Source organism: Pezoporus occidentalis, unplaced genomic scaffold (assembly GCF_034315485.1).
Source record: "Pezoporus occidentalis ecotype Australia unplaced genomic scaffold, CSIRO_AGI_Poc_V1 ctg2, whole genome shotgun sequence".
NCBI lineage: Eukaryota > Metazoa > Chordata > Aves > Psittaciformes > Psittacidae > Pezoporus > Pezoporus occidentalis.
Window position 1 is genome coordinate 10,573,245 of NW_026913855.1, and position 72,089 is coordinate 10,645,333.

General features: G+C 40.6%; 1 protein-coding gene across 5 annotated transcripts; it reads right to left on the reverse strand.

Moving 5' to 3' along the window:
• Positions 1-1,316: 1,316 nt before the first annotated feature.
• ECI2 (enoyl-CoA delta isomerase 2) lies at positions 1,317-29,365 on the reverse strand. 5 transcript variants are annotated; one of them, XM_062617828.1, is made up of 11 exons: positions 29,219-29,333; positions 17,176-17,232; positions 12,685-12,847; positions 11,351-11,449; positions 9,513-9,704; positions 9,084-9,153; positions 7,134-7,236; positions 5,459-5,579; positions 4,041-4,130; positions 2,627-2,770; positions 1,317-1,844 (listed from the first exon to the last, which is right to left on the reverse strand). In XM_062617828.1, the coding sequence occupies exons 2-11, from the start codon at positions 17,184-17,186 to the stop codon at positions 1,689-1,691; spliced, it is 1,149 nt and encodes a 382-aa protein (XP_062473812.1). In that variant the 5' UTR covers positions 17,187-17,232; positions 29,219-29,333; the 3' UTR covers positions 1,317-1,688. The 5 variants fall into 5 exon arrangements, with proteins under 5 accessions (XP_062473812.1, XP_062473810.1, XP_062473808.1 ...); XM_062617826.1 differs by having other exon boundaries at positions 29,119-29,322; XM_062617824.1 differs by lacking the exon at positions 17,176-17,232 and having other exon boundaries at positions 29,219-29,365.
• Positions 29,366-72,089: the final 42,724 nt, after the last annotated feature.

Consider the following 72,089-nt stretch of genomic DNA (forward strand, 5'->3'; position numbering starts at 1 on the left):
TCACCATCCCTTGAACCTCAGCCATCCCTCAAGTCCCACCAACCCTGCAGTGTATGTCACCCCACAGAGACATCCTTCCTACCACCACCATGCTCTAGGGGCTTGGGTCACATCCCCTCTCCGGGCACAGAGAGGGAAGGGGGAAGAGCCCCACTGTCCCTTGGCTGTTTAACATCTGCTGGAAGCATGCCCTCCCCTTTTCCATGTTGTTTCATAATAAGACATTATTTTGTTTCCCCTCTCTTTCCTGCAGCTAGATCTAAAGCTGGTCTCAGGTCTCCCTGGCAGACTTGCCTTCTTTCTCCCCTCTACCTCTCCACCCCTCCCATGTTTCTGTTGGTCCTGCTTTTGCTATCCTCCGTGTGTGACAGCAGACTTGCTTTCACTGGTAATCATGTATGGCAGCATCAACTACCACAGAGTTATGGTTAGCCCATCAGAGAGTTAAAGGAGAACCCTAAAGATATTTAATACTTCTGTAGCATAACTGAATGATACATACCCATGCTTCTCCTTCTTTCTGCTCTGATCCCTTTCTGTTTTACTTTCCCAGTGGTTAAATCCCAATGGCTAGGTACCACATAGGAGGCAAAGTCTGGATTTTAAGACCTGCTTATTGCTATGTGAGGCAGTGCATGTGCATGCCCGTGCCCAGGTGCAGATGACTTTCTGGCAACAGCACCACAAGCCTCAACCAAGGCACAGTGATGGCACCCAAAGCAGTTTGCTTCTGGCAGGAAGCTGCTCTGCTGCAGCAGCTCCCAATCCTGGTGCTGCTGGCACTCACACCCAGATGAGAAACCAGCATCCACCTCAACCTCTGCTGCTATATCTTGAGATCAGAGTCTAGAGTACTGAAATTAAAGATATTTTTTTTCTTCACACTTTTCAGCTCCTTGTCATTGAAAGGACATTTTCTTGAGAAGTAACTGCTGTTTCTCCATGATTTCCTTTTGTTGGCATGAGCTTCCAGCAGCCTGCCCCTGTCCTCTGCAGTGCCCGGCACACCCTCTACCAGAAGACATCCACCAATGGTGGAGAAGTTTTCCCTTCAAAAATAATAATTTTGTTAATTTAACTCCAAAATAGCTACAGAAAAAGGCTATACTATCTTTGGTGGGATTTTTCTGGGTAATCTAAAGCAACTGGTTTAGTTATGTTTAGAAGCATAAAAATCACAACAAATATCTTTGAGAATCTTCAGGTCAGTCAAGTGAATAGTTTTGTAAGACTATTAAATCAATACACCCTGAGGAACTACTTTCCCTCTCACTGAGGATGTTTAACAGAAGGAATAAGAATCAGCACAACAGCAATTGAATACTTCTATTTATTTCTTCATTAATATAGTATTTCCTTCCCCATAGATAAATAAAAAGAATCATTAATAAGACAAGTACTGAAGAACTATCAAAATACAGTGCAATTGCATCCATTGCTTCTTTCGGAAAACAATCTGCCTTAGTATTATTTAGAAATATCACTGCTACCTATAAGGTAATGAACCTCTTTTACCCCAACCTGAATATCCATAATGGATCCAAGGCACATAACATTGTGTTTCAGCCCAGTACTCAGATACATACCACATGAAAAGGTATAAGAATCATATTATTGAAGAGAAAGTTTATTAATGGTAAGGGCAGGTTAAGCCACTGCCAGAAGGTGAATTATTTTACTGGTCAAGATTAGAGTTTTGCTTTCTTCTGAAAGAAGCTGACAATAGCATTTATACATTCATCAGATAACCATCTCTCCTTCAGGACTTCACACTCTTTACTGTTGACTGCATGGAGCTTCTCCTTTTCAATACTTCGTAATAGTTGCTTTGACACCGCCAAGGTCTAGAGGAGAAAAACAGGAACATTAGGAAGTTCTGTTTTCTATACTGTTTCATAAAATGGAACAATAAACACTTCGGAATTCAAACCAGACTGTATTAACACTGCTTTTTGTCACCTTTTTGTCAGAAGTAATTATTGCATTTGATCACCAAGACTGCTAATAAGGTGGAAGTGGTTCAGGGAAAGGAAACAGCAGTCCATAATCAGGAGAGATGGGCTTAAGAAGTGAAGCCTGTTCAGCTATTTGCAGTGCCAAATGCAACCTACTTTATCAGCAGCTGGCACGAGTGTCTCCTCTTGTACAATGCAAAGTAATACATTGTGACTCATATAGTTTTGCAAAACCTAAACTAGTGAGCAGAATTACTGAATTCAGCAAAAAGTAAAGCCACCCAGCATCATCTTGAGCACCCACAGAGCACAGAGTGCAATTAATATTGTAGACCCAGTGGTAAGGCTCTTAAAACTAAATCATTGCCAAAATAAACATCTCAGAGGAGACATCCAAGGTGTGCACACAGAGACTGCAGGCAGATTAATTAATTAGTTTTTAAGGCTTTTCAGCCACTGTATACAGTGCACTGTCTTAGATTCAGCCAGGATAGAAGAGAAGTATCTGCTCTCCTGTAGCAGAGGGACAGATCTGTGCTTAAAGGAAAATATACTGAGCCCTGTTATTTCAATTAAGGACAAAGTAAACCAAGAAAGAAACAAGAGAAGTTTGGCAGGAGGATTGGGAATGCTAGAGGCTTACAAGGTGGAGGAAAATTTAAAATACTGACATTTGGGGGGAGGTCTGCATAAGCTTCTAATCTTGCCCAAACTTCCTTCTGAAAAGTGCTCTCGGGGAAGACTTCAGTCACAAGTCCCTGGGCACAGGCTTCTGCTGCAGTCAGCTTTTTATTGAAAAGCAAAAATTCATTCGCCTATATAAAGAAAAGTAGAAAGAGTGATTCAATGAGGCACAGGACTTGAGCAACCTGACAGAAAAAGTACAAGGTTCCAAGTCACATTTATTTTACTCTTGCTCATTAATATCTGCCCTCTGAAAAGAGCAGCACAGAATAGATGAAGCTAGAAGGGATATCCACATCCTGTTTAGTTCAAACCCCCTCTTCAAGGAGTCAGCTGGAGGAGGCTGCCCAGGGCTGTGTCCCGTCAGGTTTCAAGTGTCCTCGAGGACACCTCCCCTAGGATAAGTACATTTCCCCAAGGATGAAGACTTCACAGCATCTCTGCACAACTTGTTCCCATTTATCACTACCATCACTATAAAGGTATTTCTTAATGTTCAGATGGAATTTCCTGTGTTTCAGTTTGTACCCCTTTCCTCTTCTCCTCTCAAGACAAGATTCGGCATTGGTCAGCAGAGGGTGAGCAATTGTGTTGTGGCATCACTTCTGTTTCCAGAGTTTTACTCCTTCTCTCTTTTTATTCCCTATGACTACTGTTGTGGTTATTTCTATTACTATTATATTTTACTTCAATTATTAAACTGCTCTTATCTCAATCCCCAGGTTTTATCTTCTTCCATTTCTCCTCCCCATCCCACCCGGAGTGGGAAATGAGCAAGTGCCTGTGTGTTATTTAGTTGCTGGCTGGGGTTAAACTGCAACACACTTTTTGTAGTTATTATAATTTAGTTTCCTTGTTTCTGGAGTAGACAGAGCAAATAAGAGTATGGACAGAAAGCCAATCTATGTTAGAACATATTAAAAAACAGAAGAGGTCTGGAAGTAAATATATAAGTGGATTGCTTCACACTCACATTTGGAGGAATGGTTGAATACAAGTTTCCCACATGATTGGCAGAAGCCCTACAATACTTGCTCCCTCGCCTGAGAAAGGCAGTCTACCAAGACATTTCTTACAACAGCACTTACTTTCTTTTCCACATCATTCCATCCCATTGTTAGACAAAAGATACAACCTTTCACCATACAGAAATTGTCTCAAGAAGGTGGAGGAAGCCATGAGAAAAAAAAAAACAGTTTCACAGTATGGCTTTTGAAGTGGTCACTGCTCTATTATAATGCCTATTCTGACACTGTCATTGCATTTCTTGACCTTTGGTTCAAAAGCTGCAAACAGGAGCTTTCTCTAAGGACTCTTGCTGTGACTCTACTTGCTCTTACAGCTGGAGGATACCAACACACAAAGGTCAGATGATCCCACATAGAGTGCAGACATTCTTACCTTAGCGAAGCCCATGATTTTTGGAAACAGGTAAGAGGAACATCCTTCTGGGCTCTGTCCAAGTTGACTAAATGGGCTGTGAAATGTAGCCTGGCAAAACAAAACGAAATAAAAAACCGAATAAAGCCTCACAACAGAGCTTAAGACTAAAGTAGTAGGATTTAATTTTCATTGTAAAGTTTCTACTGTGATGGAGTTTACAAGAAATACATTTGAACTGTTACCACAACAGGCTTTAAACACCATCCACTAACACTGCTTCATCCTCTCAATGTACACAAGATCTGACTTTGTACGTGTAATTCAGTTCCCTTCTCATAATAATTGATGAAATTACCTTATTTGAATACAGTGCTCAGAGAAACTAATTTGCATGTGCAAAATCTGAAAAGTTAAATCCATAGCTCAAATAACTTAAAAAGCATTTTGCTTGCTGAAGTAATACTACATTTATTCTACTCCTGAAAATTCAAGTCACTGAATCTTCTTTCCTCAAATGTTATGCAAATTTAAAAACACTTGTGGCAGAAATGCAGCATGGGATCACACAAAACAGTCTCATAATTGCAAGTCAGCACCAAACTACAGAATGTTGTTCTGACAACTCTCATATCAACATTAAGCAAAGAAACGTTTGTCTTTATTTCTTTAATTTTCATTTAAAAATATGAACTGACACAGAGTGCAAAAGTTGCACTGTAATAGAAGGTAATAATCTCCTGCTGTACTGCAGAGGGCCATACAGTATGACAGACTAATAGACTTCCTAGCAAGAAAGCGGTATTTATATCCCCGTAAGAAAAGATTAGACAACATCTGCCAGGATACAGGCTAGTATTGGTCATGCTTAAGTAAGGGGAGATTAACTATACTGAACTGGTGCCCTATGAACTGGAGCAAAACCCAGCACAGAAGGCAATGCTAACTTACCACCCAAAACACTGATCTGCTGTCAGACTAGGCTGTGCAGTGTGGCTATGCATTGTGGCTGATAATGACCTGAATTTAGCAAAAAGAATCTTAAGTTGAATAAACCAAAGCTTTTCTAAACTTACCTTAGAATTAAGATTAGATAAAATGCCAGTTTCTGCACTTCCATAGTAATCCCACACTTGAAAGGGGCCTTACAACCATCATTTCACATCAGCTATTCTTTACTGTATTCACTAACACAGTAAAGAGTTTCCAAGCTGGAGTCAGTAACTTGATAACTGTAACTATGGCAGGGAAATTCCGTGCTTGTTAACCACTGGATGATGCACCCCAGTGCTAGTAATTAATATCGGTGTTCCTTGGCATAATATAAAAATCCTTTACACCTGCGTGCTCTTTTCTGTGAAATTAACCCAAGCCAAATAATACTAGTTACAGAAAGAGGTGTAAAGACTGCCTTGGGATCACCTATGTAATGTACTTACCCTGTCAGAAGCGTAGATAACATCACACAATCCAAGGACCGTTACAGTGATTCCAATAGCTGGGCCATTTACCACTGCAATCAGTGGTTTCGGAAAATCAATAAACTGACCCACGAACTCTCTAAAGCAAAGGAAAGAGACGTCCTTGTCTTCCATTAAATATAAACAACTTTCAAAACATGTTATTAGATACTACATACCCCCCCCCATGAGCTAGATTCTATGTAGCATGTTTCTGACCATTTTCCAGACAAATTCTGACAAGATCTGAAATACCTGCATTTCCTTACCAACTAAGAATCAAACACATACATGTCAGCACAACTCTCCTAGTGCCTGCCATCAAGTTATGAAAGTGCTGTCCTCTTCAGCTACAGTTACTGAATACAACTCACTAACAAGAACAGTCTTTTGACCTGTCTATCCGATTATACAGCCATCTTAATCCCACCCATGGGATATCCATTCCCATCACAGACTATTTTACAGTGAAGCCCCAGCAGGCACAAAAATTATGATGCTACCACAACGCAGAATTGCCTCATGCTGTTCTGCATGGGTTTGAGAAACTGTATTTTGTTTCACTTGTCAAGAAGTGCAAAACAGATCCTCAAAATACAGCATTTTTTAAAAGTTAACAATGTGGTAAAACTCCACTTCCCTGGCATCACTGTGCAGCAGCTGTAATAAAGCACCCTGCTTGTGTAGTAGTAGCAGTGTAGCAAATACAGTCTTCTCACAAGAGCAAGATAAAAGACCATAAACTACACGTGAGACTATGCATTGTACTTAACACCCTATAAAACACTGCAGGCTGGAACACTTGCCAGATGCCGCTGAATAACATCTTTGCAGCAGATTCAGGCTGCATTGTTATCACTTTGTAGGGGCAACTGTGATCCACAGACAGCTGGCCTAAGTGAAAACTGCAAAACTGAGTACTCTGCTTGCAGTTCATCCTTAAAAAATAAATCAAAACCATTGTTGCTTTTTGTGTATTTTAGATTTTCCATCAACTGCAAGTGCTTGAGGAAGCAATACAGCTTGCGAGCATCTCTCAGATGTAATCATCACATAAAGAAGTAAAAGAAAAGACAAAATCTGGTTAAATAGGGAAGAAATGAACATGTTTGTCCCAAAAAAACATTTCAATCTCTGTGTGAAGTGATGCCCCTGATTTCCTTGGCAGCAGAAAATAAAGTACTTTAACAGGTAGATTCAGACTCTAAGATGGAACAAGCTCATTACACTCAGTCTCTATTCAAAGTAGTCTGACACTGAAGGTATTTTGGCATGACATGCTAGTGTAGGCATCATTGCATAGTAACAAGAAAGAAGAACCCCACAGATTTTTCATTGTAGCATACAAACTATACAGTCAAAATTGTGCTTTTGTCATTCTATCTGCATGTATATTGGGGACTAAAAAATAAAATTGAGTCTTTAGCATCATTGTACTTAAATTTTCCAATATTCATCTCATTTCCTCATTTATTTAATATGATTAATACTAATTCTCCCACATGCTCTTTTTGTTTATGCATATGGCGAGTCCTTAGAGTCATCTAAACGGATGTATTGTAGCATAACTGTATCCCTGCTGCCATGTTTTCTAACAATGCCTGCAAATTATATTTTACCCATTATATATATATATGAAATCAAGATGTTCTACTTGAGTAATGCTGCTGAATCATCTGCCATCTTCTTCATCTCACCAGGCTGGACATTAGTAAAATTATTCAGATCATTTCCACTACTATAGTAGTCTCCATTTCCTGCAGAGAACACATGAATAAACACACCAATGGTTTCTGAGTAGGTATGAGAAGCTTCCATTTATTACATTTACAAAAGCATTTTGTTCTAAGTATCTAACATTATTATGTAACTACAGGGATTGTCTCAAAGTATACACGCTACCTTAAAGGACATCTACAGTTTAAAAACAAGTTTTGACAATTCACTGAAAAACAATGGGTAGAGAGCCAAAGAATATTAAATCTGAAATATTTGAGAGGGGGGAGGGAATTTCTTTTTTCTGTAACAGTGTCCGAGTGAAAATATTTCCTTTCCCTGCATACCGGTTCAGATATTTTTTTCTGTCAATTCATGATCATTCACGCAGTAAGATGCGAGAAACTGGTGGGGTTTTTTAAACAGGAAGATGGAAATGTAACTTTAAGTATCTCCTTTCATCCCCCTTCAAACTGATGAAGGTATCAAAATTACACAGAATGACCTATTTACTATGTGGTAGAAGATTCATGGGGTTTATGACCAATTAAGGTCATTCTAAGGATAAGCATTCTAAGGATAAGACTGACAGCACAGAATTGATATTATTATATTGAAAGGTAGATTCTTCAGAAAGAAGCAGATAGCCTGTTAGTGAATGTATATGTCAGTTTGAGGCACCATCAAAAAAGCAAGGAGTATTTAAAAGCTAGACTGTATGATTTGTGTAAATCATCGTATGTTCCATGAGGACATTCACAGGACAGGACCTTGCACAGGTTAGCACATCCACTACTTTATGCAGTGATCTTACTACGTAAAACAGAACTGAAAGGCTTGTGCAGAGGTGTTTGCTATTTAGTCCTAGCTATACATGTGTTAAACATTCCAGTTGTGTCAACCACCCTTCTCATTTTGTAAGGGTTGTTGTGCCTAGTTACTGCTACTGAAAGGAAATTGAGCAAACTCACACCTTGTATTCCAAGAAAAGACAACCATGGAGAAGACTATGTATGCAATTACCTCAGAAGTAATGAATAAACAGGCTTAAGCACAAATTCACCTTGCTTACTTAGCTTACTTACACTACTTAGCTGCCAGCCAAAGCTCAAGCTTTGGCTAATTTCTTAAATGCACACCTACCTGCAAAGAGGATGTGCCAGGCAGGCAGTGCATGCCCTCAGCCTTTCTGTCCCTCCCACCTGCCCTTGCCATAGTCAGCATCAGAGATGGAACAAACTGTCCTCTAGAGAATCCCAATGACACGTCCCTAGAGCAGCTAAATGTCACAGACAGCTGAGTTTGGGCTTCCATTTCACCCTGTTGAGCAGTCATCTAGCTGCACACATCTGGTGATTGCAATGTATGTGGCTGGGCCAGGTTTTAACTTGCCTGACCAACCCTTTTCCAGGGCAGCCACAGAAGTCAAACCACCTTTTTTTTTTCCAATGATCACAGGTAAACATGCAGTGTAAACTCTCTGCTTGCCAGTGCAGGACTTGAGGGACTCGATTTTAGTATGTTCCAATGTATCACAGGATGAGATAGAGTTGACTAAACCCATACCAATTAACTTCAAAAACAGTAATGAAGATGCTGTGGAGCAGGTATTTCAGCTACACAAAGTAATAAAGCCCTTCAGGAGTATTCCATGTCTATCTTCTCATCTCAAAGGTTTTGATATAACATCAAGCTTGCTAAAGAATTTGAAATACCACCTTGAAAGAATATTGCCCAAGTACTTTGGAAAAATCTTAGGTCTATATTAGAGGAAAGAACGTCCTCAAATAATTCTATCTTAGTCTAAATACAGGTAGATAGTTCATGTTAGTACTGTACTTTGGCACAATATAAAACAAATCCAAGAGAGGAATGTGAAGTGTCATACCAGTAATAACTGCTATGGTAGAATCATCTTTTCCAGCTTCTTGAAGCGCTTTGATAATTTCTCTGTACATCTGTATAAGAGAAAAAAATAAAAATAAAAATCACAGTCCAATCGTGTATCCACAAAACAGGCTAATCTTTCTGCAGTTTGCCATTTTAATTTAGTGCAGACTGTAATCCTATATTAAGTTTGAAAGAAACCAAAGGACACAGAAAATCCCAATCTGTAAAATTTTAGCTGAATGGTTTCATTATATACTGGATATTTATTCCTTAGGTTATCATCAGAGTCAAGATACTAAGCCCTCAAAATCCAGACCACCATGCTTCAGTCAACTCTGCTAAGCCTGTAGTACTGATTCTTTAAACACTTAAGTCATTTACCCAGTAAAGAAAAAAAATATTAGTCCTCCCAAGTTAATTTCTTTACCATACGGTTGATGGCATTTTTCATATCAGGTCGGTTAAACATTATCTTTGTGATCTTATTTTTGGTGGTAACTATTATTGTTTCATAGCCATCATGCCTGCCCTCTTCTGGGGAAACTTCTTCCTTCTGTGCAGCAGGTTCTGCAGAGACCAGACTTGCGACAAGTTCAGCATATTTCTGTCTGGCATCATCCTGTAAGACAAGAAAAGGAGAGGGGGAGAGGGATAACAAAAAACCCCACACGAGATCATCAAAAGCTGAAATGGAGACATGTTTGTTATACTATTCATAAAATGGGTACCTGAGGAGTCGGGGACAGGGGTGGGTGGGAAGTGACACTGTGCTTCAGGACAAAAAAACAAGCAAAACTCAGTTAGAAAGCATTCTAATTAGGGAGAGAAGGGGAAGATGCTGTGTTTAAACACTACAGATCATGCTTAAAGTTATCTGGAAAGCAGCAGCCATGGATCTGCAAAATAAAAGTACACATGCCAAGAGGATGACATTTATTTTATTGGAGAAGTGCCCCCATCCACAGCTGAGATTATCAGAGAGATCTTTATCATATTCCCAGCATTTACACATTTCCATGGGTCCTCTGTTTCTACTTTGCAGTTGGTCATCTCTCCAACAAAATGAAAGTTTTTATTTTAGAACACATGCCGCTGAAAACAGGACTGCTGAAATGGGTCTACTGCATTTGAAGACAGTAGCTTTCATTTAGCCCAAACACAACATGCAAAAGCCTGAAGAATCCTGCCTCTGTACTTCTACAGTAAGAAGCAATTTAAAAGAATTTTGAATTTTAAGTTCTTGGTTGTTACAACCTATTTTCTTGAAAGAATAATATACTTCAATCAACTCTATAATTCATGATCTGTAGCAAGTGAAATTGTCTATTCCTTCTCCACTATAATTTCCAAGAGGAGATTCTTTTCTGTAACTGTTTCTTGGCTACTCCTAAAAACTGCAAAGCCATCTCAAGAAAAACCCCAACCAAACAACATAAAACATACCCTAGAAACCATAAGGCAGCACAAGACTATGTTACTGAAATGAAGCAAGCATGTTTTCTTTTAAAAGAAAAAGAAAGCAAAACCCCCTCGTGATTAAGTAATACCTTTTACTGACCTCAGAAACTACTCCTGAACAGCAGGCCTAATGCAGCAGTGACACAGCTGGTTTGTAAAGCTTATGCTTTCTTCACTTAAGAGTAGCAGAAGAAACTGTGGTAGCTATATATAATGTCAGACTCTACCACAGTCTGCATGAAGAAAAGAACACTTATGCAACTTTGTATCTTTATTCTTCCTGCTTGCTTCATTTAAAGTAGACTTCTCTAAAGGTTATGAAAGGTATTAAAGATGTCAAGATACACTGAGAAAGAATGAAGAGAGGCTCTCAATACTCCATTTTTCCCTAGTCTTTCAGTGGCATAAAAGACCAGCATTTTAAAATGGCGATGTTATCAATATGCTGTATTCACAGATTTGTCCTTTGTTGTAAGAACTGAGAATCTCAATCCACCTTTCTTAAAGAGAACAGCAGAATAGAACACAAGGTGAAAAACAACCTTTTTACTGGAAGTCACCACACACATAAGATCTCTTACACTGACGGAAGCTGACAGTAATATAGAACTAGGCTTACACAATAGAAAAACCTCCTAAAAATTGAAGCAGTGAAATGACTGTAGAATACAGTGCAAAATATTTTGGCATCTAAAGCAGAGCTACTGAAGCAGCATGCAGTATGTTTAGACATCAGGCATTCACTTATAGACCAGGCACTTAAAGGTAATCTAGAAAGCATCTAAGTGAAATGATAGGTATTATCACCTGAGACAAATTGCCAAGAGAATTCCATGCATCCCACTTGGCTTTCTTGACAAAGTCCAGCATACCTGGTTTTGGAGCATTGCAGGGACCTTCAGTAGCCTGAAAAGAGAGTGAAACAACTTTAAACCTTTGATTAAAGTTCAGATGCCTTGGTAGAAAAGCTGATGACTGGTCAGGATACATAAATTCATCTCTGATACAGAAGGCATACCTCAGGTTTGGGCAATATTCAGACAGTTCACATAGCATGAAGTTTTCAGCATCTGCTATTCCCTGACATCTGGTGCTGGGCTTTCAGAACCTAACCAATATGAGATGCCAAAACACCCACACATGTTAAGCTCTCCTATCTCAAAAACAGTGGAAGTTTCCGACTTAAAAAGAAAGTTAAAGACTTGTAACCTGTGTGAACAAAGAAAACATTGCATAGGATCTATTAAGTTGGATCTTACTTCAAAGTTGGTCCTATTATGAGCAAGATTAGTAGACCAGTTAAACTGCAAGAGTCTGAGCTATCCTCAAGTATTCTATGATCAGTTTTCCTGGAAAGCACACCACTGGAGAGAAATATTTCAAGTAGGAGGCAGAAAAGAAAGCGTACATTTATGAGCTCATTATCACTAACTAATAAAACTACCTGGAACAGTCAGCTGTTTTTTATTTCAAGGAGCAATTGATTGTCTTCAGTATAACAAGCAACAGCCTGTACTGACCCCACAGCCAATCTTGACCCACAATTACTTCCCCAAATACCAGTACAAACCCCACTAAGGACTTGTGGCTGTTTCTACAAAGGTCTTCCTTTCTGTAGACAACAATAACCTTCACTCAAAGTGTGGAGGTACAGTTCCTCCAGGTTTAAAACCAACCAACCAAAGGAGACAAAAAAACCCACCACACCCCTACAATGACCACACAAAAAGAAAACAACCAAACCACCCAGAAATCAACCTGTAGATGTCAACAGCCTTATATTACAGGCCCAGCTGACTGACTGTAGATACAACAGATTTAAGAGGAAGCACAAGCCATCTTTCCAGAGGTGTGTCAATATATGCTATTTGGAAAGCATCACACAATGGATGCAATTTGGCTCTATTTCTTTGAATAAAAGTTTCTATTCAAAGCATGATTTATAAAACAGGTTTGGTTTCCCTCAGAACTTAGGCAGAGTTTGAGGGGCTGGCATTTCAAGAATAGAATTTGAGCACCTGAAATGGAGAACTTGTTAAGGCACAATACATTTGAACAACCCTTATTTTAAGCAAATATTTCACAGGTCCATCTTTTCGTATTACAAATGCTCCTTCCAAAACAAAATAAAACAAGCCTACCTGTTTAAACAAAGCATAGAGCTTCAACTTAGTTTCATTCCCAGGATCCTTTTTCAAAAGCTTCAGTTGTTCTTGAGCCTTTTCAAAGTCTTTCTGGCTGACTTGCATGGTGGCTGCAGTCATGTGCAGGTGAACCGTTGGAACGCAAACAGCTTGTGTTCGCCTGTTAGTAAGTGGCATGAAAAAACCCATTGCTTAGTTTTTGTGTAAGACTAGAGGAGAAATGAACACGCTGCTTTTTAACACGTTTAAAGTAAATGTAAAACACAGTATTTGTACCCACACTGATCAAAACAGCAACAAGCAGCAAGATACTAAAAGTCATACAAAAGTTGCTTTAGAAGTTTGCTTTAGCTGCCACATAATTGACCTTGGAGAACATGATGCTCTCTGCCTAGTATATAAAGTGCTAGATTTAACATTGCTAGATGACAAAGAAACTATGCAGTAATATACCAAATGATCATATTTAGACCACTAAATGGTACTAGTGGTAAACTAACCTTTTACTGTTTCTGGAATAAATCAGAGCACTACAGGGTATAACTATGACAACCAAATAACAAACAGAATATTTTTATTGTTTAAATCTCATCCCCCTGTACTTGGCACTGGTGAGGCCACACCTCCAATACCGTGTTCAGTTTTATGCCTCCCACTACAAGAAAGACAGTGAGGTGCTGGAGCAGGTCCAGAAAAGAGCATGAAGCTGGTGAAGGGTCTGGAGCACACGTCTGAGAAGGAGCAATTGAGGGAAGTGGGGTTGTCTGGTCTGACGAAATGGAGGCTCAGGGGGGTCCTTATTGCTCTCTACAACTACCTGAAAGGAGGCTGTAAGGAGGTGGGTATTGGTCTCTTCTCCCAGGTAACAACTGATAGGACAGGAGGAAAGGGCCTCATGTTGCACTAGGGGAGATTTAGATCTGATATTAGGAATAATTTCTTCTTGCCAAGCACTGGAACAGGCTGCCCAGGGAAATGGTGGAGTCACCATCCCTAGAGGTATTTAAAGGACCTGTAGATGCAGTGCTTAGGGACATGGTTTAGAGGTAGACTTGGCAATGTTAGGTTAATGGTTGGACCTTAAGATCTTAAAGTTTTTTTCCAACCTAAAAAACAGCTTTATATGTCTATGAATTTATATGTCTATGAATTAAACTGAGTATATACAGCCTGCTTTTTGTGACCTTTTCAAGTCGTGATCTTCTATTTCAAACCACTTCAATCTGAAAGCCCCATTCTCCAATCAGGGCAGCATAAGTGGACACTAATTTCAAAATGTACTTTGGTAAAAGACTGGCTGTGAAACAGCCTGCAAACACTTTGGCAGGAGGGGGAGTGGGAAAAGTGGTAAAATATTCTGGGAGAACAGCTTTCCACTAGGAGAAAAAAAAAAAGGTAATTCCAGAAAAAAAAAACAACTAAAAAAACCCCAACTTGTAAAAGCAAGTTTACTTCAACAGTTTGGAATCAAAAGCCAAAAAGTCTGATAACTTTGGCTTGTTTCAATAGGAAAAAAGTATGTTGTCTCAACTCTTTTTTCCTAAATTGCAACACAGGTTAAGCATTTTTACTATTTTTAAAATGTTAGCAGTTTACATAAAAAAATTCCATAAAAAAAAAACCAACACAAACCCTCCTCCAGCTTTCCTCATTCTAAATTACAGGCACAGCTGTCATGTTAGAACATCATATATGATAGATTTCATAATCAGTCAGATTTGAAAAATTAATGATTATCTCAAATGCAGACCGATAGAATCCTTAATCATTAATTCGTTAACAACTCAGTTACAGAACCATCATTTAAAAGCCATACTTAGCATTAAAATTTTACCTTTTTGTTGTTTTTACACACGTAATGCAAATTTTAGAGAAATTCTACTGCTTGTTTTCAAAAATAACTTCATTGCTCTTCTTAAATAAAATTTATTTTCTGTTGCAAGCCTAAAAGTTGCAGGCAGATAGTGTGAAGAATGCCAACTGTGCCCAATTAATTTGATTACTCTTACATTTCATACAGATAGAAGGTTTTAGTTGTCTTGTAAAAAAATATTTGTAACATCTACTGGTTTTAAGTCCTATTACAGATCTTCTGTGTTAATAAAACCCAAGTTCCTGGTATCATGGGGCTACTGTGTTTGAATGACAGACATGGAAAGAATATTTTCTGTTATACACAAAAATTCTTTCAAATAGAACCAATTTCAGATTCTCCTTCAAAAACTTATGCTAGCAAAAACTATCTGAACAATACAAAATGAAATAGGCTCTCAAAAAGGGCTATAGGAACAGAAAGTCTTTTTACTTAAATTGAGCAGCTGTAGGCCTTTATTAACAAGAAATGCATCCAGACAAACACCATTAACCAGCTGCCAGTTTCACTAACATTCAAACTGATGTGTTCAGAAAACTGTGTCAGAGTTTAACAAGTTTATCCCTTAACCATCTGGGAGGCCAAACTTGTGGACTTCATCTCCAGCAGCAAAAAAATACCTTGGACAGGAAGAAAATGTACCTAAATAGTTACAGACTCAAGTTTTTTTTTAACACCGAGTTTCTTTGATTTGTCTATCCTGGAGTCACAGAACATAGTGGTTACTTTCAGATCCTATCTTCAAACATGTTCTTAAAGTCACATTTACAGGAAGAAGAAAGCGAGAGTGCAAGAATCATAGAATAGTTTGGATTGGAAGGGACCTTCAATGGCCATCTAATCCAACCCCCCTGAAATGAGCAGGGACATCTTCAACCAGAGCAGGTTGCTCAGAGCCCCATCCAGCCTGGCCTTGAATATCTCCAGGTATGGTGCATTCACCACCTCTCAAGGCAACCTGTGCCAGTATTTTACCATGCTCATTGTAAAGAATTTTTTTTCTTCATGTCCAGCCTGAATCTCCTCTCTTTTAATTTAAAACCATTGCCCCTCATCCAACAGACCCTGCTAAAAAGTCTCTCCTCAGCTTCCTTATAGGCCCCTTTTAAGAACTGAAACACAGCAATAAGGTCTCTGTGGAGACTTCTTTTGGGTTTGGTTGAGTTTCTTCCTCCAATTTTGCTAGCCATCTTTGGGTTTATTTGAATGCTGCTGTTCCCAAGATTATCTGTGTATCAGGTACAGTTTTATTTGCCAGTCTAGGCAGTGACTATACTGAAGTGGATTCAATGCTTAAAAGGGAGATATGGGGTTACACCATGTTTGACAATCAAGAATTCACTCCAGCTTGGCTATGGTCAATATTATAAATAGGCTTTAAGAATCTTTTTATACAAGATTTCATAGTGACCATAAATTAACAAGAGTTGAGGATGGGCAGCTGGGGAGAGGGGAATAGCATATCAGGCAGTCTGAAGGTATGTACACACATTTCCTACAGTTAAGGGGTTTTAGCATTTAGCTAGTCACAAGTACTCTTCCTTATTAACACAAAGTGAACAACTAAGAAGAGGAACAGAAAACAATTAGGTGAATAAAAAGTCTGGTTGGGGGCAAGTGGAATGATCTTTCAGTAAGTCCAGTCTCAGAGCAACTTTGCTTTGCTGTTTGGTCATATCCAGTTTTAATTCTTAGCTACAAAATATTTGGGTAAAGTAAGTTATCTATCCACTTTTAACATTCCATCTTTGATTGTTCTTTTCCTCCTTACCTCCTGATTTGTGATAGGAGATTGTGCAACTTAGCTGCTTATTGAAGCCTGGTTACAAGAAAAAACCTCTTTCGCTTTCACTTGCTGCTTGCAGCTTAATTCTCTATAGGATATCAATGATTCACTCCTTCCCATCTGCTTTCTGATCTCTAGAGGACATTTACTACGCATCAGTGATGATCACCAGTTGCCAACATGCTAAGGCTAAGCTGACTGTTATTAAGGATGAAAATGCAAAGGGAACATAAAGCTATTTCACATTTTGTTCATCTTAGGCATTCCTCAGAGGTATATATGAATATCAGGTAGGAACTCCTTTACCTGAAGTAGACCACAGAGTGAGGACGTAACTCACTGCTACATGTCAGCACACACAACAGCACTGCCATCTCTGGGACTGCACAGTGATGCCATGCCAGAATCCTGAAGACTACAGGGCAAGAAAGGCTGTTGTAGCACACTACAGCTATAATTTGTTGCCGTTCAGGATATCTTGCAAGCCCACTGTTGGCCCTGTTCACATAAACACCTCTTATACTGATAAACATTCAAACATATAAGTAAGATTTGAAAAGTCAATTACACTGAAAGTAGCTTCTCACTGATCATATTAGCAAAGACTACAAAATTTGGTAAAGACAGGACCTTTCATTACTGTGTAGTTCTGTCGCTTGCATAAGGACTTTATGGACTTAAAAATACCAAATTTCCATAAAAAGATGGCTGCTCACTTTCCAACTTCTGAAGCAACTTAGCAGTTTCTTCATTAAGAATACACAGAAGCCAGAAGATCTCTGCACAGAAAATATCAGACATGCTCAGCAAAAGAAAGGGATGGATATACCTGAAATCCATCTTCCATTTACTTAATAAATGGTTTTCTTTAAAACATTAGTAGATCCTGGGGAAATAAAGCACAGACAGAAGCAGTTAAAAAATGCATTGGGATTAAAAGCAGCGGGTGGTGCTAGAAACATGTGGGTTTAAAACTCCAGACAGAGCTGGAAAATGCTCCTTTCACATTACTGTAACTAGCTTTAGAGACAAGGAAGAAAAAGAACAGGAAGTGTTGTCAGACAGAAGCCAGCAGTACATTAAACTGCCACTCGATGGATCTTGGAACACATGCTTAATAGATGATTTATCTTTTGTGCATTCAGTGTAATAGTTCAGATAACGCATAGGACATCTCTTCTTTGCCATGATAACTACCACTAGGTGCTGTGATCTTTTGTGCTGCTCTTTCCACACATTCCTTATGGGGAACAGCGAGCAGCACAGTAACTGCCTCTTGCCATTTCACACACACCTGGTATGAGATAATTATAAAGTGGCAATTTTCCTGCTCATGTTCCGCCTTAAGAGAAAATTAAAGAAAATCCTGGTTTGCTGCTGCTGAAGTGTTTTGGTTCTTTTTCATTATTTTTTATTTTAAGATAGGATACAAAGCAATCAATGCCCACAAACCTCAAGGTGCCAAATGTTTAGTTATAACCTAAAACAAGCTTCTGATTATGTGCCTCTCAAGAGTCTCTGCGAAGAGAAGACAACATACATTGCCCAGCCCATTACCATTTCCAAGGCACCAGCCAGAGCTTCAGCTGTTCTACAGGGTTCAGGAGCCTGAAACTTACTCAGAGCACTTCATCTGGTTTGCTCTGGCACCAGCAACTGATGCTCTGAAAGGCTGCTGCCAAGTAAAGCCAGGGTGAAACCAAATGAAACCTCCTTGCTCACTGTCCTCCTTATGCTGGGCCACACACATCCATAGTGGAGGAACCATGAGCCTTCCCTAACAAGGTGACAGGGTAGTCCATGCCTACTGGCACCTGGCCATGGAGTATTCTCGCTCCAAGCAGAGTCTCAGGCTTCAGACCACCCCAGCTTTCAGTAGCACTTCTCCCATCTTGATTCTCCCTCAAAATTACACTGATTTTTCTCCCCAGAGAAGAAAGAAAGGGATCTGGAGAAGGAATAGCAACCACTGATCATTAGTTCAGCTACACCAAGGGATGTAGGAACAGAGCTGGTGGGAAAGGTTGCTACCTTTGCAATTGTGGCAGCTGTTAGGAAATGAAGCATGTGAGGGGAACTGAAACCAGTATTTAAACAGTAACCATGAGAAAGTAAGTGGACCATCTAGAAAAAGAAATTCAAGCTGACACTCTGACTGCTCTTATTTCCTTCCCCCTCCCCCAAGACTTTATATCAGAATCTTTAAAAATAACATTAAAAGGAAAAAGATTGATAACCAAATAACAATGACCAAAGCATTAGCAGTAACACTACATCATAGCTTTCTCTGTAAGTTAGAAATAACATTACAATTTTTCATATTCACTTGCAGTATTTTCTGCATGCAATAAATCTGTACTTCACTGTATTTTGATGAGCCAGAAGAAGCTACTGTCTGCGCTGTTAACATAAAAACCATTAGAAGTTTTAATCTGCAGGTTGCCCAAGTCATCATTCTTCATGCCATTGGTGATATGCTACTGAAACCAAACAGCTATTTACCTACACAATAATGTAACATAAAGGATTGATATATTTTTCACATAGCCCAAGCACTTACACAGCAATAAGAGCTTCCCCCACTCAGCTGAAGGTGGAAAGGCCTAATGTCAAACTTCTGTCATACCTCTCAGCCTTCCTATCTGCACAAGCTACCTAGAGCTGAGCTGGGAAGAGACACCTGGCAGTGCTAAAGCAAACTGAGCAACTGTGGCATTTTTGGAGCAACCACTCCTCCACTGGTGTTAGAGAAAAAAGGAGTGGTATGTGAAGGGTGGATGACTAATTAATACAGAGATTCTGTGAGGGAGGCCTTCTGGTTGTAAAAGCCAAGCAACCCTCTCTCTTTATGCTATCCTGTTACAGGCTTCTTCCAAAGAAGATTTGACTAAACACACTATTTCTTATCATATACTCTTTTCAGGTTGTTTCATTTTTGTTTGGTTTTAGTGTTTTGTTGTGGTCATCTTTTTCTCTCCCTGCAGAATTATGTTGGTTTTCATGGATGTCTATCAAACGACTATGAAGTCTGTTACGATATCTTGTCAGACTTCTAGGTGGAAGCAGTATCCTTGTAAGTTGTACTGATTTTGTTACAAACAGGAGTTGGGTAGTATGTAGTGATAATGACTTACTACAGAAGCCTCAGCTTGACAATTTTTACACTAATGAAGTCAAATTACTTCAGCTATTAATTTCTAGTCCTGTCCTTTCAAGTTTCTTCTCTTATACTGGGAAATGTGGAGTAACAGTATCTGACAACATGAACATCTTCCTTTGTAACCTCTGTCATCCTGAAAAAGCCTGCACCTGCTTTCACTACTCTCTCCTGTGAAAACTTCTACTTTCACCTCATTTGTATGCACCTCATTCAAGATCCTCTGCTATTTATTAAAGCTAAACTAATTCAGAACACAGGCAGATGAAATTAATCTTCATTCAGAAGATGGATAAGCAGAGACTACCCCTACCAATTTTTGTCTGTTCAAATTTCTGTAACTGATATGTTTTCTAATATCTAACACTAACAAAAGATGAAAACACAGTTAAAATAATTGAGTTGCTCCTTTGAGTTAAAACCCAAACCCCAAAGTTTTCATGACAGTAACTTTGATAGCTTCCAACCAACAAGTCAACTAACTTGCATGCAAAGCAGTCTGTACTTCACAAGTTCACAGGCTCACTCCGTTAAGCCCTGCTTTGCTATCACTTACTATCATGCTCTGTGGCATCAGGTGAATAGCAATCCAAGTCAGTAGGTTGCAGCAGGCTAGCATTAGATTAACACCAACTTAGCAGCCAGAGTGATTTTATTTCTTCATGCAGCAAGAACCGGTGCACACATCTGTTTGATAAAGCGAGGCTACTCTTCACTTGGCTACTGCAGAGACCTATTCAAACAAGTGCCTCACCTGTTAGACCAAAAAACAGTAGAATCATAGAATAGTTAGGGTTGGAAAGGACCTTAAGATCATCTAGTTCCAACCCCTCTGCCATGGGCAGGGACACCTCACATTAAACCATGCCACCCAAGGTTCTGTCCAACCTGGCCTTGAACACTGCCAGGGATGGAGCATTCACAACTTCCGTGGGCAACCCATTCCAGTGCCTCACCACCCTAACAGGAAAGAATTTCTTCCTTATATCCAATCTAAACTTCCCCATTTAAGTCTTAATCCATTACCCCTTGTCCTATCACTACAGTCCCTAATGACTAGTCCACCCCCAGCACCCCTATAGCCCCCCTTCAGATACTGGAAGGCTGCTATGAGGTCTCCACGCAGCCTTCTCTTCTCCGGGCTGAACAGCCCCAACTTTCTCAGCCTGTCTTCATACCTAAGAAAGTCTCATCAGCACCAAAGTTATTCTCCAAAAATCAATGCATCTGTTTCACTTGGGGAAATAAAAAGTTTCATTAGTCATGGTGATAACATGGAGGTGTTGATGACTCAGTACAAAGTTTTCCTAAACACCAAGAAAACAAACAAAAAACCCCCAAACAAGAATACCCATAAGGAAACAACTACCCCTCTCATTCTACCAGCACAGCCCCTGGTGATCCTCCATTATAATGTAGTTAGTGTGGAGTAACTAAAACATATTGCTGTCAGGTATTAGCAATGCTTCTAGTGTTCTGGTATTTCCAGTATCTCTAGCTAGCAGAAAAGATGAGTGCAAATATTCCACAACCAATTTACTTACTGCTGCTTTCATAAACAGAAACAAAAATGAATGTCAAATTACTTTCTCCTTTACATTAGGACATTTCAATAGTTCTTCTAAATGCAAGTTTGGGATATAAATCCTTATCAGCTTTTACTATTTTACACTCCTACGCTGTTTTGACATATAAGAACTACAGGGTAATGATGTGTCTGTTGGCAAACTGAAGTGCTGAATCTCTGTTGTTTAGTGTAAGTGGCTCAGCTGTGCTTAAGACTTTTTCCAATATCAAAGAATAGCTAAGAATCAAAGATCTAGATTATCATTCAGAGCTCTAAATCAGTCTGCTCTTTATGCTCTATACAGTCACAGTTAATATTCTCTCATCACAGCTGCTAGGAGGGAAAATGGCATTGTTTCCCAAAACCTTCGCAAGTGCTCTCTTTCAAGCAGACTTATCTGGACATGGTGAATAACTATAGTGTGACAACTTCCTGTACATCCTCAGTCCATGTAAAATATCTCTGCAAGCAGGAAGATTCATAGACATCCTCTCAAACACATTTGAAGTTATAACCATGAATTTTAGCAGAAAAATGTAGAGCTGTGATACTCATACATGACACTTGCCAGGAATCACTAAAAATTTACTGTAGTATTTGGAGGGCAGCAAACTCAAATAGGTTTTTTATGCATTCTTATCCAAGGTGACTTTAACAAAACAGTCATGAACAAACACCCAAAATAACTTTGTTGCTAATGGAGAAAGGTAAAGGCTACTTTTATTTTGCTTCTGAAGACAAATCTTGTTGACTGTATGGACACCAAAGTAGTACACACATCGATGTTAATGGCTTTTGGACAAGTAGGCAGGTTTACGACAAGGACACAACCAGCTGCTGGAGTGTTCTGGGTTCAGCTGCAGCAGTTACTTTTCTCCTTAGTAGCTGGTACAGTGCTGTGTTTTTGACTTTAGTCTGAAAACAACACTGATAATACCAATGTTTTTAGTTGTCGCTAAGTAATATTTACTCTGATCAAGGACTTCTCACTCCCTCATTCTCTACCAGTGAGGAGGGGCACGGGAAGCCAGGAGGAAGCAGAGACAGGACACCTAACCCAAACTAGCCAAAGGGGTGTTCCATCATGCCCAGTACATAAACTGGGGGCAGTTACCCTACCCAGAAGGCCCAGATCGCTGCTCTGGTCGGGCTGGGTATTGGTCAAGCAGGTGGTGAACAATTGTATTGTGCATCACTCGTGTTTATTGTTTTCTTTTCCTTTTCCCCTTTTAGTTCTATATTCTCTCCCTTTGTTATTTCTCCTAGCATTCTTATTATTGGTGGTAGCAGTAGTGGTTTGTGCTATACTGTGGTTACTGGACTGTTCTTATCTCAACCCATGGGAGTTACATTCTTCTGGGAGGGGGGCGGGAGGGGGTGAAGGGGGGGAATGAGAGAGCAGCTGCATGGTTCTGAGTTACCAGCTGGGCTTTAACCATAACAACTAGAAAACCACTGACACCCCTGCCAGTTCAGCTGAACCAGTAAAAGGAGACAAACAATTTGTGTGAAGTATACTTTCACTCCAGAATCCATGAGACATGGATACAAAGGGTATGGACACGAAGAACACCGAACAAGCTGTATGACAATAACAAAGCAATATTTGTCAATGGCTTATCCTGTCCCAATCCAGAATTCAGATAATTTAGAATTCAACAAACAAGGTCTAAACGCAAAGTAACACACTTGGTTGTTTTGGCACTATTTCCAGCACCCACCACCAGACAAACCTACAGATGTCCTGTGAAAACCTGAGCAAGTTTAAATGCAAATTACCATCAGGTTTGTGTCATGTAGAGTTAAAGTACTTGCACACATGCAAGACTGGCAACAGTAGCCACTTATTTGTACTGCTAGAGTCAGCTAAGAATCCACAGAATACAATTAATCTAATATTAAAGAAATCATTTTTATTCCAATTTAAGAATGGAATCCCCTCTACTCAGCACTGGTGACACCACACCTGGGTTACTCCATTCAATCCCGAGCTTCCCAGTGCAAGAGAGACATGGACATTCTGGGAAGAGTTCAGTGAGGGCCACAAAGGCGATTAAAGGACTTGTGTATGAAGAAAGACTGAGCTGGGGCTGTTCAGCTTACAGAAGAACAGGCTCAGGGGGATCTCAGTAACATATATGGCATGTTTTGCACTGAGTTCTGATTTCCTGTTATTCAAATATTTTTAATTTCTTTATACATGCAATGTCCCAAAAACATTGCTAGAAATAAACCAACTTCTTGCAGACTGCTATGCAAGAATGAGGTATATCGGTTTTGCTCTCTTCACCAGATCACAGTTGAAGACGGAACATAACTTGCACAAGAACAGAAGTACAAGGGAAGAGAGAAATAAGTAGCTTCTTAGAATGGTACTATTCAAAGACAGTACCATGTACCCCAGCAAGAGCTCAAAGTTCCTAGCACCATATTAAATTAAAAAACAGCCAGACATTTGAAAATGTATTTTCTTTCTCCTCAAGAAACTCATAACTACATTTAAAAATAAGGGTAGAAAGAAACTGGTTGCTCATGTCAAGTGGGAGCTACATGAGAGCCCACTTTGCTAGACTTGAACAGCCATTCTCTCCAAAATTCAGTAACAAAAAGAATAGTTAACTACCACCTTACTTAAATTCATATTATCAGATTCTTTTGAACTCTGCAGCAAAGCTGCTGCAGAAGCACCTAGTGATCACTGACTTCAGCAGGCAACACTGAGAAGGTCACACCAACTTCAATGAAGAGCTGCTTCAAAGCAAATTAACAACAAAAAGCAGTGTTCCAAGCCAATCCATCTTCAAGACTTCCAGACACTTTGGCTTGATATTAGCTGTGAACTCTCAAATTCAGCTCAATTTCATACAGTTAGTGAGCTTGCTGCTCCAGATTTTGTTTTGTTGATTTTAACTGCTGCATGTATGTCTGCTCAAAACAGTTTAAGACTGTGTTTAAATAAGGACACAAGTCTATTATGACACTTCTCTGGACGACTGCTCAATCATTTCACCACTACGTTTTCTCTTTTAAGCCATATTGGTAAATCAGCATGTGTAAACAAGATGTAGTAACTCAGTATTTGCAGAAAAAGCCTCCCATTAAGAGATTTAATTGTTCATTTTCCATTAACTAGTTAGGGTCAGTAGTCAAAAGACAGTGGATGAATTTACTCTTAACAGCTATGTTTCAGAATCCCAACCCTTAAAGAAAAAAAACAGAAATTTGAAATTCATGGGTGGTATGAAGATCCCTTCAGAAATACTCTGAAAGTTACCTTTCCATCACAATGTTAGGGGAAGCTGATTTTACCAGTATTCTACAAAAGTCAAACTGAGCAAGGTTTCAAGAAAGAAGGCGATTTTTTTTAACAAAAATTATTGCTCCTTAAAAGGTAAAGAAAATACAATGAGATCTCTGAATTGTGTATTGATCTGCACCAAGAAATAATGACCAAGCTTGGGGGCAAAACCAAAAAAAAACAGGTTTAAAAATCAAAGCAGTTATGTACTGGGCCTGATTTTTCTGGTGATCTAGCAAGGATCTGTGGTCCACAGATAGTTAAAGGTTGTGCAAGACAACTTGGCTCACAGGCATCAACTAGAGCTAGAAGCCTGGTTTGAAAAGATAAGCCCAGTTACCTCAAGCAGGAGGAGAGCAGAGTACTTAAGACCTACATGATCCAGCATAAGACAAGCAGATCTGATAAAGAAATCTGTCACAAGAAGAAAAAAATGTCTGGCGGATAGAGAAGAGCACAGAGCTGAGCAAGCAAGCTAGTACAACCTCAGACACAGCACCAAAAAAAGCGTAACTTAAGAGGCTCTGAAATCAAAACACATGAAAGAGAGCAACAGGAAGTAAAAAGCATATTCCACAGGGCCCCACAGTGTAGGATCAGGGTATGTGTTTTGCACTATGGATAAAACACAACCCTATACATGGATGCATTTCCTACATCAACATGCCAGGAGGTGTTCCTTCCCAACTGCTAGAAGGTGGGGAAGTTGGTGGGCAGATATTCAGGAGGCTGCAGGACACCTGCTGCCTATGCCACACTAACACTGGTAGAGAAATCATACCCAACTCAGGCAAGCTCTAACAGCTGGGCAAAAGTTTCAAGCATAAAGCAACTTCTACTGCCAGCACCAGAACTTTTGGTACAGACCCACAGAATAACAAGTACTGTTAGCAAATAGATTTTTTAAGAATATATTCCGATAGGTTACTTGAGAGCAATACTACAAAAATCCAATCCTCCTCCTTGTAAAAGGGAATTGGACTGGGACTGACAGTCAGTAGAAAAGAGAAGGAAAGCAGCTGCTGCAATACAGAAATAGCACCTGGCAGCAGGAAAGTGGGTGAGAAGTGAAGAGGCAATAGTGTCTTGTGCCTTCCAGCCTAAGAAATCAGAACAAAGCCACTAATATTTGTATGTCTGTACCAAACTACAGCTATCTGAACAGGATTGACAGAAAGGAATAAACATTTTCCACTACAGGGTTACAAGGCAGACTCCCTCTAAGGCCAATCAGCTTCTCATGGCCAAACCTGGAAAAAAGAAACAGGACAGAAGAAAGGATACCACCAAACTTACTGGTCATCTCCAGGATGATAGTAGGCTTAAAGATGTTTTCCACAAGGCTTACATGCGCTCTGGGTGTGCTGACATCTGCCATTATTCCCAAATGCAGGAAACTTTATTGCATATCTGCAGCAGGGGAAGACACCGTTTACGTCCTCCTCACATATTAAAAACGAACAAACAAAACTCCATGATGCAGTCAATAGACCTTTACCAGCAACAAAGTATTTTACAGAATTACCTGGAATACTGAGCCTCTTCTCACTGACAGAGGCCCCAGAACACAGCCATTCAAGGAAGCCAAAAATAATCTCTCAGCTGCAAGAGTTCAGCTCTTCCTCCACCCTCAACAGAGGCATTTGTCCATAATAAACACAATTTCACAGCAAGACAGCTCTGCCACCACCACGAACCCCCCCGGCTTTTTCCCACGACCTACACCTGGCTGGCTTAGTGGGAGAGAAGGCAAAAAAAGAGCTGTAAGGTCTTCAGTGACAAACAGGAGGCAGAGGAGGAAATGGAAGGGTTATAATGTCCTGCTTTAGCCATCAATGTACCAAAGGGCCCTTGATAAAATGGCCAACGAATGCAACTGCACTACCAAGCAAAGGATAAGCAATTCAGGGAGCAGATTCAATTAATTCCCAGGCACAAGCAGAAAAGGGTTGCAGAAACTGTGCAAGGACTGTTGCATACTGTTCTGGGACTTAATAATACTTGAGTTCCTGCCATGCAGGTAGTCGGTAAACATGAAGATTTGTCATGAGACTATGAGGAGAAACCAAGAAGAGATTTGGGATGCTATTCAAGAGCCAGGATGGAAGCAAACTCAAACCCTTAAGACTGCTGCCTCCCAAGCTGAAGAGTAGACACTGGAGTAAAAATAGATTTACTGTAAGCAGGAAGTATTCCAGGTATAGGCAAAGACCAACAAGGCTACATAAGCAAGGACAAACCAACAGCTTAACAGAAAATTAACTGGTTTTCAATCCACTTCAAAGACCAGCATTTATTAGTGCTCCTCTGAAAAAGGCTCTTTAGAGCTGCTGTGAGAAATAAAAGAACAGCTCATGGACAAATTGTTCTTGTTAAGATCTGACCTCCTTTACAGTTGCTGAGATAACTATATCAAGGAAAACACGAGGAAGTTAGTGTGTGACTATGCTACTGTCTTGGTTTTGATCAGGAGTGCTCTTGGAACAAGTCTAAGCTGTTGCCAATTCCATTCCCCTGGTTTGTGCTGTAGAGCTGTCTTGGCACATGCAAATTACATTCCTTTCTAGATTAGATGAAATCACAAGATGCCTTCCAACTACTGATCAGCATTCAGTGCTAGGATCATACTACAACCAGCCCAAAGGAATCCCTGAAACAATTATACCATGGGATGCAGCTTTCCAAGCAGCAAACATTCTGCGCCCAGTGATCTGACTTGCCATATATACAGATATGGCCTCACAGCAGTAGAGTTGTGGGTCTCCCACTTCAAGCAGCTGAATGCAAAGACTGCCAAATGGCTACAGCCCTGGTAAAACTCTTTGAACGTCCATTTGTGTCAGCATTCCACCTCCTCAGACAAATTCAAAGTTGGAAAAATTACATATTGCAACAAGGCAGGATGAGATACTGACGTGTGAGAAGAGCCTGCGGAACTCATAACTTAGTGTCTGAAAGGACTAGGAATGTCCTGCTGAGGAGGGAAAAAAAAGCAAAACAAAAATCAACAAACAAAAGCTGCTGAGAAGGCAAGAAGCATTCTTTCATTATGCACTTATATTTGTGTAATTTTTCCTCCCCATTACCCATTAGTAATATAGATTTATGACCTTACTTCACATACAGAATCTTGTTTCAAATACATCTGACTCCACTAGCCTAATGATGTCCAGCAGGACAGTCTTTTACATGTTCTCCAATTTAGAATTGCTTCCCCTTCCTCTCACTGTAACAACTTAGCTGTATGAAATTAGTATTATTTATCTGTAGAAAACTTGCCTAAAGCATTCTCTTTTTGAAATGAGGACAGAAGTCACACTGATCATACAATTCATACTCTCTTGGTTTCTCCCTGTATCTTAAGATGTTCAAGTACGTATTTCAAATAATTCCTCACAAAGCTTTGTGAGAAAAATGTTACTATTTAATGCATAAATTACCACAGTTTTCTGGTCAAGATGCACTCATGCTTAATGGAAGTACTGGAGTAAAAGCATTTCTCTTATGAAAATATACATTAAAACAATCAAATTTGCATGTTGTTAACAAGCAGGGTATCCCAGGTATTATCTATTGGTATGATGATACCTGCTTCACTATTTTGCTTAGGAACTTGCTTACCAAGTACACTTAACATACCAAATGCTTACTTCTCTTTAAATATTAAGCTGGTTTTGATAGAGAGAGGAAATTCCACAAATCAACACACTTTACAATTCTTATTTATACATAAACAACTTTACAGCGGAATTTCCAGTTTAACCATTTTCAACAAAAATGTCTATCCTGCCATTCTAAACCTACTTGCAAGTCAAGCCATCCTTTTGGCTTTCCACAGCCTACCTAACACTGAAGGCATGCAGCTGCTGCATCATACACTAGTGCCCATAGCACTTTATTTGGAAACAGCTTAAGAGCAATATGTGATAAAGACACACCGTGGGAGAAATTATGTGACTATCTGGAAAGCTGTAGTAGTCTTAACAAGAAACCTTAATTATCCAGATATGAAATTAAGCTTGTTTTTTGGGAACTGATGAGGGGAAAAAAAAGGCGAACAAGAAAACACAGAATCATAGAATGGCTTGGGTCAGAAAGGACCTTAAATATAACCTAGGGTCCAAGCCCCTGCCATGGGCAGGAACACCTCCTTCTAGACCAGGCTGCTCAAAGTCCCATCCAACCTATCCTTGAATACTGCCAGTGATGATGCAGTCACCTCTCTGGGCAACTTGCTCCAGCACATGCTTGACTCCATATTTCAGTATGGTTTCAGATACTTTATCCCTAAGCCTAACCAACAGTTTCTTTGGTGGTTAAACATCTGCCTCAGGAAGGCATTAATTCCGTATTTCCCACTCCAACAGTGTATCCACACACTGAAAAGGTAGTTGGCATGGCTGGAAACGCCCCCAGCTCAACAAGAAACTTACCTCTCTCAGCTCAGGATGAGAGCAATGTCTCACCCTGCACATTAACCAGGTCCCTATGGGCTGCATGAAGGCTAACGCAGTCCATCAATACTACACAAGGCAGGAGAGCCCCGAGTTTCCACGCCGGGCTCCCGCGTGACAAAGATGGGACTGCCCAGGCCTGCGGCAAGGCCGGCCCTCCCGCAGCAGCGGGGCACTCGCACCTCAGCCCAGCGCTGGCGGTTCTCCCGACCCCGTGAGGTACCCCACCGAGCAGCCCCAGAGGAGCAGGTGAGGGCTGCTGGGAAGCCACCCATGGCTTGCTGCCGGCCACTCACCCTGGGAGCACAGCGGCGAGACAGCAGCTCACAGAACGGTCCCTCCCTGGTGCAGGGCAGCGGAGAGTCTTGCCGCTGAGACGGTGCGATCGGAGCTCACCTTATTTCGCAGAGCGGCCGCCAACACAGCCTCCGGACGAAGGTCAGGGCCACAGACGCCATGGCGGGGCGGGAGGCTAGAACTAAGGGCGGGAAGAAGAGGGGACGGCAAACCCCGCCCCGCCGGGGCAGCCACGCCCTCGGCTTGAGGGGAAGCAGCCCTTAGCTCGCCTCACAGGGAGGCTGCTGCCTCCATCGCTGCGGGGAGGCTTGGTAGCTGCTGGTGGTGGCTTCGCTGATGGGCAGGGCCGGCCTCGGTGGGAGTTAGGAGGTGAGGGTGTCAGATCTGCTCTGTCGTCTCCTAAAGCAAAACCGTGTGGCAGTGCTCTGTAGCCGAACCCTGGAAAATGCACTTTGGGGTCAGAAATGGGACAAGCTGTCGTTGGGCAGCAGAAGTCGCTAGAGTGGTCTCCGAAAACTGAACGGGTGTGAAACCAGAGCCTTCATGGGCCAAAGTCACAGACTCGGCTTAGCTCTACAAATGCGCTTTGTAAGGGACATCGTGTTATTAATCAGGGCTATTAATCGCATTACTTATTTTTGCGTGTTAGGGGGCTCTTAAAAAGGTTTGTATTGTTTTCCCACACGAATCACCTGGTAGGCTGCTGAACAGCCCTGCGCCTGTACCTCGGTAGGGTTGGTGCTGTGTGAAGGTGGAGTAAGCGTTAGGGTCTGCCCCCTCTAACCTAAAAGATACCACTACATACTGCTAAGCGTTTGCTCTTTCAGCTTCAGCTCCTGAGGGTGTACTTAATTTTTCCTTGCCGATGTTACTTGGTACGTGAAAGATGGTTTTGTGTTTGTTAGGTGCTGGGAGGATCTCAATGATTTAGATAGTCAGCTCTGTTGGTTTTCTTTCAAAACACATCCACTAGAACAACCTTTTAGTCCTGGGGGGGGGGAGGTTTCTTGATTTGGTTTGGGGTTTTTTCCTCTCCCCAGAAGTAAATGCATGTAGAACTCTGAGTTCTCCCTCAAGAATAACTGTTTCAAAGCTGCTAGTGAACTGTGGGGTTTTTCTTTCTTAAATACTTGATTACAGTTTTCCAGAAGTGTATGTATCCATTAGAGGCTAGCAATTAGGACAGCACTTTTCTGCCCTCATACTGGGAAGGTCATGACGTGTTACTCTGGTCAAATTGCACGTAGCTTTTTTCTAACATAGCCTTGGATTCCAAGTGCAGGTGCTCTTATTTGAACGTGATATGCCTTGTGTTTTACTTATGATTACACATCCAGAAGCCTAGCATTTCTTCAATTTTCTTTGCTGCATCTTAAGCTGACCTACTTAAAAGAGGTATTTATTTATATTTTAGCCCCTCAGCGGCAATTTCCTCCTCTGCTACACAGGGCTGAGGGCTGTGAGGTGAAATTAACTCACTTTTGTAGAAGACTTTGAAAGCACCCTACAAAAGGTGCTGTAGTGAATGCTATTGTGGATCTATGTCCTTACTTAGCCCTAATCATGCAAAAATCACAGCTTTTAAGTATGTACCTTGTTAGTCAGCAACAGTACTTTTAATGCATAAAACCCAACTATGGTCTAAATTTTGCTCTGAGGTACAGGAATGAGGCTTTCTGTGAATTAGAAAGAGGAGAATTTGGCTTTAAAATTCTGGCATTTGTTTTGCCGGTTAATAACACTTTTCTTACTGAAACCTTATGCACACAACAGTTTTAGTCTTGGAGTTTGAAAAGGCCAGAAAAAATCATTACAGAAATGTAATATAATGAATGCCAGCTGAAAATTTAGTAGTATTGTCCTTACTAATGTAATGAATCTAGAGAGGACTCTCTAGGGATCTCATTTAGTAAGTTGTTTCAGATTTATTGTTTGCCAAATGAGTCCCTAATGACAATGCCTTCTCTAGCATTTTATTGTTAATGGGAAGATGAAGGTTTTTTCTGGCTGCATTTTAATCTGTATGTAAAAATCTCATATTCTTTCCTTTAGTTCAGAGTAGCACAGCTTCATATTTTGTGTCACTGTCTAGAAAATACAAGAGAAAGGAAAAAAAGGTGCACTTCTGAATTTCTTTGCTTTCATTACCCTCTTTAAAAACAGAAGAGCTTTTTATATATTTGGTTAGTTGAAGATAGCTAACTAATGAAAGAGACTCATTAGACCCAGATCGCCCATTTCAATTCCAAAGCAAAAGTCTCTTTCAGTATGTTTTCTATTGCCTCTATGCAGGTGAATACAAACCATAGCAGCTGTGCATTATTTAGGGACTTCCTTGTCACTCAGTATCATTTGCAGAAAATTTTTGCTGTTACCTATAGAATCATAGAATAGTTAGGGTTGGAAAGGACCTTAAAATCATCTAGTTCCAACCCCCTGCCATGGGCAGGGACACCTCTCACTAAACCATGCTACCCAAGGTTCTGTCCAACCTGGCCTTGAACACCGCCAGGGATGGAGCATTCACAACTTCCGTGGGTAACCCATTCCAGTGCCTCACCACCCTAACAGGAAAGCATTTCTTCCTTATATCCAATCTAAACTTCCCCTGTTTAAGTTTTAACCCATAACCCCTTGTCCTATCACTACAGTTCCTAATGAAGAGTCCATCCCTAGCACCCCTATAGCTCCCCTTCAGATACTGGAAGGCTGCTATGAGGTCTCCAAGCAGCCTTCTCTTCTCCAGGCTGAACAACCCCAACTTTCTCAGCCTGTCTTCATATGGGAGGTGCTCCAGTCCCCTGATCATCCTCGTGGCCCTTCTCTGGACTTGTTCCAACAGTTCCATGTCCTTTTGATGTTAAGGACACCAGAACTGTACACAATACTCCAGGTGAGGTCTCACAAGAGCAGAGTAGAGGGGCAGGATCACCTCCTTCGACCTGCTGGTCACGCTCCTTTTGATGCAGCCCAGGATACGGTTGGCTCTCTGGGCTGCGAGCACACACTGAAGCTGGCTCATGTTCATTTTCTCATCAGCCAGCACCCCCAAGTCCTTCTCCACAGGGCTGCTCTGAATCTCTTCTCTGCCCAACCTGTAGCTGTGCCTGGGGTAGCTCTGACCCAGGTGTAGGACCTTGCGCTTGTCATGGTTAAACCTCATGAGGTTGGCATCAGCCCACCTCACAAGCTTGTCGAGGTCCCTCTGGATGGCATTCCTTCCCTCCAGCATATCAACTGAACCACACAGCTTGGTGTCATGGGCAAACTTGCTGAGGGCGCACTCAATCCCACTGTCCATGTCAGCGACAAAGATCTTGAACAACACCAATCCCTGAAGGGCCCCACTTGTTACTGGTCTCCAGCCGGACGTTGAGCCATTTACCACAGCTCTTTGTGTGCAGCCTATCCAGCTAGTTCTTTGTCCACCGAGTGGTCCATCCATCAAATTGATGCCTCTCCAATTTAGAGACAAGGATGTCGTGTGGGACAGTGTTGAATGTTTTGCACAAGTCCAGGAAGGTGACATCAGCTGCTCTGCCCCTGTCCATCAGTTCTGTAGCCCCATCATAGAAGGCCACCAAATTGGTCAGGCAGGATTTTCCCTTAGTGAATCCATGCTGGCTGTCACCACGCACCTTGTTGTTTTTCAAGTGCCTTAGCATGCCTTCCAGGAAAATCTGCTCCAAGATTTTGCCAGGCACAGAGGTGAGATTGACTGGTCTGTAATTCCCTGGGTCGTCCATTTTCCCCTGAGGAAATTTCAATTTCCCCTGATCCATTTTTATCTGAGGTTAAATATCTTTCTTAATTTTTCTTTTGAATGTATGTCAGTTTAAATACACCTGCCTTTTTCATAGAGGCACACTGAAACTTCTGAGGGTGAATGAACTGTTTTACCAGTTTTACCTAAAGATAGCAAACAGTCATCTCTGTGGTTTTAGTCAAAGAATGGATTGTGTGCTATAGGAATTAAATACAGACATCAACAGTATTCAGTGCTCACCAGAGAGGGGCGTAGAGAAATAGTAACCACAGTGACTTCTTTTTTCATCACCTCTCTAAGATACATATCACAATCCATGTACTGTGCCTGTAAGAGTGCAGTTTGCTGTATGTGTCTGTCTCTAGACACCTATGCCTCCTTCCTTTTGTCTTCTCTTGTCTTCCTTTCATCTACTTAGCTTCATCTGACTGCTCTGGTGAGCTGAAATTTAATATTCAAAGCATTTTGTGAGTAGCATGTCATATAAATATCGTTCTAGTTTATTGGTTGTGTTACCTTTTCTTTATGTATGTGATATTACTTATTTTCTTAGCATGTTTTCAATAATCTCTTCTTGTGCAAAGCGTTTGACGCTGCCGTGCATGGCATCCTTATCTCTAAACTGGAGAGACCTGGATTTGACAGATGGAACACTTGGTGAATAAAGGGTTGGCTGGATCCTTGCACTCAGAGTTGTGGTCAATGGTTCAATGTCCAAGTGGAGACCAGTGATGAGAGTTGTTTCTCAGGGGTCAGTACTGGGACCAGTGTCATTTAAAATCTTTGTCAGCAACATGGACAATGGGATTGGTTGTGCCTTCAGCAAGTGTGACAATGACACCAAGCTGCGTGGTGAGGTCAACATGTTGGAGGGACAGGATGTCATCCAGAGAGACCTTGGCAGGCTCAAAAGGTGGTCCCATGCAAACCTCATGAAGTTCAACAAGGCCAAGTGCAAGGTCCTGCACATGGGTTGGAGCAATCCTACGCACAAATACAGGCCGAGTGGAGAAGGGATTGAGAGCAGGCCTGAGGAGAAGGACTTGGGGATGTTGGTTGATGAAAAGTTCAACATAACCTGGATGTATGTGATTGCAGCCCAGAAAGCCAACTGTATGCACGGTTGCATCAAAAGGAATGTAGCTAGCAGGTTGAGGGAAGTGACTCTGCCTCTCTACTCTGCTCTCGTGAGACCTCACCTGCAGTACTGCATTCAGCTCTGGGTTCCCAAATACAAGAAGGATGTGGACCTCCTTAAGCAAGTCTAGAGGAGGGCCATGAAGATGATCTGAGGGCTATAGCACCTTTCCTTTGAAGATGGGCTGAGAGGGCAGGGGTGGTTCACCCTGGAAAAGAGAAGGCTCCAGGAATACATTATAGTGGCCTTCCAGTATCTAAAGGGGCCTACAAGAAATCTTGAGAGGGATTTTTTACAAGGCCATGTAGTGACAGGACAAGGGGGAATGGCTTTAAACTGAAAGAGTGTAGATTTAGATTAGATATTAAGAAGTTCTTTACTATGGGGGTGGTGAAGCACTGGAACAGGTTGCCCGGAGAAGCTGTGGCTGCCCCACCCCTGTCAGTGTTCAAGGCCAGGTTAGATGGGGCTTTGAGCAACCTTGCCTAGTGGGATGTTGGTGTTGGAACGTGGCAGGGGTGTTGGAACTAGATTATCTTTAAGGTCTCTTCCAACCCAAACCATTCTGTGATTATGATTCTTTGCAATGAGTTCTTACATCTGGAGAAGGGATCATGGGGAAGCAAAGTCACATACCTCACAGGATTGGATTTACATGTGGCTTAATGTTACGCACTTATTCTGTCTCTGCAAATGTGTGTAAATTCTTTTCATCATATATGTCCTGTCAAAATAACTATAAGCTATGTGTATGCTAGAGAAACTCTTGTGCCCTTATGAAAGACAAAATTATGTGGTAAGCTTCCAGACCACTGGATCCTGATGTTTTGCTTGGAAAATAAATGGTTTGGCTTTTGTAATGTATACCTGTGTGCTCTGTGTTTCTACATAATTGCAGGTTCTTTGACATGCTGATGCAAGCCTGAACAAGAAGTGTTTTGCATAACTTCATGGTGGAAGGGAGAGATAGTGCTGACATGATTCTGATACATCAAAGTGATCACTATCACCTGCATCTCCAGTTTCTTCGGGGTTGCAAAATATTCTACAATCTGACCAGCACACTAATTTTTTTTTTTCTTTAATAATAATTTCTGCATCTTTGCAGTGATTTCTGCACTCTTTATGTAGAGTGTTCGATGTGTTTCCCCCCAGATTTTCTGAAATGCTTTTTGTAATATCACTGAACTGAACTCATTATTAAGGAGTTGAAAATTTGTCCTCCTTTACCATGACAAGGCAGCTGTTCTCTCCTTGGTAGAAATTGTTTATCCAGGAAGCAGATGTGTTGGGTACTTTATAATTCAGAATTTGATTTCCATGTCAAATGGCTTTGCATTATCACTACAGGGAACTTCAATACATATTTAACAAAGTTTTCTTGATGCTTTTTTCACCTTCCCCTTGAAAGTCAATTCCATAAATCCTGCAGGACGTACTTGTGTGATGAAATTATCATGCATTTTGTATTGATGATGACAAGCCATTTCAGATGTGGGAGAGGGGTTTTCATAGTTCTACTGCTACAGTGTAGGAAACTACAATGTTAGCAAAGGGCATTTGTCACTGACATCTTTGTTAAGCCTGGTTTTGGAAATCCCTGTTTATGTGGACCATGTTCTTACCTCAGCATGAAAGATATGCTCAATTCCCAATACCCAAGATGAAATTAGACTTGGACCTGTTTACTTAAGCAGAAATTTTTACCAACAGAGAAATATAAACAGAGAAATCTAATCAAGAGCTAACTAATTATACAGTGTTCTGCTCTATTTTTATTGACTGGCTTGCTGGTTCATTCTCAGGTAATCAGTAATTCTGGAGGAATAGCCTTTTTGCAGTGTTGTCCTTAGTCTGGATCTAAAATACCAACTTCTTTGTCTGCAATTCTCATTAATCTCTTCCACCGACCACCTAATGCATGCCTTGATCTGTCTCTGTCTTCTCACACTCTGCAATAAAGTTCCGTCCAAAAACAATCTTTGCTACTCAAAATCATTGAAATTCTTTTACTATAAATGCAAATTAGTCTACCCATCCAGCTGCAGATTATCTTCATCTAATAAAAACATATTATCGTCTATCTTGAATTGTTAAGCTTTCCAAAACTCTCAGCATTCAGTAAAGTTGGACAACACATCATTTTTACTGAGATCATATGTGCTGGACTACAAGTTTAGCCCTATCTCACTTGAAATATTTTCACAAATGAGGGTATGAAGGGCTAAGCTTCATGTCTGGAAAGTACTGTAATTATTTAGGCACTTTGCTGCTATTAATGGACTTGCCTCAAATGTGCCAGTGTTAGCTGTCACATTGTATTTTTATTGCTTAGTTCTCCTTTCTATGTGCTATAGTGTCTCCCAATCTTTTCTCTCAGTTTTTCCCTGTACAGTCTTTCTGATCCCTTTACAAAACAGCTACAAGTCAGTGTCTTGTGCAGGGTCTAGTACAGTTTTCCTTAGGTGGAACATGGGCATATTCTTATTTACTTTGATCATTCACCATTTGCTTCCAGTATTCAGAAACAGGAGAAGGCTATTTGTAGTCAGAACACTTTTTGGCTCATCACCAGCGCCTAGCTGCTCTTACAAGTCACTGTTGCATGTTTATTAAATAAACTATTTGGTAACTTTGTTTTGAGGCTTTTCTCTGTAACTAGTGTGTTGGTGTTCAGAAATTGCTATACTTGCCTCAGCAGGTTTCTCAGTGTATTGACCGAACATTTAAACTGCACAGGAATATTATTCTTAAGATTTTTAACCAGAATAAAAACAGAAATGCAATTAAAAATATTTTTTTGAGGAAATAACATAACAAACCTCAGAGATTTTGTAGAGGTTTACCTGGTAACAAACAAATCTGTATATTTAGCTTTTGAAAGATACAGATGTTTTTAAATATGTTGTAGATTTGCGACATTTATTAACAATCTATGGAAGGTGTATATTCTTATCCTGCTGTTCTGAAGTGCAACAATTATACGTGAAAGGTTGCACATAATATCCTATGTGACAGGACTGGGAAGATATCCACTTAAAAATAATGTGCAAAATGCAGGAAATGAGAAAGTACTTTTGAATGCATCTGAAGTGGTATGTTGGGTTGCATTGGTTTTTCACACTAAGAGCACCTGGGAAAGAAACATTATTGGCAGGAGTTCAATCAGGAGATGTGGTTACAGGAGTTTTATTTTACATATGAATCAACTAACAACACAATTGTTGTTAATTAAAGGAATTGAAATCTTCCTAAACTGGAGTCCTTTTTAGAGTCCTGAACCATTAAATGATGCAGGTGTTGGATGTAGGCTCATCAGACTCTTTTGTCAAAGAACTGGAACTCCTACTTTTTATATTTCACTCAAAAAAAAAAAACCACAACCCAACAAAAAAAAAGTGTTTTGGGCCATCATTTCACAGTTTAGACATGAAGCCAGGATAAGCAAATACTGCTGCTGAAAGGAGCAGTCTTTCTATTTTCCTCAGTCCCTCCCGATTTACTCCCATGCCTTCTTTTCTGCTGACATGGCTGTTTTCATGCCCAAGCATTGAACCAGTTCAGGCAATTGATCTGAGTTACAATTAACCAGAAAAAAAACAAGTAAGTAAATGAATAAAGGTTAATTGTGACCCAGATCAAACCTCTTATCCTTTTCATCACTCAGCTGAACACATGCTCACGTTGGTGCCAAAGAGGGAGGTGTAAGGAAGCCTGACAGACAGTAGGATTGCTTCTTTCAGCAGCAGTGCTTTGTTACATCAGCTTATGACATGAAAGAATTAATGAATTGCCTCTCAGGGATTTGTTCTGCTTTCTGTCATAGCCCCTGAGGGATTTGGTATGCTTTTCTATCTTGGACTGTTTATATTGCTAAAACGGTTACTCCCATACAGCAGAAAGTACCTCTATAAATGTGTATAAATGGGGCTGTTAGCTTGCTCTTCTAGAAAGTACACTACAAAGCAATAGTAATGTCCGTCTATTAGACTGTTGAAATAAAAGTTGACATGGGGGTAGGAGAAGATACTAAATTCCTACACATTTTTTTTTTTGGCTGACAGAGGAAAATAAAACTGTTAATGGTCCCAGTAAGCAAAGGAGTGCATCATGGGCTTTACCCTCTATCAAATGATAGCCATAGAAAACATTTTTCTTACATTTGGGATTCTCTGGGCCTTGATGTATTGTAAGGGGAAGCAATCTGAACCTCCATTTGTTTGTGTTTACCCATGCATAGCCTGTTGTGCTGCGCCAACACCAGTATTTGTGTGGACATTCAGTGAAGCAAAGAACTGATCCAGTTAAAAAATAACCCACCCAAGAAAACCCATCAGCTGGACCAGTTTCCCCTTTTGATTTACTCTCTTCACAAAAACAGTGAAACTAACACAGCTCAGAGCATAGTCACTGTTTCTGCTTTTGTCTGGACCAGGATATTCACCTTTCTTGGTAACATCTCTCCTGCTCCCTTGTACAAGTGGTTTTGGTTAAATTAGTTAGTCAAACTAACACAAACAACATCTGTGAAAAATCGTAATTATTAGTGTAAGTGATTTCGGATTTTTTTTCAGAAATAATGTTTGTCAGAATGTTTTGGGTTTATCCACCACAGTGCAACTTACTGGAGTCCAGCCAGTTTGATGTTTATTAGTTACCAATGGTCTTGAATGGCAGTGCATTTCTGGTTAAGGAACGTATTCTTTTTTAATGAAGTGCTCTTCCTTATTTTACTTCTTAGGATTTAAGTGATTGTTAATCACTCCTTGATTTATTCAGGTGCATGCTTAAATCATCCCTTGTGGTCAATACATATGCATGGTTTAGTTTGTGCTAATCACAGAAAAGCTGTGAATTTCTAAAGGGGACTATGTGGAGCATTCATCCCTTCTGGAGGGTTGTTAAGCACAAATTTTGTTTCTTTATTTTTGAACAGCTGTCTTGTTGTAGCACGAGTCATAGGCCTGCTCCCCACAGTGATAAGTTTTGTAAGGATAAAAGACAAGAAGACTTTCCATGTCAAAATGAGTAAGTTTTACAATTTCTTGTAAGACTAAATAAAGAGGCAACATGAGTGAGACAAGACATAGCAGTGACAACACTGGTCAAAGGAGCAGGCAATGGTCTCAGTGTGTCAGATAATTCATATTTGCCAGGTACAAAACAGAGTATTAAAATACTTACATTTTACAATTTTTGTAGCCTCAATCTGTTTTACATTGAGAACTGGATCTATTCTGAGGCATACTGGTGGTGACACTAGGAAAGGTTAGTAAAACAATGACTCTGAGGATGTGGTGGTAGATATGCCTGAACTGTCACAGATTTTTAACCAGATGGAAAAATAAAAAACTCAAAAAAATAAATTCTAGTCCCTGATCTAAAACATTCTCTGTGGAAAACCATCTATAACTACAGTCACAGTGGCATATTCTGCTGATAGGTTCAGCATCCAGAAGTGGCATATAACTTGCTTTCGTTTTATTTGAGATCTATACCTCAAAAAGATTGAAGGGTCTCTAACTGTTGCCCAACTTTTTATTGCCCATGCACTTGTACAAGAGAAAAGGCCTCAGAAGGATGACATTAAAATTTCTCAGGTGTTTTGGGAGCTGCCTTAAGCTCACCATATTAATGAATTGGTGAATTGCTGAGTTTAGGGGAATGCTTTCAGTCTCATTTCTCTCTAGAGCTGACACAGAATTGCAGACAGAGTGACTCTCCCATGAGGGATGGTGTCCATAGGATTCCCTCAAGGATACACACCTATCTTCATTTTTTGAGACAATTTTAAAGAGCTAGTACTTATTTTATCATAGGAATGAAGGAAACGGCAGGGAAAGAGACGGAGCAGGAAAAGTAGGCATTGCCCATCTTTTATATATTACCTACAGATGAAAACACCCAGTCAGGCCTTGAGAAGCTTAGGTTAAATGACAGAATGGTTTGGAAGGGGCCTTAAAAATCATCTAGTCCCACGGGCAGGGACACCTTCCACTAGGCCAGGTTGCTCAAAGCCACATCCAGCCTTGCCTTGAACACTTCCAGGGACAAGGCAGCCACAGCTTCTCTGGGCAACCTGTTCCTGTGCCTCAGCATCCTCATAGTGAAGAATTTCTTCCTTGTATCTCATCTCTATCTACCCTCTTTCAGTTTAAAACCATGCCCCCTTGTCCCATCACTACTTGCTGTTATAAAAAGTCCCTCTCCATTGTAGGTCCTCTATATATCTTACAAGCCAGTATCTCTTACAAGCTAGCCTTAAATTTATGTAAGTATTACTTTTCTAGCATTCTTCAGTTTCCACAGCACCAAAGTCATGCACAGCCTATCCTCTAACACTGATTTTAATGGCAATAAAATTAGCATAGAGCAGATAGAAAACAGAGGCAGGCAGCTTTGTATCTTGAGGTAGCTGCAAATGTGTTTTGAGCTGTCCTCTCAGCCTTGACTTCCCCAGGCTTCCTGCTTGCAGAAGGGGGCTGGTTTCTACAAGATGCTTGTGGCTACTGACCTGGCTCCTGCTGGCTAATTGCTGTTGCACCTGCGACAAATTCAGTTACCCACAGCTGGGCTGGCTGGAGGCCACGGCAACAAGTTATCACTCAGTAATAACTGGTCCAAATTTGGTTTGGGTCACAAGCTCAAGAGAGCATACTGTTACTTGTTTTTTTTCCAGGTAAGGATTTCTATATTAGTTAAATAATCAACATTACCACAGGATCTTTGCTAAGCCTTTGTCACTGATAGACACCAGTCTTTCCTTTTGATTGTAATTGTGCTGTATAGCTCATAATTTCCAATTGATTAATTTTCCTAAGTCATCAGTTCCATAAGCTATAGAACTGTAACATGCTTTCTGTTTTTGCTGATCTCAGTGGGACTGTTCAGCTGAACAGATTATAATATTAGATTGGATATAAGAAAGAAATTCTTTCCTGTTAGGGTGGTGAGGCACTGGAATAGGTTGCCCAGGGAGGTTGTGAATGTTCCATCCCTGGCAGTGTTCAAGACCAGGTTGGACGAGGCCTTGGGTGATATGGTTTAGTGTGAGGTGTCCCTGCCCATGGCAGGGGGGTTGGAACTAGATGATCTTAAGGTCCTTTCCAACCCTAACTATTCTAGGATTCTATGATTCTATATACCAAGCATCCTTGGTATAGGTTTATCTAAGTGTTGGTTTGCAATCATGTTCTCTCATGCTTATTGTTTATATTAATATCATTCTCTATATTTATCCAGAAGTGTAAGAATCACCTTCCAGTATAGGGATGTTGATCTTTCTATGACTGTAGTCATGTATCAAAATCTTCATATAGCTAAGAGCTAGAAGACGGATATCAGCAAGCTAGGGAAACACAGAATTTTAGCAGTAAATCCTTCACAACTGGGTTGGAGGTAAGTGCAGCAGGGCATTTGTCTAGGAGCTGGTCTGATTTGGAGAATGGCTCCTGCTGATTCAGTTCTTGCTACAGCCCAGGGCTTAGTTGTCCCAGCAGACTCCAGGCCACTACAAGCCTGTTGACAAGGGTATAATGTAGGCCTGTGTCAAGAGCTGTGCTTGAAGTGCTTGAAAAGTTCAGGTGTCAGGCTGGTCATCCCTCTTCAAATGTGAGTTAGTAATTTTTTGGGGTGTTGATGATGTTCTTGGAAGCTACCCTAATACATAATGTTTTTCCCTTATAATCCTTCTTTACATTGCCTCTGTTTTAAGGCAAGCTTAATTTTGAAATGCAATTTTAGTCATGTATTAAAAAGACCTCTTAATTATGTGAGATTGATAGACATTATTACAAAAGAATAGAATCTGTCATGACATCAATGAATATTATATATTCTTTTGGCATTTTTTTTCTGAAGCGTCATAGAATTATTAAGTTTGGAAGGGACCTCTGGAGATCATCCAGTCCAAGTATCCCACTCAAAGCAGCATAAATTTAGAGTAGGTTGTTCAGGATCGTAAACTTTTGGCAGTGTTCTGACCCTCCATTGCTACTATGATCTGACCCTTCATTGTTACTTCCCTTTTCATTGCATGGAAGCACCACTAATGAAATCAGGAATCTCATGATTATGAATGGAGTGAGAACTTGGGCTCCAACCTGATTACAGAATGAACTGGGGTCATCCTGGGGCACTGTACGTCTTATCGAGAGAACCTAAGTATCTCCAAGTAAATGGCCTTGAGTTGTAGGTGAAATGAAAGGCAAGTTTGCTTCACTCAAAAGGGAAACCCAAGCTGTACGAAATGGATTTGGAATATCGGAGAGTAGAAGTAGTTATCATTTTTCAGTCTAACATCACCTGTTTTGTTTCTATAAGTAAGACTGTTTCTCAAACAACTAGGTTAAGTTTGCTGAAAACCACGATGCCTCCTTCCCGCACATATGTACTCAATCTGTGCATCCCACCAGTGCTATAAACACTGTGAGCCATAAGCATTGACTCATTCTTAAAGGGGCAAACCATGCCTGACAAAGAATTCAGTGTTGTACTAAGTTTGTACAATTTTATACGCTCTGTTGTGGTAGAAATGCTTGGTTGAGGAAAAGATAATGGCTTTCTTCCTCCAATATACAGTGGATACCCTTTTATTGTCCAAATCTAAAACATGCTTTTAGTCATTTGTGAAGAATGTTTTCCAGTTATTTACCTTAATATTGAACTATTATTTATTTGAAAGGTGCAGAACCATAGTATGCCTCAGGCAATTTTAACTTATTCATCTTTGGGGGCCCTAAATATTTCTGTTCTGGATTTCAGATATGTTTTGGCAATACGCAAAGAAAATAGAGCATTAGTGTATTGAAAGAGTACGTGGTGTGTGCAGTTATATTCATGACAGCAGCTTTTTATGTATAGCTCCAATTCATACGAGAGTCTAGACACCCTTGAATAAGTGATGAAAACTGTTAGTAAAGTATCTCAGTGCTCCAAATTATCCTGTTTATTTTATCACTGAAATCAAAATTGCAAAGTTCCTGCAATTAAAATGAAACTTCATAATTGACTGTATGTCCTGGGATGATATACTTGAACAACATATCAAGTCTGGAAGTGGACATTTCTTTTGCAAAGTAGAATGCAGTCCTAAAGAAACATAAAATGGAATTGGATCAAGCTTGCTTCTAATTCCTAGTAAATAGGTGTCCAGATCAGAACAGTCACTAGCACCAGTTGTCATGCTAGTACACAGCAGCATGCAGTAGAGAATGAAAAGGATGAACAGTTTGAAGAGTGAGCTAATTTCTACTGATCATACATTGAGAGAAAGCAAATGAGAAGGAAAGGTAGGGACAGAAGAAATACCAGTAAATTATACTGAATTATCTGATTCATGATAGAGAAGGATAGATGCTGAAACACAGAAAAGGGCATGAAAAAAAGGAGGATATAGTTGTATTATTTAATTAATATACTTCTCATTAATTGGTAAAAAAAAAAAAAAAAAAGGTAATTTTCTCATCCTTTTCTGTTCCATAAAGTAATGTGTCATTAATCTGAGTTAGGAAAAAAGTTGAAGCATGTCAGAGTATGATTGGCTTGGAAAATATTTGCTGTGACAATTGTTTTGAATACCATGTTCACAGAATGCTATTGCTGTTTTATATCTCTATAGCTAAATAGAAAAGTTGCTGTGAAATTGAGCAGGAAATAACATAAAATTCCATAGGCTTCAAACAAAATTCTTGGCTAATTTCTCCTCTGGGATTGAAAAATAACTTTTACACTAAATTTTTAGAAGACATTAGAATGCAGTATATGCTAATCCATTCTCCCTTCTCTGGAGACAGCGCAGCGAGTTAATGTAGGCTTCAGTTTGTGGTAGACTTGCCTGCTTGGAAAAAAATTAAACCAAACAACCCTCCCATACAGAAGACAGCTTTGCGCATACACACACGTGACTATGCATGAGTCCTTCTGCCAACAGTTGGTTCCACTCATCCTGCATTTGGAAGAAGAAGTGGAAGCTAGGAAAAGTAGCTAACTTCTTATTAGTAACCTAAAAGTGCTTTTTAGAAGAAAAGAAATTGCATTGGATAAATTTAGGAGACAAGAATCTAGTGTAGCCTTGCATTTTCAGCTATGCTAAGTATTCTGATTATAAATGTCGTAAGCAGTTCCCTGAAATACTTGTTCCAGTAGTGGCTGAGTCTGGAGCATACGCTTGCTACGTGGGTTTCAAAGAGAAAAATTTCCGGGAGTTTTCTACCTTGTTACAAGGCACTTTACAGCTCCTCCTGGTGGCAAAGCATTGCAAAATGAGGACAAGAAAGTTAAGACAGTACCCTTTGTACTGCAGCCCAGATAATCAAATACAATATAAACAAACCCACTGATCAATTGATTCATAGCCTTCCAAATGCTTAAAGTAACCGAGTGTGGAGAAATCAGAGTGGTGCTGTGTTTCCTGTAGAACACCTTTCAGATGCAAGCTGCAAAGAATGGAAAATGTAGGACTGAATGCAATGCCAGTAAGTAAATGAAGCAAGATCAGAAACATTAGCCTTTGGTGATCTGGAACGTAGCAGCATTGATGTGTATTTTTAATTGCATTACTCTCCCCTCTATTGGCAAACACAGGTTGAGCCTCTATGGGCAAACACATGCTTGAGCCATGGTTCTTTAGCAATTAAAGATTCTTAACACAATCAACAAAATATATGTGTTGCTTTAAAAGTAAACACATGATCTTTTTCCTTGGAGAAAGGCCACTTTATGTACTGTAATCTAATTATAGGGAATTAACTGTAGACTTGAAACAACCTACTAATTCTCTTCCCACCAATCCACTTCGGAACGATCTTTAGCACCCATTACTTCACTAATCTTTTGAACCCTGTAAATTGATAGCTAATACAGCTCTGTATTCTAGGTAATGTGCTGCAAGCCAGCCAGCTGTTTGTCTGGAACTGATACCATGAGCCAATATTGAAGAAATCTCCCAAATACTTTATTTTTGCATAGAGTACAAGCTGGTACAGGTAGCTTTCGCGCAGCAGGAGCTGTTTCAAGTGAAATGGCAGCTTTCTGGAGCAGAACAACAGCAAATGTTTTTCGGTAATATCAGATGCTGCAGTTTCAGGGAAATGGCTTTAAAACAAAAGGGGATTTTAGGTTAGATATAAGGAAGATTTAGGTTAGATATAAGGAAGAAGTTCTTCACTGTGAGAGCAGTGAGGCACTGGAGCAGGTTGTCTAGAGAAGTTGTGGCTACCCCATCCCTGGCAGTTTTCAAGGCCAGGCAGGATGGGGCTTTGAACAACTTGGTCTAATGGAATATGTTCCTGCCCATGCCCAGGGGATTGGTACTAAAATCTGTAATATCCCTTGCAACCCAAAGCATTCTATGATTCTATGATAGGTGCCATGTTTGTGAGACAGAGCTGGGAAAACTTCCGACTTGCTCAAGCCCAGAAAATTTCTGCTGATATATTTGCAAATGCCCACTTGCAAAAAACTACGTTGTTTTCATTTTTCCCCTTGCACTGCTGATGCAAGTTGTAAACAGGAATCCTGCAAAGGCCAGTCACTGGTTTGCCGGTATTGATTCTAAAGGAGGGTACTCTCTTATTAAACTTTGTTTTGGTTTTTCCCTCACTTCCTCATTTTCTGGTATGTTGTGTAGGATTTTACTGCTATACTCCCTAGGCTGGAGTGTCTCCCTAGCATGTTTGTGTCTTCAGAAATGACTGATTTATGTGTACCTACTGAGAGCGAAATAACAGGAGTACATCTCTCTTCCACAGATAACCTGAGGAGTGAGGCCTGCCAGAGTGATCTTTGGCTAGCTTAAAGCAGAGGAACTGCTATGAGTATTATGGAAGTATTATGGGTAACTTTATCAGGATTATGCGTGTAATATCTTTTAAACTGTCTTTTTGGTCAAGCATTTAATAAAATGCAGTTTATTGATGAAGCTATGCAAAAAGATATTGATCTTTCATATTGTGTTCTGCAGCTGTGTTTTTAAACACTTTTGTAAGTCTCTGTTGTACCTGTCAGCACCTTTTATTGCTATGCCCCAGCACATATGGATTACCACATCAGTTCTAGGGTTTGGTACCATTTGCTTTGCCAGTGACCAGGCACTTTTCAGAAACTGCAAATTACTATTAGCAGTGCTTGTTCTTTGTCTTAGGCTTACACCAGCAATAATACCAACCTGGCCTGGGGCTGGTTTTAACATGGCTTGTGTTCTTTGCTGTTCCTTCTCTTGAAGTTGCTTCATTCCATTTTTTTAACCATGGCCTATAGAAATTGAGCCTAGTATGGGGGAAAGAGGGCAGTTCTCGGAGCAAAAGTAGGACATAAGAGCAACACTTAATGGTCCAAATAAACCTGTCTTGTTTTGACTATAACCTTATTTCCCAAGAGCTCTGCACCCTTTTCTTTCCAATGAGATCCAAAGCCGTGAAAAGTTACAGTAGATATATTACTATGACATTTCTTTCAAGGCTGATATGGAAGCTGCCTTCTCTTTGCTTTGAAGAAATACATGGCGAGACTAGTTTCACAGGCTGACAGCCACCTGATCACTGCTTGCTGGATCCATCCAGTTGTTCTTGAGTGTTTTGAACAAGACTACAACATCCTCTTGATCTCTTTGAATCCTAGACCACTATCATCTGCAACAGATCAGATTGATTATTTGATTGTACTGTGTTTATCCTCCTGTGAAACAAAATCCTTTTAGAACTCCTGAAGTCTGAGAAGCATTATTTACCACCTGGATTAAGGAACTACTTTTGAAAGGGCTTTGAAATACAATCTGAACAAAAATCTTCTATTTTGATATGTGTGTAGGCAAGTGGATGGCTAGCTGACGAAGGTATTGTGTATGCACTGCAGACAGACAGATCATGCACAGTTGTCTGCCCTTCTGTGCCTTGAATCTCTGACCCCTTAGTAATTACACTTGTAGCATTCAGTTCCTTTTATTAGGTCTGCTACTTGTGTGGACATGATGGGCATTATACAAAGGAGAAACATCCAAAAAACTATTAGATTTCCATTACTACGATGTCGTGGGTAAGCAAAGAATGCTTCAGTAAACATACGATTTGTGAAAATGAATAAATGAATACAGAAAGATTGTATTAAATATTTCTTGGTGGATGTCATAATAAATACTGCTGATTGGTTGAAGTACCCACTTCAAGTAGACAATATGTGACATGGTTTAGTGGTGGTCTTGGCAGTCCTGAGGTAATGGTTGGACTTGTTGATCTTAAAAGTCTTTTCCAACCTAGTTGATCCTATGATATCAGAGAATTAATCCTTCATGATTCTTTTGTGCCTTGAAGAATTTGTTTCTTGTCTGACAAAAGAAACTTTCTGCCTCTGTATTATTGTTTTGCATGAAATTTGTCACTTCCTAGAAATTTATTCCTTGCTGAAAGTCCTTGCTCTTTTGACACAATGATATTTAAACACTTTTTTACTGGGAACAGGGGTGCAGCACTTTATAGAATCTGTTTTATTTAAATCTAGTTCAGGTGTTCAGACAACATGTAGGTTTGTAATATGATTGAAGCTCTGGGGAGCTCTTAGGAGAGTAACTCATGAATTAATGCTTTGGAGGAACACTAGGTGGACACCTGGATCTTCTGAAGCTGTGTGAATTTTGTTACATGTTCTCATTTAGAATGGCACGCACTAGATGCTCCTTCCTTGCTACATCCATACCTTTGGCACTTATCCTTCAAACATGCATTCAGTATTATTGTAAAGAGCATCAATTACTTGCCAGTATTAAGGAAATAATTGCAGCACCAGTAGGTGCAGAAATAACACTGAGGTTGCTGCGCGCGATGTTAAATTTGGTGTCCATCTTAGAAAAGTTGCTTATGCAGAAGAACCACCCTGTATACCATAAGACTCTGACAACCCCTATAAATACATTTGGCACCACTGGTGATTCATTGGATCTTTATTTCTCTAAGGGACTTGTTTTTGGCTGGGAAAGACAACACAGTCTTTTCTTTCACACGATGTCCTGGTATGGCCAGTACTGATTGGGTAAGGTAGAAAACTGTCACTTCATTAGTCTTTTTTCCCTTGTGAGTCATCAGCTGAAATACTTGGAGTGCTGCAAGGTATCAGAGTTGTGAGTGATTCTATTCTTGGTGTCAAACAGACCAGAAAAGTCAGCCTTGTGAAATTTTGCACAAGAATCCTTTGCTGTTTGCATGATCACTTAAAAATGAGCTCAAATTATCCAGCTGTTTCTTTTTCACATGCAGTAAAAGAAAGTTATGTGTTGAAGTCATTATTATGAGCACCTCAGAAAAAGTAGCAGACTTAGGAACAAAACATTAAATGATAAAAGAAAAAATAATCTGAGAGGCACACCTTAAACATTTTGCCTGTACTGGCTGCAAGAGCTTTACAGCTGCACATCAGCCGTGCTTGTTTCTTAGTTCTTCAATGTTTGATAGAATAACACCATGAATGCTAAATGCGGAGAATTCAGGGGTTTATTACAGACAGTTTAATACAGCTTACAGGTCTCAATAGTTGAAATTTTAGCAGATTTCTGTGGCTTAAAACTGGGCTTCAGAGCATGAGGGATTGTCTCAAGAAAAATGCACAGAAAGTACAAAATATTATGCAATTCAGGCTTCCAGCAAGGTCTTTTTTTTGTTTGTTTGTTTTGCAGTTGCTTAAAAGTATTGGGAAATTTGTTTACATAGATGAAAAGAGAGAGTAGTTTATTCAAATCTTGTTCAGAATAGGTAGTCACTGCTGGAACAAAAAGGTGTTCCACACAAAGTACCACCACAGTGAAATGGTTCTGACATATAGATACAAATAAGAATATAGAGTCATTATTCAGTATGCTTGAAATCCTGCGTTATTTTGAATAGGCTATATAGCTGCACCCTGTATTCTTAAACACTTTGGCTGACGGGATGAGAGTGACTGTGAGTACTGAACTGTTCAGAAAACATGGTCAGGTGTCAGGTAGTTGGACCACCTCTCCCTTGATTTGAGTAGTGTCCTCTCCAGAGGCAAGAAGTATACATTTTGTTGTCTCTCTCTCCCCAGCAAGCAGTGGTGTTTTATGTAGCACTTGCGAAGCTTTGGATGGAGCTCAACTTACCAGCTAATTGTGGAAGGAAGAGTATGTGTACGTGTGAAAAGAAAAAATGTAGCCTTTAGAGGTAAACATTTTTTTAATTTTCCTCTCTCATGAAGAACAATATCCTGTTATTTCCAGTTTGTCTTTCTGTTACTCACTGTAACAAAGATCATTTTGCTCTCTCTGACAATAGAAGCCCATAACTGGGTCATCTTTTTTGTGCCTCTGCCTCTCTTCAGAAAGCTGATTATATTTGTAGATGACATATTGGGCAGTATTTACATATATTTGGAGTATTTGGAACAATCTGCTGCTTAGTGCAGGTGAAACCCCTATCTTTGGCAAGATGCGTATGGAGCAGTTTCTGGAGTTTGGCTGAGCTGGGTATCTTTTAAATTCTAAAATGTCACATATAGATACAAACCCAGAAAAAAAGAAATGGATGAACACATATTGATTAGTATTATGGTAAAGCTTAGGAACCTTATTCTTTGGTTTGGTGGGTGCTATCCAAAAATACCATGAAACAATGAACAAAAGGCTTTTCTGCCACAAAAAGCTTACAATATAAGAGAACAGGGTGGAGAAATACAAGCATAAAGAAATAAACAGCTGCTTCTGAATTCATAGGAGACTGGTACAGTTGTCCTTGTTGGGCATTTAAAAGAAAGCGGATAGGAGCAGAGCTTCAAAATCCCCTAGTGCCCTATTCTATAAGGAATAAGTGTATTTATGTGAGATGTCAGGGTTGATAACTGTATCTTGTAAGAGCTGATATAAATTCCCCTAAATAAGGAAATCCATCCATACAGACTGTACAGCCTTTGCCATTTCCTACATTTTTTAGGAAGGAAAGGTATATAAACACAGTTCTGCTGCACAATGAACCTTTCTCTGCAATCATTTTGAGTCCTGGGACTTCAGCCTTACAGCAGTGATCTCTACTATGTGTGTTGTAGGACTGAGTACCTCAGCCCTCTGAATGCTATAATCTGAGGCGATATGGTTTGTTGATAGGGTCAATGGCAACCTTATCCCAGTGACCATGCAACAGCGATGCTCAAGATCCTGAGGCAAGTGAGGTGGGCAAAAACCAGTGGATAGACCCTGGACTTCAGAAGGCCAGACTTTGGCTTATTCAGAAAGCTTGTACAGGGGATCGTATAGAAGGCAGCACTGAAGGGTAAACAGTATTCATATAATTTACAAACGCCTCTCCAGATCACCTCAGCTTTAAAGGGTTTCACATTTCATTTTCCATCTGAACTGTAGCAGCATCCACATTCACAAATCTCATCACAAATTGGTCTCATAAATTAATATAATTATCTAAACATCAAAAGCAATTTCACACCTGCAACTCTTATCTAATTCACAAAAGACAGCATAACTATCCTGGCCACTCTTCCAAACAAACTGTGTCTCTTGGGTCCAGCTAAAAGTATTACTTATCCCAGAGTTTTTTTTTATTCTTTTTCTTAGCAGGTTTGGTGGCTATACAATAATGTTATTTTAACACCTCAAAAATGTGTTTAAAAAATACACATATCACAACATCTAAAAGAAAAAATACTACCCCAAAGTATATGCATACCCCATACGAAAAAATGGTTGGCAGACAGAACAAAAGTTGTATTGGTTTTTTTATCCATCCTGAAAGACTAAATGGAGAGATGTATCACATCACTGTCATAAGGTATCATTTTAATTGTGGTGCTCAACAATGATGTCGTACTGTTATGACTGCACTATAAAAAGTCTTTTCTCATACCTTCCTATTTTTGTCTTTCAGTGACATTTGAAGAAAATTCAAATTTTTATTTTAAACACAATCTTTTTAATGAAGCAAAAAGGAAAAGAAAGTCTTGATGATTCTGTTTTTGTCTTAAATTTTTTGGGGAGAGAGGAAGGGAAGCTGAAGATCTGGCCTTAATTAGATAAGAAGACTGCTTATATAAGAATGAAACAGACATCTTGATTTATTTGCCTTTATTATCAACCAGCAAGCACTGAGTTTTAAATAAGGAAAAGACATGTGCTTCTTCCTGGTCTTGTCCCAGAAACAGATGGGTGTAAGTTGTCCATCAACAGAATAATCTTAAGGTTAGCAGGAATGATTTAGCAGGGCACTTGAACACATTAACTTATGATATTGCATCTAGACTTGTTTCTCTTCTAAATGAGATGAGGGGTTATTGTCTTCTTCCTGTCTTGAAAAATGGTGCACCCCCTCTTCATTTCCTTCCTTCCCTCCCTGCCTCCCTTTGTAGGTGCTCTGTTGCCTTTCTTCTACTCTAGCTGTTGCAGTAAGAACTTGCCCTTCCTGTCTCAATCTGTCTCAACCATTGTGCAAAGGAGTAAGTCACAACAGAAACTGGCTACCTCTGAACTCAACATTTTATTTAAATAAAATTTGCAGGACTTTTAGTACTTTAAAAGTCTCATTCCATGTGGGAAGACCTTTGTAAGCAGATCAAAACCTTTTTTATTCATGAAAACTGTTATTAGAATTATGAGAGTTAAGACGAGTGCAGAAGCCTTTATAGGAGTATGAGATGCAGCAAAATGAGGCAGGATACACGAATAATTAAGATCTATAGTGGGAGGAGATGCTAAAAAAGCTGTGGGACTTATGTTGTAAATAGACTAATGTAGGGACAGTTCTATATTCTTCTGAATTCTCATAAAATTTCCGGGAAAAAAACTACCATTGTCAACTGACTACCACTCTGGTGGACAAATGGTGTTTCAAAACCCATCTGTATCTATCTTGGAACAATGCCCATAGCTTGCCTATATCACAGACAACAACGCAGCAATCTCCAGAGCCACTCTGGCTGTAGGCTGTAGCTCAGCCCAAAGTTCAGGTTATTAGCTGAGGTCTGGAAACAGTGTAGCTGCACCAGGTTTTTCTGCTGTCTTTGGTGATCTTTCGCTCGGGTTCTTACAGACCAAAATCCCAAAATGTCCTTTCTTTATTTATTTACTCACCTTCTGAATTTTCTGCAAAATTGTTGAGGTTCCTTTGACAATCGAAATTGCCACTTCCTGAAACAAGGAAGTCTCCTAAACACACCAATGCAATTCGATGCTCTTTTTAAATGAGGAATTCAGCCACTTACACCAGGTACAACCTGATGATGGAGCTATGTCTGACAGACACAAAGCAAATAATGGTGTAAAGGATCCAGATGAGGCGTAAAACTGGGCTCAGCTGGCTTGTATTTATTTTTATCAGGATTCCTGCAGACACTCACCTTTGGCTGCCAGTAACAGCATTACAGAGGTTGAAGGTGCTCTGAGTTGTAACAGAGGTCATGGACATTTCCCTTTTTCCCTTTTCTTACTGGCCGTGGTTCTCTGCTGTACCCAGATTCCCAGTGGCCTGGCATTTAATAGACTTGTCCTCTACAGGTTTCTGGAGTTCCTTGTTTTACTCTGTGCCATGTACATGAGAAGATGGGAGGCAGAAATGAGGAGTCAGTCTGATGCATAGTAAACCAAGTCAGTGCAAGTTTGGCAGTAAATGCCTGCAGAGGGATTCAGGAGATGCAAAATAAGTAAGCATTCTGCTCCTTGCCTAGTTTTCTAAGCTTTGAAGCTCTTCCTGAAGAGGCTTTCCAGGTGTTCCAGTGCTGGAATATTTCCAGGGAAGCAAACTCCTTGCATTCATACCAGCTTTCCCCTGCTGTAGCTTTGACCTGGTAGATTGGTCTATCCTCCACTTGCACATGCCAAAGATCATCTGATCCTTCCTGCATTACATCAAGGCTGGCTAAGAAATGTGTGAAATGTGATGCCTGTATGACACTTCTAGCTGAACTGTCCTTGGCAGCTTCTCTAAGTGCTATGTAATTTCTGTGTAACTCTGAGGAAAAGAGGAAAAGAGAGAGAAAAAATGAGAGACTGTTTTTCTGCCAGGATTTCTAGGAAGAAAAGTGTAATATGAATCAAGAGGAAAAAACTCTTTCTAAATAAAAGTTGTGAAGAGGTTGGTGTTGGTCTCAAAAGGCATGATCGTGGTCTCACCTACTCATTTTACACTGCCCCAGTTGAATTACACATCACTGGTGCTTGTAGAAACATAATTAGGCCAAGATCCTGAGAGCTAGCAGACTTTATTATAAATGATCCCATATTCTCAATCAGATTACTTTGTTGTTTAGCTTTCCAGGAGAATTGATACTTTGGATAAAATTAAGGCCCAATTCTTTGACTTCCTCAGTTCTTTGACTTGTTCTTAAATCCAGAAGGATTACATAAATGCAGCTAAAGAGAACTTAGCTTGCACTTAGCTCAGCTATTGAAATTTGCAATAATTGTATTTTATATGAGTGGTTTTATGAACATATCATAGACCAGTTGATAACCTTCCTTACTTTTTGAGCAAGTGAGAAACAGGATATTGCAAATGTTAAGGTATTTGTGCATTCCCTTAAGTCAATTTCAGATACATTTAATATATGGTAAACAAATACATATTATTTTGTCTCCCCAGCCATTAGCCTTTGATAAAAACATCATGAACTTCAGTCACTAAAAGTCAAATATTCTAATGTTTTGTAAGCTGCAGGGCTAATTGGAGAGGACATGGTTCTGAAAATAAACTTCAAAGGCTGGAACAAATATCCTACCTATAATTACAAAATGTGATGTTCAGTAATAAGGTGGTGATTTTAGTCAGTCCTTGGAGTATTTTTAAAGATAAATTCATAGCCTTGCATAAGATCCAAAGCTCAATACCCCCCAGTTTTACTAGAAATTTTGCTCTGCTAGCTGATGTGTAGGTGTTATTTTTGATGGAACCCAACTTAGTAATTTAAGTTTGATAATGAGATATTGTTTATATGGACAAAAATGTATAGTTACATTTTAAGGGGAACTTCTGGAAACTGTTGTGTTTAGTATATGTGTTGTTTGACCATTTGTATTTGTACTTGTTACTTATAAAAAAGCAAAACAGTAACAAATTTTCTCATCTGAATTAGAACAAAAGTTCATTTCATTGTTTTCAGTCTTGATCTAGTCATGCTCTTGATAGCCAACACACACTTGTTTAGATGTGCTTCATTACACGTTTGTTGAAATTAATGGATGTTAGCGGGATCAGCAACTGTTTCTGACAGTTCTTTGAATAGATCTAAAAATTCATTAACTGAGTTTGCTAATATGTAGGTTACAGTTATGTATTACTCAGTGCACTGCAAAGCTGGTATCATTGCTTTTTCTGGGCAGTTTACTGTTGCTTTGATTTTGCTGTTAGTGGTAAATTGCAGGAGTCTTTTATTTAAAGTACTGTCTCTATCAAAGTCAGTATCTTCCTGAATCATGGAATCAGAATAGTTAGGGTTGGAAAGGACCTTAAGATCATTAAATTCCAATCCCCCCACCATGGGCAGGGACACCTCATACTGAACTATTCAGATTGTAAATAAGTAGGAAAATTAGGAGGGATGTTATTTTATAGTTTAGTCTACTCAATTACAGTACAATCCAGCATCCAATAGATGCTTTCAGTCAGGCAGTGATCCAAGGTTCTTCTCATCAATAAGAGCATTAGTGCATACTTCTGATATACAAAATCAAGAAGCAGACCTAACACTGGACATAGAATCATAGAATCATAGAATAGTTAGGGTTGGAAAGGACCTTAAGATTATCTAGTTCCAATCCCCCTACCGTGGGCAGGGACACCTTACGCTAAATCATATCACCCAAGGCCTCGTCCAACCTGGTCTTGAACACCGCCAGGGATGGAGCATTCACACCCTCCCTGGGCAACCCATTCCAGTGCCTTACCACCCTAACAGGAAAGAATTTCCTTCTTATATCCAATCTAAACTTCCCCTGTTTAAGTTTTAACCTGTTACCCCTTGTCCTGTCACTACAGTCTCTAATGAAGAGTCCCTCCCCAGCATCCCTAGAGGCCCCCTTCAGATACTGGAAGGCTGCTATGAGGTCTCCATGCAGCCTTCTCTTCTCCAGGCTGAACAGCCCCAACTTCCTCAGCCTGTCTTCATATGGGAGGTGCTCCAGTCCCCTGATCATCCTCGTGGCCCTTCTCTGGACTTGTTCCAACAGTTCCATGTCCTTTTTATGTTGAGGACACCAGAACTGCACACAATACTCCAGGTGAGGTCTCACGAGAGCAGAGTAGAGGGGCAGGATCACCTCCTTTGACCTGCTGGTCATGCTTCTTTTGATGCAGCCCAGGATACGGTTGGCTTTCTGGGCTGTGAGCGCACACTGAAGCCTGCTCATGTTCATTTTCTCATCAACCAACACCCCCAAAGTCCTTCTCCACAGGGCTGCTCTGAATCTCTTCTCTGCCCAACCTGGAGCTGTGCCTGGGATAGCTCTGACCCAGGTGTACGACCTTGAGCTTGTCATGGTTAAACCTCATGAGGTTGGCATCAGCCCACCTCACAAGCATGTCGAGGTCCCTCTGGATGGCATTCTTTCTCTCCAGAGTATCAATCGAACCACACAGCTTGGTGTCATCAGCAAACTTGCTGAGGGCGCACTCCATCCCACTGTCCATGTCAGCAACAAAGATGTTGAACAAGACCGGTCCCAACACTGATCCCTGAGGGACACCACTTGTTACTGGTCTCCATCTGGACACTGAGCCGTTAACCACAACTCTTTGCATGCGGCCATCCAGCCAGTTCTTTATCCACCGAGTGGTCCATCCATCAAATTGATGCCTCTCCAATTTAGAGACAAGGATGTTGTGTGGGACAGTGTCGAACGCTTTACACAAGTTCAGGTAGATGGCATCAACTGCTCTACCCCTGTCCATCAGTTCTGTAGCCCCATCATAGAAGGCCACCAAATTGGTCAGGCAGGATTTCCCCTTAGTGAAGCCATGCTGGCTGTCACCAAGCACCTTGTTGATTTTCATGTGCCTTAGCATGCCTTCCAGGAGAATCTGCTCCAAGATTTTGCCAGGCACAGAGGTGAGACTGACTGGTCTGTAATTCCCGGGTCATCCATTTTCCCCTTCTTGAAAATGGGGGTTATATTTCCCTTTTTCCAGTCATTGGGAACTTCACCTGACTGCCATGATTTCTCAAATATGATGGCCAGCGGCTTCGCAACTTCGTTTGCCAGCTCCTTCAGGACCCGTGGATGGATTTCATCAGGACCCATGGACTTGTGCATGTTCAGATTTTTAAGATGGTCTCGAACCAGTTCCTCTCCTACAGTGGGCTCAAGGTCTTCATTCTCACAGTCCCTGTGTCTGCCTTTCAAGACTTGGGTGGTTTGGTCAGAGCCTTTGCCAGTGAAGACTGAGGCAAAGAAGTCATTCAGAACCTCAGCCTTCTCCAAATCCTGTGTAGCCAGTTCTCCTGAGAGCTTCCTGAGGGGGCCTACATTCTCCCTAGTCTGTTTTTTATTTGCTACGTACTTGCAGAATCCCTTCCTGTTATCTTTAATACCTCTAGCTAAGTTTAATTCTAACTGGGCCTTAGCTTTCCTAACCTGGTCCCCAGCTTCCTGCACAACATCCCTGTACTCTTCCCATGCCACCTGTCCTTGCTTCCACTTATTATAAGCCTCTTTGTTCATTTGAATTTTCCTCAGGAGCTCCTTTTCCACCCAAGGAGGCCTCCTGGCCCTCCTGCTGCACTTCCTTCTGGTTGGGATGCAACACTCCTGAGCTTGCAGCAGGTGATACTTGAATATCAACCAACAGTCTTAGGCCCCTCTAGGGCTATATCCCATGGAACCTTACTAAGCAGGTTCCTGAAGAGGCCAAAGTCTGCTCTTTTGAAGTCCAGGGCAGTGAGCTTGCTGTACGCTCTTCTCACTGTCCTGAGGATCTGAAATTCAACCATCTCATGATCACTGCATCCAAGGCTGTCCTGAAGAGTCACATTTCCAACAAGCCCTTCCCTGTTGGTGAGCACAAGATCAAGCATGGCACCTCTCCTTGTCAGCTCCTCTATTACTTGCAGAAGGAAGTTGTCTTCTACACAATCGAGGAACCTCCTGGATTGCTTGTGCCGGGCCGTACCGTCCTTCCAACAGATGTCAGGGTGGTTGAAGTCCCCCATGAGAACAAGGGCCTGTGAGCGTGAGGCTTTTCCTATCTGTCTATGGAGTGCTTCATCCGCAGGTTCTCCTTGATCAGGCGGTCTGTCACAGATCCCCACAGTAATGTCTCCCATAGCTATATTCCCTTTAACCCTGACCCACAAACTCTCTGTGGACTGCTCACCTGTCCCCAGACAGAGTTCCATACTCTCCAGCCTATCCCTAACATAAAGGGCAACTCCCCCTCCCCGCCTGTGAGTCCTGTCCTTCCTAAAGAGCCTGTAACCTTCCATTCCAACACTGCAGTCGTAGGAGCCATCCCACCATGTTTCTGTGATGCCTATTATATCATACCCCCGTAGATGTGCACACATCTCTAATTCCTCTTGTTTGTTCCCCATGCTACGGGCATTTGTATAGAGGCATCTGAGCTGAGCTCCAAATGAAGCCGGCTCATTGGCTGGAGCGGCTGGGATATCTCTGAATTGCTCTGAGCATTTATTATAGGTGCTGGCAACTGACTGGGTGTGTTGGAATGGAATGATGCCCCCCTCCCCCAACACATCTAGTTTAAAGCCTCCTTGACCAGTCTGGCAATCCTCCTACCAAACCTGCTCTTTCCCTTCTTTATCAGAGCAGCTCCACCAGCCCCCACTAGACCTGGCCTACAAGCTTGGGTCCCATGTTCAAGACACCCAAACCCCTGACTATGACACCACCCTTTTAACCAGTTATTAACCTGGCCAATCCTCCTAGCTTGTTTTAGGTCCTCCCCTGTATCCTGGAGAATTGATGAAAAGACCACCTGAGCTCCAGAGCCCCTAACCACCTCCCCTAGGGCTCTGTAGTCCTTCTTTATGTTCCCCAGGCTACTACTATCTATATCCCTAGCACCCACATGTATCACCAGGAGTGGGTAATAGTCTGTGGGACTTACTAGAGCAGGCAGCCTCTCTGCAACATCCCTGATCCGTGCCCCCGGTAGGCAACACACCTCTCTTGAGATGGGGTCAGGCCGACAGACGAGTGCTTCTGTCCCTTTCAGTGTAGAGTCCCCCACTACTATAACCCCCGCTTTTTCCTAGCGGCACCCGTAGAGATCTTCTTTACCAGGGCATCAGCCGGCTGTTTCTGGCTCGAGTGCGTTTCCTCATTAGCCCCCTGCAGGACAGCAAAGCGGTTCTGCGTGGGGGACGGGATTTAGGGGGAAGCCCCTTGCTTTTGGTTGTCCTTTTCCTTCTTTTTTTTTTTTTGTTGGTTGTTTTTTTGTCACTAATTCCCAGCTTCCCAGGTTAACGGCCTCCTTCTTTCCTTCATGAGGTAGAGGTGAAGCTAGAGGCTCCTGCACAGTTTGGGCCAGGAGCAGGCAGCCCTGCTTCCTCTCAGCTTCCCTGACATCTCGCAGCCTATTAACAGCATCCCGCAGCTCAGCCACCTGCTGCAGGAGGACCTCCACCAGGGAGCACCGAGTGCAGCCCTGCCCATTGTGCACCCTCCCCTCACCAGACCAGTGCAGGCACCCTCTACACTCCGAGCTCTGCACTGCAGCCCCGCCTCTCATCGGCTCTGTCCGGGTGCCTACGCTGGCCACCGCCGGGGCAGCCAGAGCAGAGCTGCGGGACCGGGCCCTGCTCATACGACGAGTGCTCACCATCCCGCTCGCCTGCCCGCGCAAACTGCCTCGCCGCGCTCCCTGGGGCAGGTTTTTACCCAGTCAGGGCGGGTGCCGCTGCTTCAGGCTCTGCCCCGTGTGAGTCAGCTGCTCGCTCGCGTCAGCTGAGCTGCCGGCTCCTGGGCAGGTCCTGTCGAGGACTTGAGGCTCCCTCGGTGGCTCTTGTCGCTCTGAGTTGAGGCTCCTTGGACGCCGATCTCTCCCCCCAGCTCCGGTGTTGAAGGCGTCCTCTCTCGAGCTACTCACCTCAGCAATTCAATATGAATGCAATACTTTTCATCCACAGTGCCCTCTTCAGCAGTCTTCCATCAGCTTCAAATAATCAGAAGATATTATTTGTGTTACTGTAGATGGCTGTGTTTGCCTTCAAGGAGGTCCTTGGGATAGGTTGAATATACCCCAAAGCTTTCTGGATGCATATAGCATAGTGGAGCTGCTAACCTACACAGCACACAGTGTGCTTTTTCATGAATGCTTAAGGCAGAAATAAAGTGAACAAGCAAAACTTGCAGTGCTCCAGCACCACCAAACAGACCTACACAAATTAATAAATTACAAACACTCATATGGCCAGGTCTCCTACAGTGGACAGAAGCTGAAGAGGTATGTGCCAAGAGGTACACCCAAAACCACCTGCTGTGCAGGAATCTCTCCTACAACTTACATTCAGTCAAGGCACCTGCTAGCAGGAGGCATGAAATATGTTTTGGGTTTGGTAGCTTGGGGGTTTAGTGTTTCCAGGCACAAAGTTTACTTTTTCTTTCTTTTTTTTTTTTTTTAAAAAAAGGACTTGATAAAGAGGTTTCCTTCCCAATATTTGGTAGGATCTCTCAGAATACTATTGATGTATTTAAAGAAATGGAAAATGACAATAAATCCTTCATACTTGTATGTACAGACAAATATGCTTAGTTACTGAGCTGGGAATAGAGAAGTTAAATGATCCAAACATGACATCCTGACTTGCATAGAAGAGTGCCAATGCATATTTAGAAAAGTTTAAGGACACATGTAGTTACCCAAAAGACTGGAGCAGAGAACAGTCTGATAAGTAAGACTGACAAAGGGAAAGTGATAATTTTGATCTAGCTTATTTGGGAATTACTTCTGAAATAGAAACATATCAAAACAGTGCATTCAAAACTGAGTTCAATGAATTCATTGAGTTCAATGAATTAGGCACCTAAATTGCACATAAAACCACTGAGAGGTCCAAGACTTTTTTTATTAGCCCATCTGCCCATCAGAAATCTCATCTTAGATTTCTTATCTTATATCCAAGGCAACCATTTTCTGGTAATCAAGAAAAGATTCCTAATTTGTAGCTGTAAGTACTTTAACATACTCCCCCTGCTAATTCCTCAAGATCCCAGCCACATCTGACTCTCGGTACTGGTTCTCAAAACACCTAAAAAGTAGATTTGTTCCTTGTTCTACAGTGTCTAGGCAGATGAACAGCAAATAAAGTGAAGTCAATATCATGTAAGTTCATTTTTCACATATTGGATGTGTGTTTTTGTATACATTTTATGCAATGAAATATATATTTTATGATTTCTAGTGGCATCACTCAGTAGAATAGTATTTAATTAACACTAGGAATATGTTCATCTCCAGCCTTGAGGCTGTATGGCCAAGACCACATCTTCTTGCTAGTAGTGTGTTGGTAAAAGACAATTATTTATTGTGTCCTGTTTTTTTAAAGCAGATGTTAAGCAGTACCGTTACCAAGATCAACATTTTAGAAACACCCCTAGGAACTGATTGTCCTTTGGACATTTTGTTCTTTTAGGCTGACACTCAGCTAGTTTTCCATGCATGCAAGTCATACCTTCCCAGAAAAGATCAAAAGATGCTTTGGGAGGTTGTGATAAAAGCCTTACTAAAGTCAAGGTAAATGACATCTCCTTCCGTCCCCTTATTCACTGAACCAGTCATCTCACTACCTTCATCCCCTTCACGTGTCCAGAAATGATGTTCAGGAAGATTTGCTACATTTTCTTCTCAGGGATGAAGATAAGACTGACCAGCCTGTAGCTTCCCATATCTTTCCTTCATCAACCAAAAGTGATGTTTGCCAAAACAGCCTCCTGCCTTGGCTGCTTGACTTACATCAGAAAGGACAGTTTTCTAAGTTCTGTGTTTGCCCTGGGAGGTTAACCATTCTCTGTCTTGTTAAAAGGCACATAAGATATTATTTTGACTGTAGTCCTATTACAATCTATGAGACTATTCATGTGCTTCAAATTGGTCAGGGTATTAAATATGTGTTCAGCTGAGGTGCTGAAGCATTCTCATTCCTAACTGGCAGCAAAGCAGGCATTAGATAAAATGTCTAATTTTGTATCTCATTTTCAAGACTCGGAAAACAAATCGGAAAACCAAACCCAAATGTTTGCCAAATTTTGAGGGAGATTGGTCTTTGGAGCCATGCTTCCTTAGGTCTGCCTTTAGTCAAGAGGCTGATTGGTAATAGTTGCTTTCTGAAAGATACAGTAGCGGTAAAATTAGTTTAAACCTATTTCAGAAAATCCACTAGGCTTTCTCTAACTGCATTATTTGTATCGGTGGAAGCCAGGCTTTCTTGGAATCACACAGCCAATATTTCAACCTAAGAAATTTCAGTGGGAATAGTGTGAAGTTTTATCCCATCTAATTCCAAATTTAATGCATTTTTCTTCTAATTGCTGCTGATACTTCCTGAAGTTGCTGAATGCTTCAAGAGCAAATATTTATAGCTACATAAAGCTGCTGGTTGTTCATAAGACGATCACTAATACTCCCTAGCAAATAAGAGTAGACTTACTTAATTTTATTAAACCTCATTCTTTCAAGACTTCAGAGAATAAAAAGAAAATGGGAATGAAGGAGTCCCTAGCTGATAAGGGAAACAAACATATTATCAAGAATGAATACTTTTTATATTTTACATGAAGTTTATTTAAAGTATATACAGTGATTAGTCTTCCCTGGGTGCTGTCTAATGCTTGTGGAATTAAAATGCCACCCGTAATTTTTGTTTGTGGCTGGTTTGCTTTTTCACTCTGCTTCCTCTATTGATCACAGATTTCACACTTGGATACCTTTTATCTTCAAAGGGAACATTCCCTGAACCTTATGTAAGGCATTACTGTTTTGGAGCTTTGCCTTTTGCAAAATTGTTTCCATCTTTCCTGGATTTGGTCAAACTTGTTTGGCAATGAGAATTTAATTTATGTACTCGTCCCATATATTTGAGCTTAGTCTTTCTCCTCCCTTTCTCACCTTTTCTTTGGTGTGTTGCAGAAGTTTCTGTTGCAGAGCCCTGTTTTGTGATAGCAATTGCCTGTGTTCTAGACAAGAGGTCTTTCACAATCTCGCTGCCTCCTGATTCAGTTGTGTGAGAAGCGATGTTTTGGGATTTGACTACAAAATGGAATAGCTTAAATGTATTTTTCAACATATGGTCTGAAGATACAGAGTTTTATACATTCTGTATCAGGTCAATCCTACCATAAATGTTGGTTTTCATCTAAACCTGAAACTATCTGAAGTTTACCTGATTATCTAGAATGCTGTTATGTGTAACAACAGATCGTTTCAGCTGTACTGAAATAATTTTGCCATATTGTGATTATTTCTGAATTTGAAGTGAATACTATTTTATACCTTGGCATGGTATGTCTATCTTTATCATTACTGTCATTTAGAAAGCATGGTTCTTAATAAATCCCTCAAAAAGCCACTGCTCCTTGAAAATGTTTACCTTGTTCTCTCAATAATGTTGATTTGACCAGGTAAACTACAAAAAACTTGCTCCCAAACCTGCACTTTCAGTTTTTATAACTTTATTTTATTTCTCTTCAGATATCTGTAACACAATGGGAATAGTCTTGCCAGGTATATGATTCCTTGTAAAGAAAAACACTTTTCCTGGAAGAAAATTTTAACAAAACAAAACTATAATTTAGATGTCTGGCTGACTTTGTCTTGCAGTATTATTCATACTTTTGCTGGAATATTTTTGCCCTCTCTAAATCTAGTTATTAGTCTAGATTTTGCCTGTGTACCTCCTTCTTTCAAAGAAATTTGGAAGAAGAGTTGGAACCATTTTCCTAGATCACATTCCAGAGGATTCAGGTGACTTTAGTCACCACCACCCTTTGAATTTTTGATAAAAATTAATTAGAATTTTTCCAATGGTGCAGTTGTTTCTCCACAGAAAAAAGAAAATAAAATATCTATGATTCCAAACACTTGATTTGGTAGAGGCTGCATTCATCAACCATATTTTTGACATACATAAGACAGTGTTTATCAGACAGACATTCAGAGCTCATGGACTCTGCAGCCACGGCATCAGATCCTGGAGCTCTGCTCAGTGTTTAACGTGGGAGGGCTGTGCTGGGAGGGTTCCTGCTGGTACACTGCCATGTTTAAGACCTGGCTGGGCTTGGAGGCCTCCAGCTGTGTTAATAAGACATAGAGCAGCATGAAGTCTCTTGAGTCTTCTTGAGAACTAGATCCTTGTTATTATGCCAAGCTGTGAATAAATGATATGTTCTTATTTGAGGGAAATGTCTCTTTGTTCTACCTTCTCATTCTGTTCTCCACACTACACCCCTTCTTAAGAAAAAAAGGGTTTGAATATTGGTAGAAATATAAATTTCATCATTTTTTACCAAATCAGAAGCTCAGCTTGTTGGTTTGTTTGTTTGTTTATATTTTCACAAATGCTTATAAATTTTTTTCCAAAGTGTGAAGTTGACTATCACACTCATTTCTTTGCTGGTCTTTCCAGATCTACAGAGCAGCTGCACAAAAATACATTCTGTATTAGAAACTGCTTTAGTGTAATTGAAAAACGTATTTCCTCTGTACTTCTGGTTTTCAAGTGAAGGGATTTGCAAGAAACCTTCAGCAGAGCATCTGTAAAGCATATACAGGGCAGCTTTGGGGCCTAATGTTCACTGGCTGTCTAAGTTTAGTGCTGAAGGCCAGCCCTATAACTGCACATGGGAGCAAAGCAGGCAGGCTCACCTGGAAGCCTACATGAACAGCAGACTATGTAAAAGTCCCAAAAAACATTCAGTGGCTTAAACTTTGCGTCCTCCCTAAGTGCATTTGCAGGAAACTCTGTGGTGATGATCCAAGCAGGAGGCACCTCCAGCAGCAGGTGGAGCTGTACGTTATGCTTTATGAGCATGGCCCAAAGCTGGTGTATGTCGACATCACCAAATCGTTGCAGTGATTCGAAGCTTGGGTTTTGACCACAAACATGCATGTAAATGCAGGTGACGGTTTCACAAGTCAGGAAGATGTCTGTGGGGCCCTGCTGAAGAAATTGTCTGTAGAAGAATGCTTAACGGACATGATGTTCAAAATATGGTCAAAAGAAGAAGCAGAAAGGAGTAATGAAATTAGTGAGATGTAATAAACAGAACTGAGAGAAATACTTACCAAACATTTGATTTAAATATGTGTCTCAAAAGAGTTGCTGGTTTAATAGCCTAGTAAATGAGGAGCTGTATACTACTGTAACAGTGGGGAAAGCTTGTTCTACTTCTCCCTCCACATTTGTTTGTTGTATTCCTCTTCTTCAGGGTATTTGTACATTTTCATTCCCATAAAGCAGTGCCATTTTGAGTGCAGATGGTTCTCTGCCATCCAAACCCACTAGCAGATCAAATAGTTGTCTATTACTCGTTTATTACTCCACAGAGTAGCTGCTGTCAAGCACATGCAAGCCATCTGAACCATCTGTCTACTCTTCAGAAATAACTTCCAGAGGTACTTCCCAAACCTTCTTTCTTTTCTGGTTTATCTGGAAACTTCATTATTAGTAGCTGAAATAGCTTTCAATGTAGAAGTTGTTCTTCTGTTCTGCTTTTAATTTCAGTTCTCATTCTCCCTCCAAACTTTTTTTTTCTCTTATCTTCTTTCCCTTACACTAATATGCATTTTTACAGCAGAGAAGAGCCCATTACAGCACAACCTCACTACAGCTCATGCTCTTTGACACTATGATTTTCTTCATGGCTGTGCATTTAAAAAAAATAGTCAACAGAACACATAATAACACAAAAACATTCTTCTTTAAGGCAGATCCCATCCTGAGAGGGTGAATCAGTGAAGCTCTACAGAAGTTAGTGGAGTTAGTGGAGATTCACTGCCCGTGTGCTTCTGAATGAAGTCTGTTCCCTCTAGCAGTGGGCGTTACAGACTCATCTATTTTATTGCCTTCACCATGTTATCAAGCTGTCTCCCTGATAAATTAATAATGTGGTTTTTAAAGAGCTAAATGATATTACTATACAAAAGCCACAGTTTAATTAGGGATACTGTAATTGCTTCAAGAAAGATTCTAGTTCATGTATTTAAAAGATGAACTTTGGATCTATTGTACTCACAGGATATAAATTTCAAGGTTATATTTTTTATTCCATTTGAACTGTGTTTTTCTTTTTTAAATACAGTACTTCTTTTCCTGTTAAATCCATAATTTTATGTTTCTTTCTTCTTGTTCCTACTCCTTTTTCCTTGAAGTATTTTTGATTTTATACTGAGGCCTCCTCAGCTATACAATGAGACGAAGGCTGATACCGTTGCCCTTCCATTCCTCCATGTATTTAAAAGATAGCATGATTTTGACAAATTGTAAATCAGAAAATCTACTTTTGATTTTAAAGGCCTGATTGAAAAATTGTACTACAATGCCATTGTGTTCACTAACATAACTTAGAAGTTTAGTATAGATGGAGAATTCATGCTTAACATACATTTAAGTGAGCTGTCAGGATCCATCTTTCGCTCATGTTTTTTGAGTCCTCCAGATTAAGACCTCTGCCTCTAATTGTGACTTCCTCTGTTCATATACAAGGTATTCCCTAATCTAATTTCAGAGCAGATAGCTCTGAAAATAGTTTATGCTGTTATGCAGAGAAGGCAATTTACTACAGTTGTGTGTCAAGGGAAAGGGGAACCATCTTTTGTTTAATTTTACTTTGGCATCCGTGGTGGCTTCGCTAAGGAAACACAGCCCACCATAGAGTTTCTGGCCATATCAAACTGCAGTTCTGTTGCAGTTTGTACAATGCTTTATAATAGAGCTTTCCAGCAGGCTCCACTGCCTGATTAAAGTGTTACTGTTGTTGTCTGTGTTACAACAAACTGGGGAATTCCCCCTTGGTCAGGGTGCCAGGAGCCATTGCATATTGTGCTTGACAAGTGGCCCATAGGAATTGCTCAGCCCAAATAATTGGAAATGCCAACTTCATTGCAACTTCAGAGTGCTTCCTAATGGAATTGTTTTGGTTGGGCAAATATAGCTGTGCTCTGTGTGTGCTGCAATATAGTTCATTTGCAACAAAAAGGTGCAGAGTCTTTTTCTGCGAACTGGTAGGGACAGGAGGAGCTTTGGTTTTCCCTTGTAATGAACAAAGCTAACTAGACAGAATTTCAATGATCTGGAACAATGCGACTTATACTCAAATCTATTAATGGCTTCAGCGCTTGTGATGAGACCTGGGGACTGAGTCTGACTGCCTTAATATCACCACATGTAAAATGAACTTCCTTGAAACAGTGCTTTCAACAACATAGTAGAATTAAAGTAATTAAATATTCATTTCCTTATTGTTGGAACACTTCATGGATTACTGCATTTGGGAGTTTGGGGAAAAGGTCTTTTTCAAAGAAAAATGTAAGAAAAAGAAAAGAATAAAAGGGTTTGATGTCAGCTGGTCTATGACTAATTCCTAGTGTAGTGTTGTCTAACCAGTATTATCCAATGTCATTTATGTCATCCTTGCTGGTAGTTTCAGAGGAGAGGCAAAAGAAGAAAAAACAAATGGTATCAAATGAACTGTATTCTTGTCCCTATAAAAAGGGAAGAGGAGGCAATTTCTCAAAGAAGAGAAAAGAGGGGTAGTATGTCGAATGACAGATACTTAGAAGGACCTGCTGATATGTCGATATATTAGGTGTTGAAGGAGGAAGAAAAAGGATGAAGGGCAAAATAAGTAATAATAAGAGTACTGGTTAAAGCTCACATTCTAGAAAATGTTCCTATCCAAAACTAAACTGGTTTTAGGACTGACAGTAAGATCGTCTTGACTTTTCATGTTTGTTATCTGTAAACCCTTTACATATTGTCACAGAAAATAGCCTTTTTTCCTTCATCATGAATTGCAGATTGTTAAAGGTACAGCCTGTAACAAAAGTTCATAATCTTTCTGTTGTACTACCTAAGATAAGGGATATGGTGATTAACATGTATTGAAAGATAACAGTCCATACTGTCAAGGGCAAAAGCAGTTCAGAGTTCGTATGGCAAAAACTCATCTTCCTGGTCTTCCTCAGGCTAACAGTAGAGTGTTCCTGTAAGAAGCAATCTTTACAGGGAGGAGTGGTAACCCCCCATAAAATGTAGACATAGCACTGCCAATCTGTGTTTGCTCTGGAGCTCACAAGTACTGTGGTCAAAGGTGTGATTGCCATTAATCATAATAACACTCATTAGTATCCACTAGCTAGGAAGGGCACCCTGGAATCATGACACGGTTTGGACACCCAAAATGAGTATTTATGGTCCTGGACAGCATGGGTTGAGATGACAAAACTTCTCTGCTGTTGATAAGTCGATTGAAATTAGTGTTGGTAGACACTGCGGAGCAGAAGCACCACTGACTGCCCCAAAGATGTAATTTGAGGTTATTCTTAATCTCTGGGGTTTTCAGTTCAGCACTGCTTTTGGGCACTTCTACTTTTTTGTTACTATTATTAATTTTTTTAACATGGCAATTGATAGTTTGTGAAGATATCTTCTCAGCAGTCAAGCACCCTGCTCCTGAATATTTTGTACTTCTGACTCAGTCTAAATGACATTGCCCAGAACACGACCCCGTTACTTCCCTGTGAGGATGGACAAACGACTGATGTTATGTCTCCTCCTGAAGTGATAATCCTTGAAGTTACTGCTGTTATCTCCATTCAATGTCTTGGCATAACCTGTTTGGGGTTTTTCTTTCTGTTTGCAAATATTTTGGAAGACAGTTTTCTCTTTTTGTTACTATTTTAAGGCAGTTGACTGTGCCACGCTAGCAACAAATACTGTGCAAGCATCTCTGGAGAGACACTTTGCCCTCAGTGCTGTCTTTATTTTTCACCTAACAGCTCATCACGTCGCTTGGCAGGTTGTGAGCGCAAAAGGGTTAACAGCAAGTCAGTGGGTGATGCTGTAATCCTCCAGGACTGCCAGCACGCTGCACTGTTGTTGTGTCAGATGGGGGGGTGGGAGGGTGGCGTTGAAGGAAGCTGTGCGAGCTCGAGCAGCTGCCTCAGTCGCGGCTGTCATTTTGGGTCTCTGCTCCCAACAACATGGGTGATGTAGTAGGTAAAACGATTGACTCCCATGCGGGATACAAAACTACGTTCTTTCACTCCCTACTGCACCCAGAAAATGGACGGCCTCTGAGAAAGAGCCATCCCCTCCTCAGAAAATGAAAACAGCGTGTCAGGAATGTGTGCCCTTGTTGAGGGGCAGAAACACAAACCCTTGTTTGACAAACAACCGGTCTCCTGACTGTAATGGTGAAAACAATGCAGGTAAGCCCAACTGCCCTCTGCCCTACTTCTCCTCTGCTGTGAGCAATTAATTCTCCAGCAAAATAACCAGAGGGAGCACTTTTTCCACAACATTGCTATTTTCTAAAATCTGCATTGGCTTCGTCCTTACATTGACATTGCAACCATCTGGTACAAACGGTTTGATACGAACTGGGGCAAATCCACCCTCTAGCTTCTAAAGAAGTACTCTTAGGGAACCATGCTAGTTTTCCCTTTTATTTTTAAGAAGACTTTAAGCTTTAAATTGGGGAGACAAAAAGCAATTTAGAAATGTCAGAGCTGGACTTAACTTCAGCACCATTTGCATTCAAGTTCAAGCATTTTTATGGTTCCTGTCTCACTTGGTATTAAAAAATCTGACATATTCAGCCCCATAAAACGTTTCAAGATTAAAAAGCAAAACAAAAATACACTGCATGATTGTTACTGTCTTCTAGGTTGAGAACCAAGCACAGAAATGGATGGATCCAGTCACAAAAACACCTCTGGCTAAGTTATTGCCCTAATCTCTGAATTACTTTTCTATGCCTGTCTCCCTCAAGGTACTGACACCCATGACAGGAAAAGCTGTATTTTCTTGGTGACATAGGTGTTTTTTTTTCCTTGGTAAATCTCTGTATATGCACAGCATATACCAGGCTTCTGAATAATCACTGAGCAAGGCACACGGCAGGCCAAGGGCAAAGCTAAGACAGCGACCTATATATTCTGGGATTGGCGTGTAATGAGCCAGAGCATTTGCTAGCATCTCGGAGCAAGGGGTGTGCTTTCCTTCCCCTGGGAGGCTCAGTAAAGGAGATAGGAAACTTCTGCTACATCTTCAGTCTTAGTGGGAGAAACAAACAAAAGATCACAAAGATGGCCCCCACTAGATGAGACTGAAAGGCCAGTTTTCAGCCTATTAAAGGGGCTGGTAATGGATGTTCAGGGAAACATAGTAAACAAAGTAAATATGCTCTTCCCTGGTATACCTTTCCATCTTCTACCAGTAGGTGATGAGGGATTTTTAGATTTGTGGCTTACATGCAGACCATCACATTTAGCAGGGCTCAGTAGACCTTTCTATGAATTGGTCTAGTCCTATTCAATCAGATTTTCCTTTTGACCTCCACAACATCCTGTGTCAATGAGTCCCAGAGCTTCATTCTACGGTCTGTGGAAAAACACTTCCCTTCGTGATTTTTTTAATCCTGAAGCTTAATAATTTCCACTGGGAGACTCTTGCTTCCTTCTTTTTCTGAGAAACAATGAATAGTTGTTCTGCTTGCCACTCTAGATATTTTAGTTATCTGATAATCTCTCTGGGTTGTGCTTTCTCTGGACTGAAGGGCTTCAGTTGCTGTCTGAGTGAAACACTTCAATGTTTTAATCATCCTTTCTGCCCTCTACTGTTCTCCACTATAATATTTATGGGTTAGAATGATCAGAAGCATAGTCACTACTCAGGCTATGAGCACACCATAGATTCATATAGTGGCATAAAACTGTTTTCTGTTATATTCTTTACTCCTTTCCTGGCAATTCTCAACTTTCTGTTTATCCTTCTGACTAATGGTAGGGATTCACATTACATTTTCTGAAAAATATTCAGAGGAAGGAGTCATGATCTCTACCCCCTAAAGACAAACCAGACTCATTTTAACATGGGAAGAAAACATCAGTATGTTTTTCATGGCTTTAGCCCTTTCACTGTTGACTGAAGCAAACTTACTTTCCCCTCATCCCAAGATTTGGAGGGGCATTATGGAGTGAGGGATACTGCAGATCAAGAAAGTCACACATGGGAAAAGCAGATGGAATTAATGGCATTGCAGCACAAGTATTTCACTTGAATGTTGGGAGTAGGAAGAAAATGTAGGCTGGGTGTGGAGCAGGGAACAGGAGCAGAAGAGCTGTGTGTTCTTTGTCTCACTTGGAAGGAAAAGCAACTGGCTTAGATCACAGCATTTTGCATGGTGAGATTGGGAGGGATTTAATAGATTACAGGGCTGTGGTATTGCAAAAGTAAGTGCAGGTTGCTATTGATAGTTTACCTGACACTGACTGTGAATAAAAATTGGAAAATTCTCCAGTGGCAAACAAAAAGGATACTCTACAGCTGATTGGAAGCTTAACATACTAACCATACTGTCAAAATGTGATTTAAATACTGGATGGGATTCCGGTGATTTTAATTTATGAATACTGATGGAATCTGTGAATTAACCTGGTGTCCCTGTCCAACTACAGTTTAAAAGTGGAACTTTCTTCCAGCTGTTTCATAGGCTAACAGCAGCATGAGACTCATTCATTGTGACTCATGGCTGTGCAGAGGGTTGATCTTGCTAACAGAAGATGATTATGAAGCAGGACTTCCTTGGTTGGTGTGTAGGTCACATCATTACCTCTCTTCTAGCTTCCTGAGAAGACCGTCAGTAGAAGGGGACCACACTTGGAAGTAGACAGCAAGCTGTACCCAGAACGCCCTGCTGTGATCCAGATGCAGCAGGTATAGGACAGGTTGTGCTTTGTCTTTTTCTCAGAATAAAGTAGCTCCTCGCCCAGCCCCGGGTAATGGAAGTAGAAATGCAATGTAAAGTCATCTTAATTTTCCTGTTCTGCCCTTCTGATTTCTGTTTCTTGGGGTAGGAGGAGACTGCCCCAGAGGAGGACCAAAGGTTTCCTCCTTCAGGTTTGTCAAAGCCCTTTTATTTTCTTTAGCAAGGACCATAGAGGTGAGCATTTCCTGCACTCAGCAGCTTCCCCTGTCTGCCTTATGAATGAGTCACATAGCGCTACTGCCTGAGCAATCTTGCAAGGTGTGGCACCACTGCCATCAGGACACCCAGACTCTCCACAGCTCTCCTGTAATTTATGTGTCCAACTTGCGGTAAATTCTTTTCACCATTAATAACTGTCTTGGGGAAAAAGGACATTAAATGAGAAGTCATTATTGCTCATCTGTATGTGCGGAGAGCTGTTCAATGGGGATGCATGCTCAGACAAGGAATATTTGAAATGCAGGAGGCAAGCACTCCCAGTCAGGCAGCATTTTTTCATGAGCTCTAAATTCTGCCCTTAGTTATAATGTTGCCATACTATTTCCATCTAATGAATTGGGATAAGAGAGTGAATCCAGCCCTTAACATAGCATATGGTAGCCCTGTTTCTACAAAGATGATTAGTGCAGGATATAAGGCAGCAGCCATTGCCAAGGAGATGTTGAGGTGCAGTTTGTGAACTGCCACACAGCTCCTATCTTGAAATGCTACCAACAAAAGGGTTTTATTCGCAGTGACTGAAGCAGAAGGAACCTTAAAAGAGTGCCTGCTAGGAGAGGTTTTTGCACCTCTGTAGATAAATGTATCGTTGTAAAGAAATGAAAAGTTTGTCACAATTGTAACGGTGCAAAACGGATTATTGCCCATCATCAGGGAACTTGCACTCCCCTTTTTTAGTGCAATCTGGTCACCTAGCCCCTTGGTCCCTCAAGGCCAGGCTGAACTTGTAGTTGCAGCAAAGGTAAAGAACTGCTGTGACTTAATACTGATCTCTAGTTCAGGAAGAGCATTAACCTCCTCAGACGCTGTGCCAAATTCATCCCTGGTGTGACATCACTTGAGTTACATCAGGCTTAATTTTGGACCAGATAACTGCACTGGCTTTCACAGCAACAAGACTTTC

Excerpts from the sequence above, each read along its gene's own strand:
- ECI2 (XM_062617824.1), bottom strand. The coding sequence starts at position 29,280 with ATGGCGTCTGTGGCCCTGACCTTCGTCCGGAGGCTGTGTTGGCGGCCG. Across the intron at positions 7,237-9,083 it reads TACCATAGCAGTTATTACTG|GAAATGGAGACTACTATAGT; the intron begins GTATGACACTTC and ends TGTTCTCTGCAG. Across the intron at positions 4,131-5,458 it reads TTATCTACGCTTCTGACAGG|GCTACATTTCACAGCCCATT; the intron begins GTAAGTACATTA and ends TTGTTTTGCCAG.